This window comes from Mauremys reevesii, linkage group 2 (genome assembly GCF_016161935.1).
Source record: "Mauremys reevesii isolate NIE-2019 linkage group 2, ASM1616193v1, whole genome shotgun sequence".
Classification (NCBI taxonomy): Eukaryota; Metazoa; Chordata; order Testudines; family Geoemydidae; genus Mauremys; species Mauremys reevesii.
In genome coordinates, this window is record NC_052624.1 from 57383475 (window position 1) to 57455563 (window position 72089).

At 41.7% G+C, this 72089-nt stretch overlaps 1 long non-coding RNA gene across 1 annotated transcript; it reads left to right on the forward strand.

Moving 5' to 3' along the window:
• Positions 1-10286: 10286 nt before the first annotated feature.
• LOC120398903 lies at positions 10287-14662 on the forward strand. Its single transcript, XR_005594789.1, has 3 exons — positions 10287-10404; positions 14171-14324; positions 14549-14662. It is a non-coding gene; the product is annotated as an uncharacterized LOC120398903 (long non-coding RNA).
• The last annotated feature ends 57427 nt before the right edge of the window (positions 14663-72089 follow it).

Below are 72089 nucleotides of genomic sequence, written 5' to 3' on the forward strand. Positions count from 1 at the left end.
CACTGCTGAGACACTGTAGACTTGGTGTCCAGTGGTGGAAGGTTACTGAGCATTCCACAACACATAATTTGAATTTGCTTTGTTACCTTGGGGAATTCAGCTGTGCTGGTAAATTACCGTTTAAGGATGCCTGGCATTTAATTTAAAAAGAAGTGAGTCATTCAAAATAAATCCCCCCGTCTTGATCATTAGAAATAGAGTATGACTGTTTCCTGGTTGATTTCTAACCACTTAAACTATTTGAATCTGTGTTTTTAAGTCACTTGGTTAAATTTGAAATCTGTTCACACATATATCATTTGACATACACAGCACTTTAATAACACACATTGTCCAGTTCAATAACCTAGTTTAATGTAAAGAGTGATTTTTTTTTAGCAAGGTTTAACTTTTCTAACTCATGCAGCATGGCCTAAAATAATAACTGTTGTAGTTTAAAAGAACATTATTAATTGGCAAAGGCAGTTCAAATAAACATATACCATCAGAACAGGTTGAGAATTATTATTCATTTATTTATTTTTGTAAAAGAGGAAAATGCACCCCTAATAAAAATTGAATTAGATGCTTTGTAAAAGTTGGAGTTTCTGTAATATGTACAGAACAACTCTTTTTAAAGGAGGGGGGTTAAAAAAATCAATACAAATACATGAAAGTCTGTATGGAGAATTGTTACTGAACAGTCAAAGGATTCTACTGGAATGAGAGTGGCTTTTCTATTATCTGATTGTGTGAGCAGTAGGAGAGGATGTGGTGGGCTGGGGGTTGGATCCATACTTATGGAAATCCAGTGACTTTTGCCCCCATGTAATGAGAGTGCTGAGGATCTATGAATGCAGTGCTAGTCCTTAGGCTGGAGCGGCAGCTGTAGAAGGGTTATGCTAAAGCCCTATTATTTGCCCCTGGGTTATGGAGAGAGATCCCATCTCACACACACCCCACCAATCCCAGCTACGACACCCACAGGCTAGACAGGTTTCCTGGATTTCCTCCTCTGTGTGTGTTCCTTGCTCTTTCCTTTCTTTAGATCACTGAAATATAAAGAGGCGATATGGTTCTTACAAAAAACAGCTTACAGCCTGATCCCACAAACACTCAACTCATTCCTATTGTCCTTATGACAGTAAACCAGTCCAATTAACTTCACTGTAACTAAGTAAGGGTATGTGCAGTCAAGATCTTATATTATTAAAACTGAAATAATTTTAATATCTAATTTATTGCTTATAGTTTATGCTGTTTGTGTATTTTTGGGGCAATGAAAATAGACTGCTTTTTTCTAATCAGTTTATGCTCAATTTCACTTTCTGGTTCTCATGAGTTATCACTAAGGTATAATGTTTGGGTTGCAAACACTCTGTGGGAATACTTAAATCCCGTGTAAGCATGATATATGTCACAGCAATACACTCATTAGTAAGACCTTTATTTTGAAATTCTCTTGTTCTTTTCTTGCCATTAGTAATTTGATATTCACAGATCTTTTACAACATACGGTAACTATATTTTTCATTGTCTTTTTTACAAAATGTATCCAAAAAGATTGCACTATGTTGAATAATAGCAGAGACTGAGAATGCTAAGCGGTTAGGAAAGAAGTGTATATGTTTTCAAAGGGATTTAAAAACTCTAGTCTTTTAAGATATAGCTCAATAAATGCCTAGTGCAGTTTTAAAGTGGAAAAAAGAGAGAGAAAAGTTATAAAGGGAAAGCAAGTAGAAGAAAAGCAGATTCCAGAAGAACCCTCTCTAAGTTTATACTATCAACGTGTTATAAAAACTAGAGTGAACCTTCTGGATCGGATGAATCAAAGAGGGCTGTGTGTATTGTGCATGAGTATTAATGTATCATTTTAACCTGTTATTTGATTCTGTGAATGAAATCAGGTAGGCTTGAAGGGATTGAAATTTGTATTTAAGGAACTAAATATCCTTAATTTTTTTAAATTGTTTTTGCTCTCCCTGCACAGACATCTTTGGCAATGCACCTTCTGAAAATCTTGGCACAGATATTTCAATTTCCGCCCCCCCCCCAAGTATCTTAAGCCTAAAAATATTTAAAAGAACTTTCTTGGTGATGAAAATCCTCCCTTGGGGATCAATCCTCAAAAGGTCATGAACAGCAGACAGTCCTGGGAGATAAAGGGACCTCTGTATGGGCACAACTGAATTGCCTTACTTTCCTGCTGTCTTAAAACTCATATTTCTACCAAGTACCTAGACCTCCTTAAGACAAACACTGTTAAGAATAACAGGAAACAAAATATGCTAAACCAAGCTCAACATCTATAACTAAAAATCTGTTTCACCTTTCATTATTTGTCAATCATACTTCACTAGTATCCATAAATTAAGGATATGGGGCTAAATACTATAAAAAAACAAAGGCTGAGGGTAGGAACTGTCCCTCCAACCCAGTGGATTCTTGTGGAGTAATTCCACTGCTGCGACTCCAGGCCTGTAGGAAGGATTTAGGCTGTGCTCCAGCATACATATTCACATGTGCTTAACTTTAAGCCAGAGCTACTGAATGTACCAGATTTTGTGGGATATTCCTCATTTCAGTTTCCGTGAGCTGCCACAGACATGCATGAAAAAGACAGACAGACTGACTCTCAGAGCACTAAACCAAGAGTTAGGTTTCTAGGAGTTCTGGCTTCAACTCTACTGCCTGCTGTTTATATTTCTGTGCACTTCGGAGTCCTTATTATTGAACAAGGCCTAATCTTTTACCCTAGTAGGCAGTCAAGTATAATTTCCCTGTTTTACCAGTAAATTAATTAAGAGGTTCTACAAGGCATTTCAGGCACACCTGGGAATGAAACTCAGGTCTGTATTATGACAGATCCAAGTCTTCTATACTTGAGTGCATTGCTTCTCAGAATGAAGGTGTCAACTCTATAAGAATATAAGAATGGCCCTACTGGGTCAGACCAAAGGTCCATCTAGCCCAGTATCCTGTTTTCTGAAAGTGGCCATTGCCAGGTACCCCAGAGGGAATGAACAGAACAGGGAATCATCAAGTGATCCATCCCCTGTCGCTCATTCCCAGCTTCTGGCAAACAGAGGCTAGGGACACCATCCCTGCCCATCCTGGCTAGTAGCCATTGATGGACCTATCCTCCGTATATGGGCTTGTTTATTATGTCTGTAAAACATTGTTCTGAACACTAGAACATGCTCCTCTCTAGAACCAGGAAGAGGACTCAGGAATCCTGATCTCCGACATTCTACTGCTGTCTAACACATATGCAACCTCCTGTATCACTTTCCCCTGTAGTGGCTGGATCCTGAAGGATACTGTCACTCCTTTAGCTCAAATGATACAGGTCTGTGCCTGGAATCTGAAGATGCTGAGTTCAAACACATACCATTATAAATAAAAAAAAGGTGTATTTGATTCACACAATGAGAAAACATCCCTAAAGGGGTTGTATATTAAAAAAACCCCTATATAATGTATCAGTTATGGCATGATTCACAACAAAACACTGTTGTTCCACATTTCGATCATTTGTCACACATTTTGATTTCTTCTGTCATGCAATGGAAAATTAGAAGGTGGATTGGTGTATGTGTTAAGCACTTGAAAAGTCCCACTGAAGTAAGGGAAAAGAAGAAAACAATGTATAGCTTTGAAAAGACTCTCTCCTTGATCTGCCAAGACCTTGAAAAGAACCCATCCATGGTTTCATGAGACCCACTGAATGCAAGACTATATATTTTTTTGAAAGTTTTTGGTAAAGTCTGTTGTAGGAGACCAGCCCAAGTGAGTATGTTTAAGAAAGATAACCCCTTTCATTAATGAGTCTTCGTATAATAATTTAGGCTCCTAGTAGTCTCAGACTGGGATATAACAAGCATGCTTGCTGAACTGGACATTATTAAGACAACTATGCATTATTCACCATTGCATTAGGAGACTATGGGTCTGGTACACGTAAGAGGATAAGTGCTTACTACATCGTCAAGGCTCATGCTTTATCCCTGAAGGTCCCAGGTTCAAACTTTTCTGATGACCCAAGTGGAGGAGAGGGCGGCACCATGCTTTACACCAGTTTTACACTAGTGTAACTCCATTGATCTCAGAGTTGTACTGGCATAAAATTGCAGTAATGCAATAGTGAGTTAGACATTTAGATTTTTATGCTAATTACTAGCATAAATGTGATTTCCTCACCTCACTGTCCTTCATCTTTGCTTTTGTCCCCCTCACCCAATCTTCTCAGCTACATAATATTGCAGCACATTATGTGAGCCTGGGAGTCTGACAAATGAAAAATAGGTCTATGAGATGCCATGGATTGGGCACAATGGATGTATATGCTCTAAGGCCCTGATCCAACACTTAAGCACATGCTAAATTTAAGCATGCAATTAGTTCAATTTAAGTCAATGGAAAGACTCACATGTTTAAAGCTAAGCATGTGGTTACATACTTTGCTGGATAGGGGCCTAAAAGTATAAAGCTATTAGCTAACTCCCTCACCTATTACCGCTGCTCTGTAAACTCACTGTTCATTTTTGTGGTATATGCCTTCACTTCCCGAGTGCATGAAACAAAAAGATCCACTATTGGAACCAGGTAACCCAAGTTGGCAGAACTAGTCTAACAGCTGCCAGTAAACTAGCTACCAAGAAGGCAATTAACCATGTGTAACCAATGACTATATCTGACTTTGGGGCATTTGATTTTTTTTACTTCTGTAAAAATGGTAAATTTAATTCAATTGCCTGCCAACCCTCCCTTCCACCCTGAATGATCCTCAGTCCAAGTTAATGTGTTGTTTCTCTTATTTTCCTGTCTTTTTTTTTAACTGATTGCTTTTCTTTAGCAAAGAATTTGCCTTCCAAGAGTCACTGTTTGCAAGAAGGAAACGAGCTCCCTCTAGCCACCAGCTTTCGCAACAGCACAGATATTCTGTCACACAGCACTTTTCCTTAAATGTGGGTTTATGTTTATGTAGCAGTAAAACTGTAATCTGAACATCAGTGACAAGTTTGCAGCATAGTTATTAAGCTTCTAAATTATTATCTTGGCTTTTTAGTGGGAAGGAAAAACAAATGTTTCTGAGGGCAGAGAGAATGCCAACCTGACACACACAAAAACTATCAGCCACAATAATAAACTGAAAATATTCAAAATAATTTTGGATGAAACCCTGATTCAGAAATTTGTTTTTGTTTTTGGGGAAAAAGCCAACAGACCAAAATAGGTTTGGAGAAAATATCCTGAGATCAGAACAAAAAAAAATTAGCTTGCAACAAAATTCTAAATATCCTTCTCATTTCAGATCACTAAACAAAGTCAGGAATAGAAAATATTTAGATTTCATGTTTTATTTGTATTCTCAAGTATTAACTTGCAGTGTTAAGTCTCACCAGCCTTTGCCTTATATAGTAACCGATATACTTTTTAATGTTGGTAGTAAGTCAACTTTGAATGCTACAGAGCAGACTAGAAAAAGCAGAGCAACATTCCAAGTAAAATGATTCCAAAGTATATATTAGCTCTGCCAAACCAGTAGGACTGTAAAATAATCTCTATCAAGTGGTTGAAGCAGACATGGTGTAGACACCTCACAAACAAACCAGCAACCATCCTCCAGCACCACTCCACTGAAGACTTTCCCCATAAACCACCATCAGAGGATATGAGAAAACTAGGGTGGAGTAAGTGATACTGAGATGGAAGTGTGGCAGGTAGAGCAGAAAAAAAAATCAGAATAATGTAATATTGAGGCAATAACAAGGAATAAAAAGCCCAGAGTGATATAAAGAGGGAAGAAAGTGGAGGATGATAAATGCCATTATAAGAGCATTAGACAGGATTAGAGGGGAAAATAAAAATGTTTGGTGTAATAAGGACAGCAAAATGCAAGACAAATCAAATGTGACATTAATTGTAGGCTTGCATAGTACTTTGGTAACTATGGAAAGATATTGAGTTGTGGATTGCATATTATTTTCAGTATTTGTCTGGTGTTTTTGAAGAGTAAACTTCTTTTATTGTATCATATGATCAAACCAAATAAATTAATGTGAGAAAGGAGAGTTAAAATCTCAGTACAGTGGAAAATGCATATAAGTATTCGTCATCACAGGCACTTAGTCCATTTTCCACAGGATCTAGGCTTTCCTTAATAAAAAACCAAGAGCAGCTTTAATCTCTGTTTGCTATTGGGGGTAGCCGTGTTAGTCTGTATCCACAAAAACAACAAGGAGTCCGGTGGTACCTTAAAGACTAACAGATTTATTTGGGCATAAGCTTTCGTGGGTAAAAACCCCCACTTCTTCAGATGCATGGAGTGAAAATTACAGATGCAGGCATTGCTATACTAACACATGAAGAGAAGGGAGTTACCTCACAAGTGGCGAGCCAGTTAGCCCTTCTCTAGTCTTCTGGGACCTTTCCTGTCATCCATGAGTTTGCAAATATTATTGCCAGTGGTTCTGAGATTTCTTCAGCTAATTCCTTCGGCACCCTGGGATGAATATCATCAGGCTCCGCTGATCTGAATTCCAAATTAGTCAGAGGATCGCTGACGTGTTCTTTACTTATCCTGATCTGCATCCCTTCCCCTTTATTGTCTATGATAACGTTGCTAGTCATTCGGTCACATGTTATTTTTTGTGTGAAGACTGAAGCAAAGTAGACATTGAGCAGCTCTGCCTTCCTATCATCTTCAATTATCAGCTGACCTTCTCCTAGGGTGACCAGATGTCCTGATTTTATAGGGACAGTCCTGATTTTGGGGGCTTTTTCTTATATAAGTTCCTATTACCCCCCACCCCCATCCTGATTTTTCACATTTGCTGTCTGGTCACAATACCTTCTCCATTAAACAGTGCACCTACACCATCCCTGATCTTTCTTTTTTGTCTGATATATTTGTAAGCCCTTTCTCTAATATTCCTTTCCAGCTGTAACTCATTCTTTGCCTTGGGTTTCCTGTTTGTCCCTACAGGCTTGCACCATTCCCATGTATACTTCCTTGGTGACATGCCCCTCCTTCTATTTCCTATATGTATCCCTTTTGGTTTTTAGATAGCTTTTCTTTGGGCAGCCACATTGGCCTCCTGTGGCTCTTCTTATCTTTCCTCTGCATCGGAATAGCCTGATATTGAGCCTCCAGTATTACATCTTTTAGGAACTGCCAGCCCCCTTCCACTCCTTTTCTTCCTAACTGATCTTTCCATGGGGCCTTGCCTATTATTTCTCTGAGTTGGTTCAGCCATATCTAAGATGGGATGTGGCAGCAGTTTAAGAGCGCACAATAATACTGCATAAAAAGGTAATAGGGTAATAACTGGAGATATACCAATCTCCTAGAGCTAGAAGGGACCTTGAAAGGTCATTGAGTCCAGCCCCCTGCCTTTACTAGCAGGACCAATTTTTACCCCAGATCCCTAAGTGGTCCCCTCAAGGAGTGAACTCACAACCCTGGGTTTAGCAGGCCAAAGCTCAAACCCTGAGCTATCCCTCCCCCTCCAGATTGTGACAGGAAGTGAAGACTAACACATCCATTTGAAACCACAAAGAGATTTTAGGTAAGCAGAATGTACTTACTAGAGTTAGATGCCTACTGCAAATATTTGCTTGATTTTTTAAGTGTATTACCTTTGGTTGGAGCTCCAACTATTTGTATTTACTTTCTGCACAAATTTGTGCAATTGGAATTCACTTTCCCTGGACATTTGTGCCAGTAAAACCTGAAGAACTATGCATGGATATTCTCATACACCATATATTTGCCCCAGAAGTGCTTAACACACTCATCCTTTTAGAAACCAGAAACAATACCATGTGACCTATCTGACCAATCACAGCGGAACAGTGCAGTTTAAGTGGCAAACAGCAAATACTTGCAAAGAATGGTTCATGATCAATTGATAGAGTTTATTTGAAATTATTCTGTTTTTATAAATACTAATACATATGTGGAAATCATGATCTGCTCATGGATATTCTGCCAGCATGAAAAAAGGGATATTTGCCAGCTAAATTAGTCAGATAAATTATCAATTGCAAATTATATGATCAACACTGTTAATTATCCAGATTTGTATCAGGGCCTGAGTCTGGGATTAATAGCCATAGTCTTGTATTAAAAAAAAAAAAGCTACTGTGAACACTGTGGGTCAGACCCTCAGCTGATGCATATCAGCATAACTCCATAACTTCAATAGTGCTATGCCAATTTACACCAACTGATGAACTGTCTTTGCTTATTTAAAGACCACAAGTAGGACTTGGGTTTACATCTAATCTATTATGAAATGCAGCACCGTGCCATGTACTACCATGCTGTGACATTGGTTCAATACTCAATCAATATTAAAGGAATCATCAACATGACTTCTTGCAACACCCTGAGTTTTCCTTGGAGAACTTTTCTCACTCCCAGTGTTAACCAGATGCAAGACTACTTAGCTTGTAAGATCTGACAAGATCAGATCAGACGACTGAAGGAATGATGCCGACCAAGACAGCAGAATCAAATGTGGAAGAGGTAAGTGACTGGAGAAAATATCTGGTTAACCTATCTGGAAAGGGCAACTCCTCTACAAATTATGATTTGATTTAAAAAAAATATACTGTGAAGTTTATTGTAAATGCTTTCATAAAAATGAAAGTGAAACAGGTTTCAGATGTAGTCAGATTAAAGTTTCAAAGGGTTAGGAGACAGGGAAAGCCCCCCATAAAATGGAAAATACAGCAAAGAATTAAAATTAAAAACTATAAAGTCTAAACTCCTTTGACAAACAGCTTCTAAAAATATTATTACGATCACAATAAAGAGGCTGGAACACCTTAAACTCTCAATAAAAGTTTAGTAAACTTTGGTAACATGGAAATGTAGTTAAAATTAGGCCTTGTTCTATGTTAAGCTTTTGATGTTCTTATATCCCTAGTGCTGAGGCCAAGACAGAAGCAAGTCCTTTGAAGACTACCACAGAGCTGGTCTCACTGCTGGAACACTTAAATTTTATTACCTTTACCAATAAAATTGGACAAGACTGCTGGTCTAGTTCCCATAAGACAGTTCCAGTGTTCATTATTTTATGAAGTGGAATACAAGTGATACAGATGAGCAGATGAGGGCCACTGCAGATTCCAATAAATACCTCCTCCTTTCATGTGCAAAGTTCAAAGCTTTGCAGGTCTGGAAACCTTGATAGAGAATGGAGAGTTAGCCAGATTCAATTAATTAAGACACATCTTAACCTGTGGCTTGTCAAACAAGAAAATACTCAGGTGTCCTGCAGAAAATTGATAACTTAACCATGCAAGAGAAAATGAAAGTTTGCAGAGAAGGATTTTACTGTGCACTGAGTCTGGAATGTGACAGAAAAATAATGGAGCATTGCCCCCCTGTGTAGAATACCTGAGAGAGAAAGTGTCCAACTGAGGAGGAAATTCAATCATAATCTCAGATTTCTACCTACAAGAATCTTAGGGGTAAACTGTGATTTATCAATCTTAGAATGGTTTGAAATTAACTATTTTCTAAAGATTTTTTTTTCATTCAGATTTTATTTTTGTATTTCAAGCTATATCAAATCTAGTGACTAACTACACATTAATTTCTAATAGTAGGGTCCAGTCTTTCAGCTGCATCTACTAAAATAAAGGGAACTCCTACTACATGGCTGAAGTTACAATAACATGCTACAAGTCATGATGTAACATTGTCTTGTATAGACCCACTATCTTAGCTACAACAGAGGAACTTCCAGCAGAGATCAGAAAGATAGGAGTCCTGGGATAACTTTCTAGATCTGAAAGCCTCGTAAGCAAATTCTCATCAGATGTTCATTTAATGTATTTTAACCCAGCACAATATTATTATTGTTCATAAAGCAGCCAGTATACACAGCAATACACAGGCCTCTGCCTACGATCTGAAGGCATAGAAGATGTGAAGGATCCAGAAGAAACTGACCTGGGTAACAGCAGCACAGATTGAAGGACAGTCTTCAGATCCCTAATACCAGAGATAATGCTAGGAGAGGTATAGCCGCTCAGTAGGAAGAGAATTGTTACTGTCATGGGTGCCAGAAGGACTGCAACAATCTGACCCTCCCAGAGCCCAGCCCCTCTCCCCCAGTCACACCCTACCAGAGTCTCTACCCCTCCCACCAGCTTCATCCTCCTGGAGCCCGGGAGCATCCCAGAGGCCCTGCTCCCTCCAAGTACCTCCTACTGGAGCCCCAGCCCCACCTTCTCACTCTACTAGATCCCTTGCCCCTCCCACCAGCTTCACCTTCCGGAGTCCCTGCACTCTCCCTCCCCCCCCACTCACTCACTCTCTCCTTACCTTACTCTCCCTGCTGACCAGCCCTCAGATGACGGGTCCCCGGCACTAAGAGGAGCTTCTGCTGCAGTTTCGGTAGCTCACAGGTGAGGACCCAACTGCTACATGTGGCTCAATGCAGAGCAGGACCTGAGTGCCAGCCAAGGCTTTAAAGGTGGGGATGGGAGGGACAATGGCCTTTCAGGCTCTGGAACCTTTGTAGAAATGGGAGGGCCTAGGCCAAAGCAGTGGAGGAATTAATACTTAAATATCCCACAGAGAGCGCATATGTTTCTTTTGTTAAAATGAGGGGGGGCATGCCCTCTTGGGCCCCCTGGTTCCAGTGCCACTAGGCTCTGTACAGGGTACAGCCTTATACACTCTACAGCCTTATAACACACTTCCCTTCATTCCCACTGGTGAGGTCATCTTGATAGAGGTTATGTAATGATAGTGGTTACGGGGGCATAAACAAATCTTGTTTGTGTTGGTGGAGATAGATGGGGACATTGGTTGTGTGGTGCTTTTTTTTTTTTTTTTTTTTTTTTACTGTGTCAGAAATGAAATGAATATTTGCCTTCCCTCCCTTACTTTTCAGTGTTTTATATTTCCAGCTATCCTATCCAAGGTTTTATTTTATTTTACTTGCAAAGTTGCTATTCAATACTTAACATTCTAAGATAATCCTAAAATAATATCACTAGAAAATGCTCCACAACTTCAGTATTGATATAATTATTTAGAATAATCACTGATAACTGATTTGAGTTGCTGGGTTGGATCTATCTTGATAAAGTAACATACAATCATTGACGGTGAGGGAGAAGCACCAGTCTTCATAATATTAAAACTACCTTTGCATCACATCTTCCTAACATTGTGAAACTTTAAAAGTCCACACTGAAGGACAAGAACAAAAACCCACTTCCAAATATTCTCCATTCACTTGCACATTGCTTTTATCTCACACGTATATCCTGTAAGGCTAGACAGTGACTTCCTAGGTCATGGTGTGTGAGAGAGATAACGTCTTCTAAAATGCAAGGACCAGATCCTCAGTTGATATAAAGTAGCATAGTTCCATTACCATCAATGGAGTGGTGCCAATTTTTACCAGCTGAGAATCTGGCCCCAAGAGTGCAATGAATAGTTGTTGTTATATATAAATATTCATAGATCAAGTTACATCTGATGATGATGAAGCCTTCAGAAAAACTGGGGTTTAACTAAACTTTAGGCTGATTTTTATTCTGCTCTCTACGCTAATTAGTGCTAAGGTTGTAAAATATTAACCAGTTAACCGGTTAATCAGTAAGCATTAGTCGTACGGGTTAACTCACCCTAACAGTTAGCCCCCAGCCCTGGGCTGGCTGGAGCAACCCCAGCCCCGAGCCACGCTGGCTGGCCAGAGTGACCCCAGCCCCAACCCACACTGGCCAACCCCCATTGCGAGCCACACTGGCAGACTCCAGCCCCAGCCACACCAGCTGGCCAGAGCAACCCCAGCCTCTCTCCCTTTAATCGATTAACTGGTTAACTGATATAATTTTAATTGTTTAAACGGTTAACTTTTTAAACGATATTTACATCCCTGATTAGTGCACATAAATTTACATACTTATAAAAGTAACTAGGTACTTTTATAAGTAAGTGCCAAGGTTGCTGCCTAAGGTGTTACTACCATCAAAATTAAATGGATTAAGGAGAAGAGATAAGAATTCATATCAAAACATTTATTTTACTGCAGGCAGGCATGAGAAAGTGGATAGATGGCAACAGAGGAGAGAATAGTCACAGAAAGCTTAAAGGAAGTAATGAGTTTTGAGGGAGGATTTGAAGGAGAAGGGGTTTGACTGGTGCAGAGGCAGAGAAGAATTATGACCCATGTTACAGTTCAGAAACAGACTTCACATATTTAAATAGAGTATTGGGCAATAAAAAGAAAATAAACATAAAACAAGCTCCTCCAGCCGACCATGAGATCTATGGAGCTTAGATTGCGCCATCTTTGCCTTTATCTTGGCTTTTTTAGCACAATTAGCTTCCCGGGATGAAATCCTGTCCCTAATGAAGCCAATGAGAGTTTTATCATTGACTTCAATGAGGCCAGGATTTCACTCCAGAATTCCAGCTGAAGTGAGGCCAGGGAACACATCCTCATGCCTAACCCAATAACTAGGGTGACCAGATGTCCCATTTTTAAAGAGACAGTCCCATATTTAAGCCCTCCTGCAGGTGTCCCGACTTTGTCTTTAAAATAGGCAAATTGTCCCATATTTTCTCTCTTCCCCCCCCCCATCAGTACTGATGGGTCCTGCTGCTGGCCGGATCCCTGCTCGCTAGCCACCTGCCCACCAGCAATGAGTGTGTGTGGGGGGGGTCCATGGCCGACAATGGGGATGGATGTGCAAAGCTGGTATGGATGTGAAGATGTAGCACACAGGGCTGGCCGCTCCCCCTGCTGGTCTGCCAGCAGAGCCCCTGTTGCGTACCAGCTCTTGTCCAGCAGGGCCCCACCTCTCCCCACTTCTGTTTCTGGCTGGAACTGGCTGCGAGCTGTGATGGCTGGTGAGTGCAGGCATGTGGTTATGTGTCTCCTCTGCTGCCCACCCATTGGCCCTTTACATGCTCCTCCTCTCACTGTCCTCTCCCTGCTTTGCCCCTTCACACCCCACCAAGCCCCGCTGCTCCTTCATATTTCCCTCCCCCACCCCTGGCAGGGCGCGTCCAGCTCCCGGCTCTTTGCAGAGAACCAGCCCCTGGTCGGAGTGCTTAGTTCACCAACAGCCTGAACCGCAGGCTCCTTCCTTCCCCCACTGCCTCTGGCTGAGCAAGCGCCCCAGGAAAGCCCAAGACCATCCGGCCCGGGGCACTGGCCAGGAGGAGCCAAGCCCTGCATGTGCCAAAGCCCCACACAGCGCTGGCACGGGAAGCCTCTCCGCCCCTCACTAAGCTCTGGAGTGGGGTGGGGGGAAAGTGATTTCCAACTTATTTGTGCCCCAACCTGCAGGCTCCACAGCAGCCTCTGGGGCAGGGGCTTAGCACCCTCTTCACCCACCCCCTGCCCAGCCCTGGGTCCTGCCCCCAGGGAGTACAGGGCTGCTCCATCCCCTAGGCACTCTCCCCTGCTGAGCCACCTCTCTGGACAGGTTGGCTGAAGCCCCTGCAGTCAGGTTCCCTGGGCCCTGGTGCACAATGCAGCCTTAGGACTTAACCTCTTCCTGCCCACGCTGTAGCCAGGGAACAGGAGGCAGCTGGGTTATCTCCATGGCCAGCAGCAGACTGGAGGTATTAACTGCCTTTCGAAACTGTGCAGGCAAGAAGGGCCAAACTGCTTCCAGCCACAGGGGAGGGAGGAGATGAGATGAGCTCTGCAAAGATATGGGCCAGGTCATCCCTTCTCCCTCCTCCTCCCCTGCAGCTCCTGTCCCTTCCCTCCCTTACAGTGCCAAAAGGCTGCTGCTGGCCACATTCTGGCTTGAACTCTGGCAGAAATCAGGAGCGGGGGGGATACATGACCCTGCGTGCTCCCCACATGTGTTGTCTTGGGAAGACACAGCGCCAGGTACCAGGAGAGGTACCAGATCGGCATGGAAGGCAGAGTGCCGGGCAGGGAGAGTCAGGCCAGTCAGTCATCCCCCCTGTGTGAGAGGGCTGTATGGGAGTGTGTGTGTGTGTCACCTCTCCCTGTGTAAACCCTAAAGCCTTAAAAGATAAGAAGATAAATAAAAATACTCCAACTATGCAGTATTTATTTTTAACAGGGGCTCAGTCAACTTGATGTTAATTTGAATGTTTGTACTGCATAGTTCTGATTTATTGCCATTGAACTTGCTTAAATACAAGTAATTTTACCAGGTGTCCCATATTCAGCACAGGAAAATATCGTCACCCTACCAATAACGAGCTTTTGAATGTGAAGAGAAGCTATCCCTTTCCTCCAAACCGCAAGTTGAAGAAAAGCAGAAAACAAACTGTTGATTCTCATGTGGATCTCAGAGGGCCAATTCCTGACATCTTTACTCAGGTAAAAGTCAACTGAGGTAAACCTGAGCATTGGCATCAGGCTCTGGCATTCACTATGCATACATTCCTGTTAAAGTGTTTGCAGTGTATAACGGTTAGTACTGTATGGATATGTCAGAACGTTGACACTAAAACTGTTACAAAAAAACCTGTAAACAGGAAAAGTGTTTTATTCTACAGAATGCCATAGACTTACTCTCAGAAGACATGTTCTTTGGCTTGTAGGGTGGCTTCCCATCTGTTTATACTTCTAAAGAGAAATGGTGATTGAATATTCCTCCTGATGAGTGCCAGAATTGTTAATTAGAACTATCAGAGAACTCTGGTGTTTGCTCCGTCATAGCCTGGTGTTCAGGTTAGTCTATTAAATTCCTTTGCCACTTTAGCTATGTCTACATGTGAGGTGGGAGGTATCATTTCCAGCTCATGTTAGACGTGATCAAATGAATACTCTAAAACTAGCAGGGTAGCACAGGCAGCAGCTTGGGCGAGCTGCCCGAGTACACGGCTGCCTGGATCCAATGGGTACATACTCAGGTGGCCAAAGTGAGCCACTACCCATGCTCCACCAGCTACATTTCTACTGTTAGCATGCTAGCTCAAGCACAGCTAGCACGGGTATGCCTACATGAGCTGGGAATCAGACCTCCCAGCTCAAACGTAGACATAGCCTTTGTTTCACCTACTCCTATTTATTCTGTTCTTTAGTTGTGATATGCCTGGCCAAATGGTGACCTGGCTTATACCCTATGCAACTCTACTGATTTTAACATGATTGCATGTCCCCAGTATAATGCCCCAGTTCAGGAACACTTCTAAGCATGTGTTGAACTTGAAGCACACACATAAGTGCTGTCCTGAATCAGAGGTCTAAGTAAGGACAGAAATTGGCTAAGATCTCCATAGTCCACTGGTTTGTGGATTACTCCTCCATAGGCTTTTGTATTTTGGTAAAACAGCCACTGCACTCTATAGTTTCATCCAGGGGTTCTCAAACTTCACTGCACCATGAGCCCCCTTCTGACAACAAAAAATACTTCATCACCCCAGGAGGGGGGACTGAAGCCTGAGCCTGCCCAAGCCTCACTGCCCCAGGTGAGATGGGGGGGCAAAGCCTGAGCCTCACTGCTCTGGGCAAGAAGCCAAAGCTGAAGCTCCAGGGCTTCAGCCCCAAGCAGGGGGTCTGCAACCTGAGCCCCGCCGCCCTCAGGCTTTGACTTCGGCTCTGGGCAGTGGGTCTCAGGCTTCAGCCCTGGGCCCCAGCAAGCCTAAGCCATCCCTGGCAACCCCCATTCAAAGGGGGTCGTGACCCACTTTGGGGTCTCAACCCACAGTTTGAGAACCGTTGGTTTAATCTCTTCCACAGCTTTTATTTTGCATTATACAATAATCTGTAGTTAGTGTTTCCCTGTTCTTGGTCTCCCAACCCTTTTTTATGTCAGCTTGCTTTTCTTTTTCTATGTAGTATGTTTTTATCTTAATATTTTACTCCTATGGGTATTTATTATATATCTGATTTCTTCCCAGTCAGAGGTCAGTTAGGGCACAGACAAGGTTCCATCATCTCTGTCTAGCCTGAGCTGCTCTTTACTTGTCTGCTATGTTGTTAAGTCACATAAGTTTTCCCTCTCTGAGAGGCGTCTTTAGGAGGGATTCTTTTGGTCTGCTCCTTTTGCATGTTCTGGCTGCCCAATGGCACGCCTCCCATAGCAGACACTAGTTTCATTCTTAACATGTGTCTCAAATAGTTCCATCTTCTTTTCTGGATAACTTTTGAGATAAAGGATTGTTGGATGCACCATATATGAGATGGGTATTTACTGTGGGCTAGATTGTGTTCGCCTTACACACGCTGAGCAGTACTTTACCGTGTGGGTAGTCTCTTTAATTTCAAGGCTAAGCTACTGCTGAACATACAGAAAGGTGTCAGAATCTTAACAGTAACCGGCTTCCATTTGCCAAATTAACTTTTCACACAAATAAAATTGCCTACAGCTGGCATTCAGAAAGTTTTGGAAATCTATTAACTCATTTAGTTTTATTGCTTTTAGCTGAACCACTAATATCACTGATGTTTTATGCATAGTTTGGTACTAGTACTTTTCATGAACAAAAGGCATTTGGATTAAAGTTAATCATCATTTTAGGCTGTGAACTACATTCCCTGGTCAGAGTGTTTTTATATTCATAAGTTGATGCTTGAAAATGTAGAGCACTATATAAGTGCTTATTATTTTAGTGTATTCCGTTCCAAGATACGGAGATATCCATCATCCCACCAAGGTCTCATTTTCTTCTGGAGTGTTAGTAGTCTGTACCATTCTTGGCCTAACCCATGGGGATTCTCAGCAACTCAGTGCACGGGGACTCTGAGAGGCAGGGAGAAGTGGGCTAGAGGGTTATGACACAAGCCATTCTTCCCTTTGGAACAGGAGTGCACTGGTTACAGGAGCTACTGCAATTGTCATAGAGAAGCATGGGTATTTGGGGAGGACATCTTTCCCCGGTCAAGTGGAGAGCCCCAGTGTACATCCCATCCACTCAGGCTGCACCTTGGGGTCCAGGATTGTAGTAATAGCTTCCATAACATGTGCATATTCCTGCCTACTTTGGTAAAATGGTTCCTTTCCTGACACATTTCACATCTCTTCCATTAGAACTACATTACCCTCTCTTGTGCACTGCACATAGACTCCGTACCAAAACTTACATGGGATTTTTTTTGGCATCACATAATGTCTAACTCAGTTTGGGTCACTGCCAAAATCTGTTTGCTTTTTCAATTCAAACAGTGGAATTCACGTAGCGAAGAATCAGTTTTAGGATTTGCTTTGGGCAGGTCTCCCCATTTTGACCATTGTATCAGAATTAGCACCATTGAGGAAAATCCTGCCTCCTCCTTCCCAGTTGTAGAGGCTTTCAGGCAGTGGAACCTTGGATAGTTCTGCTATGCAAGGGGAGTCTGCATATAGAAGGACCACATAAGGGGTGTTCAACTCCTGCTTAGAGCAGAATCTAGCTCTTTAAGATGCTCCCTGCCTGCTGTCATTATAGAGAGAGTAGGGATGAGGCAGGGGTGGGCTGGGGTGGTGGGGCAGATGTGAGGCTACTGCACAGAACACAGAATCTTTCCATATCATGGGAGAGGGGATGTGATAGTCAAGGACTATTCCTACCACTAGGATTAGCAGCCATAGATCTGCATCTCCACTGCTACTCTACAACCTGGATTGGGGAATGCTTCCTTCTTCAGCCCCTTGGTGGAGTTCCCCAGTGCCCAGTTAAGTTATTCAGACTAGAAGGATTTTGATAAATAAAAAAACTTCAGAAAATTTCGTCCAACCATTTCCAGTCTGTCGTAAGAACAGAATAATGGCCATACTGGATCAGACCAAAGGTCCATCTAGCCCAGTATCCTGTCTTCTGACAGTGGCCAATGCCAGGTTTCCCAGAGGGAATGAACAGAACAGATAATCATCAAGTGATCCATCCCCTATAACCCATTCCCAGCTTCTGGCAAACACAGGTTAGGGGCACCATCCCTGCCTATCCTGGCTAATTGCCATGATGGACCTATTCTCAGTGAACTTATCTAGTTCTTTTTTGAATCCAGTTATAATCTTGGCCTTAACAACATCTTCTGGCAAGGAGTTCCACAGGTTGACTGTGTGTTGTGTGAAAAAATACTTCCTTTTGTTTGTTTTAAACCTGCTGCCTATTAATTTCATTTGGTGACCCCCAGTTCTTGTGTTCTGAGAAGGATAAATAACACTTCCTTATTTACTTTCTCCACATCAGTCATGATTTTATAGACCACTATCAAATCCGCGCCCCCCTCCCCAGTCATCTCATTTCCAAACTGAAAAGTCCCAGTTTTATTAATCTCTCAGCACACGGAAGCCATTCTATACCCCTAATCATTTTTGTTGCCCTTTTCTGAACCTTTTCCAATTCCAATATATTTTTTTAGATCTGCACGCAGTATTCAAGATGTGGTCATACTGTGGATTTATATAGAGGCAATATGATATGAGCCTTTGCAAGCAAAAGCTCCAGTGAGCAGTAAGAGTGAGGCACACAAATTAGCATCAATGGGAATAGGCTTTTGGAAAGTTAATTTTGCTGTCCAAAGCAGGGAACAGATACCAGGGATTCAGCCTCACTTCGTCCTTCCAGTCACTCCCATTATATCTGCATTCCCCAGCCTCATTGTGCCATGCCCTTGTGCCACCTGCACAGGGTCAGTCAAAGTCTGGTCCAAAATGTGTAAAATGGAGGCTTAGAATGAAGAGTCCAAACACAGAAGATTTGCAAACACGAACAATACAAGAGTGATGAGGATCCTTGCAGGCATAAAAAATCTTGCATTATCTATAGGCAAAAATCTTCAGTACCACCATTTTTAAATATTGCACTGAATTCCTGTCTGGCATATAACTCCACTGTTTCCAATAGATTTTACACCAGCAATTTATGAGACCCATTCAGTTTAAATGTAGAAAGGGGCTGCTGGATTCAAATTCCATGTTTGACACAATTAATAGTGTTTATAAGTTCAAGAATGTAGCTGTTAGGATGAAGACTATTCAAGACAAGTGATCATATTCCACAGTATCATTACAGGGTGAAGAGGCACTTGACATAAGCCATTCTCCTTTTCATAATAAAGCTCATTTGACCATCTATCATGTGCAGCTCAGAGTGGCTTAAATTTTCCCTTCCATTCCTGTCTCTCATAGCTATGTTTTCTATAGATTTTGTACATTTTTTGATTTCTTCTTCCCTATATTTGTGTTTTGTTTTCAGGGGGGAAATGAATACTTTGAACACTCACAAAACTGAAATCTGGCATATGCATGTGACTGAATGGTGTGCATTTAGAGTAATAGGTATGACATTGCAAGAGAGGGAGATTATATGTTGTAATTAACAGTACTGCATCGAAGAATTGGAAATGAGACTGTTATAAACACACACAAGTATAGGATAACATACTGAGAAAAGTTTGTAAAACTGATGGATCTTGACACAAATCAAGAGAGGAGGTTTGGAAGAACCCCTATATATTCACAAGAGAACAAAGTAAAAGGCATGTGCAAAACTACATTCTGGGGTTAAACTTCCCCAGTTGCATTTGTATATGCTTAGAACTTTTGTGGCACCCACTTGCTAGATTTCATAAGCTTGGTGGTAGTCCCTGTAACTCTGTTTTCCCATTACTGCAACATGAATCCAGTGAGATCATGGCTGAAATATTTTATTCAGTTCTGGTCTCCTTAGAGCTCATGGTGGAAATACAGGTCCCAGTGCAGGAAAGCATCCCTATTCAGGAAGGGTACTTAAGCACATGCACTGAAGTCAATGGAACTTAAGCATGCGTTTAAGAACATGCTTATGTTCTTTTGCAAATCAGGGTCACAGAGAATAAAAAATAAGAGTTGGGGGCAGGGGAGGGTGGCTTTGGAGCAAACAGAACAAAATATGTACCCAGTAGCTTGGATTAGTGAAGACTGAGGGGCCTGGAAATCTCATACAAGATTTTAAGACTGTAAAAGAGGCAGAAGAGATTCCTACAATAGTACAAAAGGGTATAATTATGATTAATTAGATGATGTTAAGGAAAGGAAAATTTAGAGTATGGGAAAACTTCCTCATCCTGTTAAAGTGTGAAACATTCTATTCAGTGTAATGGTCTGGACAGCGCTTAGATACCACAGTGCTAGGTGCTACTTTCAAAACAACCAACATGGATAGATATCCCTGGAAGGCAATGGTACAAGTCCAGATGGCTGAGACATTTAAAAATTAGACTGGACAAAGCACTGGAATATGTACTATATCCTGTCCTAGGAGAGTGATATACTAGTTAACTTGGTATTGCTTTTGCATCTCTAATTTCTATGATTCTGCTATTCCCCTACTTACCAAAGAGTGGTGAATACCAAAGTGCTTCCTGATAGAGGCCCATGTGAGCCTAGGACAGTTCATGGATTTTCTTGGGAAAACAAGCCAGTACAGAGCTGATGAAAATGAAAGCTTGGCACTGCAAACAGTTCCTAGCAGATATAAAAATAGCTTTTGAGTGAACTGAGACAGTTCCAAAGCCTTAGACCTGGAGTAGAAATGAGGCAGTCTGGATCAGATGACTAACAAGTATTGTAAACTAACCTTCCAGGTGGTAGATTTGACTTGTGCTTTTGTTATTTATCAAAGGCTAACACTGAAGAACAAAAATACAAGAGTGAAACAAGCCTTCCTTAACAAGGAGTCCCTTTCAGTGGGCTATTAATTATAGAAGCTAACCCTAAATCTTCTGGCCCTCTGCTGAGTTGCTCACAGTGAGAAGTACAAAGTGAGGGCCTGCTGTGTGGGTAAACTGATGACTCACTTTTAATATCAGGTTGAGCCAGGATCTCCAATGCTGCCAAGTTAACTCTACAGGGATCCCCACTTCAGCCCACTCACATTTCCTAATAACAGCACTGTATTTCAGCAAACTGTGCTTAAGATAGGCACTTTGATTTGTAAACAGAGGCAGTCTATGAAATAATGTTCTGCTGCAGTTAGCTGCATAACATTCTAAGGCAAGGAGATATAAAGGAACCAGTGCTACTTAATACCCAGAGGATATTATCTCAATTTGAGCACTATGGCAATTAATAGATCATTTAAAATAATGTTTTAAAATTCTAGCAAGGCCCTTAACTGTCCCAGGACAGATATTTCTGCATTCATTCATATAGTATGAAGTAGAGAGGTAGTAGATAGATACATTTATATTTGCAAAAGATATTTAATTTATAGATCCTGGGACAAAAATGTTTCATACAATATAGACAATGTTTTAACATTAGGACTTAAGCCATCATGCTAGCTGGATACTTTTTATGGGTTCTTTAGACATTTATTTGAAATCCTCTGGTCTCAACTTGATGAATTTAGGATGTGCGGAAGCAGTCCAGGAGCACAGACTCACTTCTAACAGATTTGCATCTCATTCCAGCCCTGCACAAAACTACAGCTCATGCACTACTGCCACATGGATCAAAAGATACATGTTTATTGTCCTGGCCACATGACTGAAAATATATCACTGTGTAAGCTCTGCATTAGGCTTCCTGCTTGAGAGGTAAAACGCTTCTTGTTCAGACATACAAAGATTTTCATAAGAGTCAGCTGTTTGGTTATAAGATTCCACTGCCAAACTGATTGCAAATCCAGTAGCTTATTTTGAAATATTAAACAAACCTCTACCAAAGGTGCTTAACTCCATGCCCCATCCCCGTTTCCACTTTACAACAGCCTCAGCTCCCTTTGTTGCTGACATTCAAGGCACTTTGAGCTCTTCCAGGAGCAGACTGTACTCTTGTGCCTGATGGTGTGTGGACTGGATAATGTAGAGTGGCTGTAAATGCTGTAGTATGAAGTGAGCATCTTTTCTCTTACCAAGTAAACTTTGCATCCATTAGACAATTACATACAGAGAGAGGAGGAGCTACATGCCAAGGATATTTAAAAAAAAACCTCACCTCAGACCATCTCCCCTCCCGCCACATGGTCCTGTGTGGCCTCCCCAGACCTTGGGTGCAGATGTGTAAAGTAAGCAGGGCACTGTGCACCAGCTACATTTCTCCCCTCGAGCAAATGGACAAGAGAGTGGTCAGAACCTGGGCTCTGCCTTTCTCAGTGCATTGTCAGGGCAGCTGAATTGGGATGAGTCGGGGAGGGAGGGTTGTAATCTGCCACTGGTCAGGACAAGTAGCATATTGCTATCCACCAGGAGTAAAACAGAGGAGCAGAAAATAAATTGTGTTTCTGAGGCAGTGCACCTCTGCATTGTCCCTTAACAAGGCAGATTGTGTGTGTCCAATCTAGCCCACAAATAGGAACACTTTCTGAGATAGTGGATGTGCTGCAGATTACATCCTATCACTTTTGTGTCATCCTGTACAATAAAAAAAATGCTACAGTATTACAGACTGTAATCAAAACTAAACACTTTTGTTACTTCTGGCCAAATCAGATTGCACACATTAATTTGACATGTCCTGAACTTTTCTATCCATAAGATATTTTCTAGTTTGAATCCACTAGTTTTGGGATGGTCCAGTGTTAATAAATGTTTACTTGCCACCAGCCTGTCAGTCTGATAGTGGGCACAGGGTGTGTATATGTGTGTGTGAAGTTTTACAACAGACCTACATTCACATTCCTATGGAGAACCAGAAATTCAAAGGCCAGTCTGCAAAAACAGCTATTTAACAAGCTATTCCAAGTACAGAAATGTATACTTACACCTATTCAAAATAAAGTTATGTCATGAAATATTCAAACTATTAATTCTTGTAGCCAAAACCACATTTTGTACAAGATTCACTGATTAAATTCTGTCTCCATTAGCAAAAAAACCAAAAATCCATTAAATAAAACCCTGTAGTTAACACTCCCACACACATGGCTTTAAAAAATTCAAAGCAAAGGCTATTTTTAACCTTTAAATACTTTCTTGTTGTTTTTCTCATCCAGGAACCACTGGTCTCATTTGGCAAACAAACAGACAGAAATTATTTGATTTACAGGATCTGTAATTACACTTGCTTAGCTTTTCAAAATAATTGTTCCCATTAATAGATTCCTTCCCACACACCAACCAGTACATTGAAGGGAATAGGAAATGTATTAATGGATTTTTTTTTTTACAAATGGACATAGAAGAAATCCCAGATAGGCTTAATAATTATTTTAGCATTTATACTCCTTTATATCTTAAATGCCACACAGATAGCAAGCATAGATTAAAACTTAGATGCTAGTCCTACTAATTTGGGAAGCTGCAAAATGCATTCATATAAAATCTCAAGGTTAGATCCTGATCTGCTGTAAATTGGATTAGTTCCACTGTAATCAGAGCTACGCAGATTTAAACCAGTTGACTCTAAATGCATCTACACAAATACATAAAGATCTAAATTAAAAATTATCAGTGGACAAATGCTGATATACCCTCCCCACCACATGCATATGGTCCCGCTTTCTCACTCTGATTATTTACACATGATCCAGAATCCTGATCCATGTATTGCCTGAAACAGTGTGAGCTGGACATAAGTTACGCAAAAAACCCAGATGTTTTTTAAAATGATTGCTTGGAATTGCACCTAGTATTATCTCATCAGTGCGTAGCCCATCTGCTTACAGAAAGGGGTGAGGGGGATGGAGGGAGGGGAATAGCAGAAATGTAATCTGAGAGATGAATGAAATGAGAACATTGGAGGAAAAAAATGAGGATTCCTAATTCTGTTGTGTGTATATGCTCCCCAGCTGGATCACCAACACCAGCATTCATACAGCTGAGCATATGTGATGCATAGTTATTTCAGCATGTATCTGTTAGCGAGCCAGCAGCAAGGTTGGAAGGAGAAGGAGGGGGGGATAAACATGGGGAACATCCACATCTGTTTCAGAGAAAATAAGATAAAGTGATGATGTAGATCATTGTGTAGTTAGCAAACTCCACAGGGCTGCATGAATGTTGACCCATCCTTTGTTCTGGGTTACGTGTCAGAATGTAAGATATATAATCTTGCAAATTCTGCCCTCTGTTACATCCATGCAACCCCAGTGACTTCAACAGGGTTGTATGGCTGTAATTGTAGAATTTGGCCCAAACCTTATAACTTAGCAGAGTATATGTAAATATGCACACGCACAAATGAATGGCACCAAAATCAGGGAAGATGAATGCTGGATAGTAGTAAATTAACTATAATGGGTCATTACAGGTTTTGCAGCACTAACCACCACTGACTTTTAAGATATTTCAGGGGGGTCCCTGAGGTGTGCCTATTTTATTACACAAATATTTTTCTCCTGGTACAGAGGCAGATTGAGTCTGCAACACTGTTATGGCTTACTCTCATCCAAACTGATGAGAAAATGCCAACACTAAGCTATCCATAAGCTTTGCAGCAGTCAGAACTGGCAGAGGTGCAGTAATGAGTATGTATGCTGTTGGAACTGACCCTGATGGCATTACTGTGACTGTTACTCTTTTCAATGTTTTGTACTCACTGATCTTCTAGGAAGACAGCCTAGGGCAATCTTTCAAACATTATTTCCTAAATTGTTCCTGGGTAACATGTACATGCTCCCACTGCACATGAAAACGCCACCTTTCCGGGGGCACAAATAGGCATTTGTGTAAGAGATAATTAACGCACATTAAGTACTTTGAGATCAGATGAAAGGCATTATAGCAATGCACAGTATTGTTTGCATCTCTGTTCTGAATAATTGTATGGATTGAAGGATACTGATGCTGATTATGAACATACTGTTTGCATTGCATATATGTTTTGTGAGCATATTTTGTGAGAAACTGTGGTCCTGTGTGTCAGAAGAGGTGCGGGGACTGACTGTAGAGGAGGGATCAACAGACAGTGGTAATATGGGTCCAGTACTTCATTTACAAGAATGTTACTTAGTGCTATATATCTGAATGGGGAGAAACCCTTGCGCTCTGCTTCCAAAGGGGCCTTGGAGAGATGTAAGTGAAAAGAGCAGCGCAAAATAAAATACTAAGCTAGACATGCAAACTGCACACAATCTTCCCCTATAACATTCCACTCATTCTGACTGTTCAACATTCTACTGGCTTTGGAGATGGATGACAGCTGATAAATTATGAGCCAGCTCCCAGCCCATGTAAATCAGCTTAGGTGCATTGACTTCAGTAGAGTTACCCTGACTTACATCAGCCAAGGATCCAGCCCTATGTTTTCTGTTAGAGTGATTAGAGTGTTTTCTAGCTCTTGTAGCTAGAGTTGGGTGGGGTTTTCAGCTGAATCCAGACTCAGGTTGACGAAAACATCTTGTACATTTGTGACAAATTTGCCGATTCTTTTCAGTCAAAAAAACCCAAAACAAAATCTGAAAAAAATTATATTTTGTTTCCACATTTTCCAAATGAAATGGCTGTTTTGAATTTTTACTTCAGTTTTTATTTACACTGTTAAAAAATCTGAAACAAAATGTTTTGGTTGAACCAAATAGTGAGCTCGCCCTGAAACAAAGCGTTCAACTTTTGATTCAGTCAGCAAACAAAAATAAAATAAAATAAAAAAATCAGTCATCTGCACAACTGTACCTGTAACGCTAAGATTCACTTTACAATATTTTTCAATAAAATGGGACAGATGTTTCCAGAGAATACCAGGCATGAGATTCCAGCTGTTGGAGTAACCTATTTACAGATTCAGACCTGATTCTCTGCACTGTAGCCTCACAATCAACCTCTCGTAGGGCCCTTTTCCGATCTGGTCACTTCTTGGATGGAAGATCTCCAAGAAAAAACAGAAGGCTGCAAGAAGAGGGACTGGTAATTCATTCGGTAGCCCTATTTCTTCTATGGTCCCTGTTCAGCAAGATATTTAACTTCAAGCACCTGAATAATTCCACTGATTTCAATGGGACTACTTGCTTAAACTTGGGTTCATGCTTAGATATTTTCCTGAATACTGAATGTCAAAACCCTTACACCAGCTGCAGTTAGGTGCATCATTCTTGCTCCTATCTGAATTTGGAGGTTCCAGGTGTGCCTTTTCGGTGAAAGGTTTCAAAGAGAATATAGTTCTTTGAATCAGAATCATGCAAAAGAGTTATGTTATGGGGAAAGTGTCTAGCAAATCCCTATTGCACTGTTAAAGCATTGAATTATGGTATTTATAAAAGACATGCAAAAGGATGTTAATTTGCAGGATTAAAAAGATCCTCTTGTTTTCCTAGAACAGGGAGAAGTGCCAGAGACTCCATGAAGTCTGCTGGGGATGTCACTATTGATTTATGTGGAAGACTCAGATACAGTGGTGATGGGTAGTAGTATAAAACCCTTAGTCAAGTTTTATTTCTTTTTTTTTTTAGTGCACATTTCTGTTTTGACACTAAATAGTCAATCCATCCACTAGCTAGCTGGCACTAGAAAATACCAGCAAGCATGCCATTTACCCATCATCCTCTATTTGTTGTCATGACTGTACCAAATAATGCAAGAATAGTTGGGGTATGTTATTTTTTTAAACGGTCTGGTACTTTCTTGGCTCTTTTATAACTATTGTTATTGCTGGAATTTTTACAATTTTGTGGAATTCAGTGGGACCCTACAATTTCCTTGAGTGTAGGATTTCTTCTTTCCTGTGTTTTCATGCCACAAAAACTTAGTTTCAAAGAGAACATACTCTTCTCTCGGCAAATTCCTAATCTAATTAACATCCATAGCAATTTAGACAATAAATTGACTTCAACTGCTCTTGAAGCTCCATACCACCTTGTTAAGTTACTTTCTAACACTGCTGTAAATCAAAGTAGAAAGGCTAAGGTCATTGCATATGTATGCTGTATGCTCCAATATGAAGGGCTGATTGCTTTACCAACTGTTCATTTATGTTGTTTTTCTAGACATGTTGAGGGGACTCTCTTGTCATGAGGTTCTTTTCTTGGCCCAAGATTTTCATTTATGTCCTTACCAAATCATCAGGTAAAATGGTAACTTCTAGTTGAATATAAAATGTAGGAGGTTTTTTTTAATCAAATTAAGGGATAAGAAAAATGGAATTTAATGGAGAAGGGCATACATAGCACTTTTTATCTGATCAGCAGAATGGCATGTACTGTCATACTGTGCTGCCTTAATTCTATTCTGTCACTGTTCCCATTCTCATAAGATGCCTTATGGGTTCATTTTTGTGGGGAGAAACTATAAACTAACTGGGACAAAGATTTCAAGGGAAATTACATAAGATGCATCTGCTGATGATGTGGTCTGATGAAAATAAACAGATGTATTATTTTAAAATAATGAGTGTAATGGACCAAATTCATCTTTACATGTATCTGTAATGTGGTTATATCAGCCTATTGTTTTAATCATGGCCTTAGTACAATATAGTGTAGTACTTTCCGTTAGATTTAAAGGGAAGTGATGATAGTTTACTCTGTGCTGGGTGTTGTACAAGCTAAAAAATAGAAGATAGTCCTTTCCCCCTGAAGACCTTATGGTATAAATAAGAACAAAATCTTAACAGATTGGAGTAGAACTCAAAGGAAAGGGGAGGACAAGGGTGACAGTGATGAGAACATGCGATGGTATGTGTTAGCTAAGAATTAAGAACCTAAAAGCAATTAGACCTACCTATAAAAATACTGGTAGCTGTTTTTTCTAAGTACTATTACATTTACAGAAAAGTGTGTCATGGTTAATTATGGTTAAGGGCCAAATTTTGAAGTCAAGGAAGCCTGAAATAGTTCTATAAAAATATGTTTCTGAACAAAAGCATGACCAGTTCTCTTCCAGCTAATACAGGCTTTGAACATAGGCTCCTCATCCTGCATTTTGGATGCCTTTCTGTAGGTCAAAACACACAAAATACAAAAGGACTGCACAGGAATATATCCACCCAAACCCTCAGCTCATTACCTCCCCAGAAGCCTGAGAAAAGATGGGCCTTGTAGTATGCACAGAAGGCCAACAAATTGGAGCTTTGATGGACAAAGGGGGTGAGGGGAATTAAAGAGCATATCAAATTCACTTCAAAGGAAAATTTGTCTGGAGTCCTTCTTCAGCAATCTTCTTTGGTTACAGCTGTGTGAAGTTTCTCCTTTCAATAGACTTACTAGACAGACTTAGTTACTCCAGAGACTAAAAAGCTTAAAACCAGTCTCCACATTAGAATTGGTCTTCCTCTATCGCGCCCCAGAGAAGCATGAAGGATTCCACATTAGGAGATTAATCTATTACGTTTATCTATTTTGAAGGTTAGGCCCCCCTTTGCTACACAATGGCTTCTTCACTAACTCACCTGAAGGACCCCTCTGTAATCTAGTGATGAAGAATCATGGGACATGAATCATCTCTAGCTACTTTAAGGTTAATACTTGAAGGCAAAGCAGGAAACAATAGGTCAGGGTAGCAAGTGGTCCATTTAAAAATACACAAGCATTTCTAGTCTCACTACAAATGGTTTAAAGGCCATGATTCATTTGTTTCTGGTGGTAAAATGTGCATTTAAAATATCTCTTTGGAGGCAAGGACTGAAAATTGTCGTCCGTTATGCAAGCACCTGCCAATGCTGTTATAAAGAATTAAACACAATAGAGTCTTACCTGCTGCCAGGCACTACGATACTGATACTAAACATGAAAATCAAGATCCATCTTTTGTATAACCCAGAGCTCAGTGAGAGCAACTAACCAGGTTCTCCAAGGCTGTCCATCTGAAGAGGAGAAAGAGCACAGTTTGGCTTCTACAGGATCACCTGGCACTCTGTGGGAGGCTGTGCTGCAGGTCTTCACTGCCCTCTGGGGCTAGAGAAGAGCCTGGCTGGAATATCCAAGCTCCTCTGGTACCATAATGATGGGCACCATGAACAGATGGGGACAGAGAGGGAGACTAAATAGATTGAGTGTTGTGGGAGAAAAACTGCTCTGCTTGACTCCTAATATTGTGAGCATACCTCTCAAATGTCTTATTTTTGAGGGTCACTCACTTTAGTCCCAAAGTTACCTACATTTCACACAAATCTGGTGCCCTTTAATTGTTGAAAACTTATAAGGGTTATAATCATGAGGTTCTGGAAAGTAGTTACCATAAAGGAATGAATTCTACAGCATCTGAAGTTACCTCCATGAATATTTTATAGGTGATCCTCATTTTGGATCTTTGTCATATATTGTGTCCCACATTTGGGCTTCAGCAGGTTGAGAGGTCTTCTTGTGAAGAGAGGAGACACCTTCTCTCCAACCCCCTCACCACCAAGGCCATCCAGCTGAAGAGGAAAAGAGGTACAAGCTGGCTTCCCAAAGACTTCCTGACAGTATGAAGGAGACTGCAATTTGGGTTTACTGAACCCGGAGCCCAGCAACAAATACTGTGCTTCCTGATCCACCAAACCCCTGTTTATCTGAAGATGTTGGGTACTGCCTGAAACATTCAGATGCCTAGGCTTCTATGTGTCCCCTTGTTCATGTATTATGGAGCAGGATAAGAGTAATCAATTGTGCCCTTCATAATATTCAACAATTTGTCCCAATCCCTCTAACTTTCCTGCTAAATAATCCTAGTCTTTGCAATTTCTTTGCATAAATGTCTGTTCTGAAACATAAAAATACTCTAAATGTTCATTGGTGGTCTTTAGCCTCCATCAGTTTCTGCCATATCTTTTTTTAATTAAATTAATTGATTCTTCTCCAGTAAGATTTATTTTTGTTAATTGTTCCTTTTTCAGGTTTGCATGAACACATAAAACCATTTAATACTCATTATGAAATATATTAATCTAAACCCAGGCCTTGTCCAGTGTATTACATGAAAAGATTTAAAAAACAGATGAGATTTTATTTTAGACTTTCAAAATTATCTTGAAATTAGGATTGAAAAATGTATGATTCTGAAATATCATGAACCTGTCCTTCAAATCACTCCTCAAAAACCGCTGCCACCTTGATATCAGCAGGGATGTGTCATCCTGTGTGTTTGTACAGCACATAGTAATGGGACCTGGGTTAGGACTTGTGGGTGATATTGCAATACAAATACAATAATGGTTGTCTGAAAGGAGACCTAAATAGTTTTCCCTAAGTATAAAATCTAATCTGACATTTTTGAGACATTTTCCCATTGTTTAGTTTGCTGACATATCTAATATTTACTTATATGCTTTGTATTACTGTAGTTACTCCATTTATAATTTTCATTGTGCAATTTGATGGATTAAGTGGACATCAGGTTCTATTTTTCCACTCTAAGATGCCCAAGCAAATTTCAACTTAGTGAGTAATGTGCAGTGTTAAAGTGAACTGGAGTGAGTATTGAGTGATCAGGTTTTTGTAGCTGCACACAGACGAGCACCACCCTGTGGGCTTTGTTAAAAACAAACAAATCATTCCAGTGAATCAAAAGTTGCCAAAAGTCTCCATGATGTTATCTACCTTCAGCTTGAATTCCCAGACTATCACAAATACATAGTTCAACAAACTGGGTTACTTAATTTTTCTTTGAATGCTTAAAGGATTTTGTTGCTCTCTAAACAAAAAATTTAAATGTATTTTAGTGCACTGTAATAAGAGGACAAGGCTAAGCCCCAGTCCAGCAAGCTATTCCATATGATTGAACCCCTGAAACCAGTGGAACTCTGCACGGGTGCAGAAATCCAACTGTGCAGAACAATTTGCAAGATCGAGGCCTTACACGATTATTCTGGCAGTTCTGGCATGGGTGATGCACCTCTCTCCCATCCCCTACCAAGGGCTGTGGTTTAAGCCACAATTTACCTCTTAACCTTAGAATTAGGAATAACCATTTAGAAAAGTAAAATACAGAGCAAACAGTCATCCAAAATATAAAGAGAAACACATCAGACCAGTATCGTGAGTGCCTGGTTTATGAATAATACGAGAGCTGAAATACATATTCCTAATTCAGCTTCTGGAATTGAGGGTTATTTCAGAAGAGATCAATAAAAGTCAGTGTACGTAAAATATGGGATAGATCAAATAAAGTATTTCAGTATTAAAGCTATTAGTTTTGTGAAACATAAATTTCAATTACAAAATTATTAAATTCCACTAAACTACTTTTTTTTGTTTTTACTCAAACATCAGATTGCTAATTTCATAGTCTCCTCCAAATTGTTCCTGCAAAGGTGTTAGAGGTAATTAACTGCCATTTTCTCAGTAATTCAGAATCTGCAATTAATCAAAATGTTGGGCCTGAGTGATTGTAGAAAATAGTAACACTTAGTTTATTATGTAGCACATTCTCATTCAGGTTGTTTTATGATGGGATCAGCTACACTTTTTCCTCAGAATTTATTGTACTTACCCTTTAGCCAATTAGTTTTTCTCACTTTATACTAACTTAAAACCTGGTGAGTTTTATATATATATATATATATATATATATATATATATATATGCATAAGGTTGCTAGTCAGTTACATTGGTCACAAACCTGAAGGACTGCATATGTTTAAGCAATTAAGAAGCCAGTATTGTCAGAAAAATTGCAACTTCACCTTTTCAGAACAATGGCTTTTCTCTATTTAATCCAAAAGTAAATGAGAAAATGTGTACACTATGAGAAAATTCAATCTGCCAACGCACTAACAGACCTGTTCAGAGAAACATCTTCTATATTTTCATGTTTAGGGAAGGGACCATTTGTGGTGAATAAACCAATAGTGATTTTGTCCTGCAATACGGGACATACACATATGTAACTGACTTAGAACAGCAAAGATAAAAGTAAAAACTATGTATATCAAAATATTGTGATAATGGTGAAATGCACAATTATTTTTATATTCAGAGCTAACAGTCAAGTGTTTTCACTGTGCATTTGGAACTATATACTATTACTTTTTCAGTGTGTTGATTTTACAGCAAGTCTCAAGGGCAAAGAAGATTTTAAAATTATAGCCCATTAAATGAATAGTTGGCTGAATGCTATTTATAATGGTAATATCAGTAATATTACCAGTATATCAGTAATATCAGTCCTACAAGATGACTCTGAAAAGACAGCTGTAATTGACTTAATCTGTTTTTGCTGCCTATCTGTTGAAACATGCCGCCGAAAATCCTTCTTCTTGTTTTTTAGCTATAATGCTGAAACATATCCTGTGACAGGAGTGAAATTTAGCCAGTACAAAAGAAAATATATGTATAACAGTATTTGGTATAAATAGAGTGTGCTACAAAGATGAACTGTCAGGGATAGCCTAGGTATATTCCTGCCTCAGTGTGGGGGGAATGAACTAGATGAGCTCTTGAGGACTCTTTTGTCGCTATAGAAAACTTCTGATAAACACCTTCTAACATTTTCACTGCTTCTTTTGGTACTGTGGTTTGAAGATAGGGCTGAGACACTTGGATTCTAATTCCAGCAAGGCCAATTACTTAGGCAAATCACTTAACCTTGTTCTGACTCAAATTCCCCCTCTAACAAGAGACAATAATATATGCCAACCTCACAGAGAAACCATGAGGCTTGAAAAATTAGTGTTTGTAACATGCCTGAAGGGTCTTAGGTGGAAGTTGGTGAATATATATTAATTTAGAGCTAGTCGGGAATTTTTTTTTGACAGAATGGTTTTCCTTTACTGCTGATTTGTGAAAACCAAAACTTTTTGCAGGAAAGGGTTGGTTTCGACAAGTTTCCCAATTCAAAAAGTGCTGAAAAAGGTTTCAAAATTGTCACTGTCCTATTTCAAAATTTTTGAAATGAAAAATTGCAGTTCAACTAAAATGACATTTAGAAATTTAAGATAATTATAGTAAAAATAATTTTTAAATGGTCAAACTTGAAACAAATTGTTTCTTGTTTGGTTTTTATGTTGTTGTTTGGTCTTTTGGTTTTTGACAAATTGAGGGGTGGTTGGGTTTTTTTTGGTCCCCATTCAGGACTGATATTTTTCTGATATCTTGAAAGTGTTCATAGGACAAGAAAGCCATTTCCCACCCAGCTCTAACTTATTTGTAATTTCTAAGGTAGTTAACATGCAATGAGTGGATTGAAAACTAATCAAAGCAGCATAGGATCCTCAGAAAATGATGAATCACAATTTGCCCAAAAAAACAAAACAAAACAAAAAGCACATAAGTTTAAATGGATAAAAAGGGTAACATCTAATGAATTCTCCCCAAAAGCATTGGTAGGATAGTGGTAGCAGTGATTATTCAGCAGCACTGACCTAGGTCAGGGCATAACTCAGAGAGTCTCATAGTTGCAATTTCTCTGTCCAGGAGTGTTTATTTCATGAAGAAACTCATTAAAAGTATTTTACCAAAAATAAATTCACTTGCTAAGAGAAAAAGAATCTTATGGGAAATACCACTGTAGATAATACTCCAGCAAAGGAAAATGCTTCTGTGAAATTGCTCTCTAGATCAAACCTCTGTTCAGAAAAATGACCCTCAAGGAAAACAACTTTGAGAGTACACCTTTCACAAACCACCTACTAGCTCAGTCTCTTGCTGAATTCATAACTGAGGCCTCTAGAATTGCAGGCAGAGTCCTAATAGCACTCAGTAGAACCAAGCCTTCCTATTACTCTATCCTAATTAGGTCCAACAGAAATCCTTATAAAACTGGACCTACCAGCTCTCCTAGATCTTTTGGCTCAGACATGACTACTCTGAGGTAGATCATAACATATATGGTAGTGTTATATGGTAGTACTTTATGGCTGACTCATTGAATACTGTTAGCTGTGTCATTTAGTTGGTGGGTGGAATTCTGTATCCAAAGGACTTTTTGAGGGAGTTTCTTTCTTGTAGGGACTATTATTTTCTCTTAACATTTTTACAACTCCCTCTTATTATTATTTATTGAATTGCAAGGTACTCTTTATTGCCATCACAGCACTGTACAGATAGCAGTGACATAACATAGCAGCTACATTAAAAACAGCATTAGAAAAGGATCCTCTTACAATGTATGTATAGTGTGCCAGAGTGAATTCCCCCATTTGGTTTCTAAATATGCAGACACACAGTATGTTGCTATTGTACCTGCTACAGATGGTATCACTAGCAGTCCATCAGAGAGAATGCAAAGCACAAAGGCCCAGATCCAGAAAGATAGTAAGATTTAGGCACCCAAGACCCAGTTTTGGCTCCACTGATTAAAATATGACCATATAGATCAGGGTAGGCAACCTTTCAGAAGTGGTGTACCGAGTCTTCATTTATTCACTCTAATTTATGGTTTCGCATGCCAGTAATACATTGAAACCATTTTAGAAGGTCTCTTTCTATAAGTCTATAATATATAACTAAACTATTGTTGTATGTAAAGTAAATAAGGTTTTTAAAATGTTTAAGAAGCTTCATTTAAAATTAAATTAAAATGGAGAGCCCCCCAGAGCAGTGGCCAGGACCTGGGCAGTGTGAGTGCCACTGAAAATCAGCTCGTGTGTGCCATAGGTTGCCTACCCCTGATATAGATCACTGTTATAACCACTGTTATACATTTGCAACAAATTTTGTACAAAATGTGGCATGTATGGTGTCTATGGAAAGGTTATGATTTGCTGAATATGATTATGCTATTTATATGCATGTATCATTTTTGTATTTGAAGTTCTGAGCATTGGCTCTATACCTGTATTTCAAATATGTTTGCTCCTGTGGTAACGCCCACAAGGCAGTGAGCCAGCACATCTTGAAGGGACTATTCACATGAAGTGGCTCATCAAAGGGACATTTAACTTACAATGGAAGATGCCCATCTACACTGAATGGACTGTCCTGTAAATGTGCTGTTTGAGGTATAGGTAATGGTTCCTACATGTCCAGATGTAATCATGCATGGACATGTGACTTGCCCATATGACTCCAAACCCTATCACTACCTGTGCTTTTCCACTATCTATGCTGAGGGCTTTGTTTGAAGCAATGGGTTTCCCTCCACATGGGAGAAGCTATAAAAGGCCCTGGAAACACCTCCATTTTGCCTCTATGCTACTCCAGCCTCTTTCTTGCTCAAACCTCTGGACTTATACTAAATGGGGGCATTCCAACCATTGGGAAGCAACCAGAGCCGTATCAAGCCAGCAGTGTATTCCATCACTGCTATAAGCCTGAACCAAGAACTTTGCAATTACTGGATGTATTTGATTCCTTTTACCAATTTTAACTCTCACCTTTCTTTCTTTTTTACTATGGATAAACCTTTAGATTTTGGATACTAAAGGATTGACATTGGTGTGATTTTTGGGTAAGATCTAATTTATATATTGACCTGGTTGTGTGGCTGGTCCTTTGGGATCAGAAGAACCTTTTATTTAAAGAGAGTGGTTTTAAAGAACCACTCATCTCTAAGTCTAGTGTTTTCAGTGGTGATACAAGGACTGGAATGCCTAAAGGAACTGCTTTTATGACTTCTTGTTAGCCAGTGTGGTGAAACAGAGGTTTACCTTTGTTGCTGGTTTGGTATATCCTATGGGGGATTAGCCACGAGTCTTAGGGTGTATCTGCCCTATTTCTCAGCAGTTTGTCCTGAATTTGGCATTCTCAGTTGTGGCCCACTGAGGCACGGTTACAAACTGCAATCCACAAAATTCCTGCCAAACTCAGTAGGCACCTGAATTTACTCGGTGCCTATGTTTTCAGGGTAAAAGTTCCCACAGCAACCTACGTTTCTGCCTCTGAGCATGTGCACTGCTGCCTATCTCTGGCCTAAGCCCCAGAGTCATTCACAAACCAGGGGAAGACAGAAGTTCTTCCATCTAAGTCACGTGCAGGACCCAAGCTGGTAGGCATGCTCAGAGACCACCTATCAGATTGAATCCCTTTCTAAATCTGGTGGGAGGAGGCAGTGGTGCCCACCTTACAACTTTTAGCCAAGTAGTTAGTCTATTTGCCTGGGATGTGGGAGAACCAGGTTCAATTCCAAGGATTTGAATAGGGGTCTCCTACTTAAAGTGCCCTAGCAACTGAGCAATGGACATTCTGATATGGGGCATCCCCAGGCTCTCCTGTTGAAGCTGTGGTACTCTGGATAAACAAAGAAAGAGTGATTGAAGCAGGGGTAATGGATCCTGGATCACTCATGTGGATGCCTAACCACCGGACTACAGAGTGATTCTCTCTCTGGGCCAATGACTGTTCCACTATGGATAAATACTTGAATAGTCATGGAGTGGTTAGGGCACTCATCTGGGAGCTGGGACACCCTGGGTCCAGACCTGGTGCTCCAACCACTCTCATTATTTATCGACAGTGTAGCAGCTTCCTCAGGAGAAACTGACTGAGCCCCATATCAGAATATCCCATAGCTCAATGGTTAGAGTACCCTCATGAGAGGTGGGAGACCCCTCGGTTATGAGAGAACTGGACTTGACATAACTGCAGCCATTTTGTGTACTCAACCATGGTAAGCTGGAAGCAAGGACACCACGTAGTCAGGACGAATTTGGCCTTGCTTAGGCAGACATAAATATCTGCACAGTTGCAGAGTTACTAATAAGAATAGATACAGAAAAGTGACACATTCATCAGAATGGAAGGGAGTATGAATTGCTGACCTTGAATCTGGGTGTCTGTAATATCTTGCTGGGAGTTGCTTTGTTGATAAGTAGAATTTAGGAGTTCTTTGCTGTTGCTAGAGAAATTGTCAGCCCATTAGGGGTTACTTAGAGTTATCCTTTGTTTTGAGTGCTCTATAAAAGAAATTAGAGTGTGCACTTTGGAGAAAGTTCAGGGAGAGAATTTCAACGAGCTAGGAGACTGACATGTGACTCCACCAGAAACCTGCTGCTGACCACTCAACACCATCTCAGACTTTGGGTAACTATATTTGGGGTGATCTATTCTAGACAATTGTGATTTTAAATGTGTGCTTTGTATTCAGTAAAAACAAGGATTTGGGGTTGGAAGCACTCTTGTGTGTACCGATCATATATCAGACAGAGGTGCTGTGTCCCCCACTGATTTATTTCCTGCCACCACCAGGAAAACAGAGACTAATTTCCATAGATTTGGGTTCAGATAGATAACCTCAGGTAACACCTCCTGTTCAAATCCCCCTCTGCCAGAGAGTGGGGGGAATTGAACCTGGTCTCCTATATCCCAGATAAGTGCTCTAACTTCTGGGTTAAAAGTTGTGAGGTGGGTGACAGGGCCTCCTTCAGCAGCTATTTTGTGTGGAGCGAGACAGGTGCCTACGTCATTCCAAGAAGAAACATCTTAGGTGCCTACAGGAGGTTGGTTCCCTTTCATGGATTATTAAGCAGAGGTAGGCACCTTCCTGGAGCCCAGACATAGGTGCCTCTGTCTGAAAGAAGGGCAGGGTTTAGCACACCTCCCTGGGGATTGGTCCTGCTTTGAGCTGGGGGTTGGACTAGATGACCTCCTGAGGTCCCTTCCAACCCTGATATTCTAGGACACTCTCTCCCACTGGCTAGCTTAGGCAGCTCTGCACCTAGCATTCTGGCTTTTGTGGGTCACATTCTTGGGTGCCTATCTCTCCCCATTCATTGTAGAGGGCACCTAGGCACTTTACTCAGGCTTTGTGGCCAACACTGTTGTTCTTGTGATTTTCTAGGTGTCTAAAAGTTAGACTTTTTTGATGCTTAGTGTTGCAATGCCTAAGGCCCTTCATGGATCCCACCCAAAACCTGAGCTGGAACATTAAACCTAAAACATATCATGAAGTACAAAGTACTTTAAAGACTGAGGTCCAAATTCTTCTTTGATTTACATCTCATGTAATCCAAATCAAATTCTCTGATGACTTAATTCATGAAAATGGTACAAAACTTGCTAATTTACACTGAATTATTAGATGCCCAGGAAATCTGAATTGCGACGTGTTACTAGGATAAATGGTACAAAGTTGATATACTACAAATTTCTAGATAGACTGTAGCTATATACTGGACAAGAGTTGACAGCTATCCAAGAAACTATTGCAATTTGATCCGCTCAAGAAAAGATGGGAGTGCAAGGGTGCAACCTTATGAATGATGATGCCAGATTGGGGTTGCCATCTTTCAAGTTCCCAAAAAGGGGACACTTCTGGAGGGGAATACAGTTGGGAGGTGCTGGAGGGGTGTATGTACTTGGATAGGGTATTTGGGGGGTGCTGGAGAAGTGTGTGTGCACTGGGAGGGGTACCTGGGGGTGCTTTAAGGAGTACCTGCAGCCTCACTCTCAAGGTGAGAGGCAGTGTTGCTCTCTCTCACAGTGGTAGGGTGGCTGGCGCAGGCCCAGAATGCAGCACCAGCCATTTATAAGTGCCTCTCCCCCTTCCCAGGGCTGGGAGCTGGGGCCTGGATGGGTGGGATCTGGCAGCTGCGTCTGCAGCAGAAGGACCAATCAGGGTGCAGAGCCAGCTCTTTCTGAGCTGCAATGTCTGCTCCACAAAAATCCCAGACATTTTCTCCTATTTGAAAAATCCTCCTGGACAGACGGAAGAGGATCAAAAAAGAGGAAATGTCCAGGAAATCCCAGATGTTTGATAACCTTACACCAGATTATCAAACCAATCTCACATGTTTAGAAATGATTTGAGAGATGTTTCTCTGTATATTTGGTTTTACATTTTATGGGTTAGGGTAAGAATGGATGAACTACTTCATCCTTATATTTTTAATTTTAATTTTGGAAAAAATATGAATAAATAAAAGAATAGGCTTGGTGGTTTAGGATTCAGAGATGCTAAACAACACTTAGCACAATGAGGAAATAGAGGAATAACTTGAACTTTGTGTATGAAAAGATGCCACTGCATATGGTATCTCTGCACAATAAGCCCATAAAAGTATATTTTGAAAAGGGTGAAGTCAGGTTAAAAATCATATACAGTATTTTTAAAAAATATTTTTACACACACTTTTAAATACTTTATAACACTAACACTGAAAAAAAAATCTCTTTCTGTTCACATGCTGTTTGCATACTTTCTGCATTTCACTGAGCTTGGAAAATGAAAACAGAATTGTAAATTTCATTTTTTTAAAAATAATCTCTCCTGAGTTTTTCACTTTCAGGTTCTGATAAAAAAATACCAACATGTTACTACATAGCTCTCTAGGGAGTTCTGGACTGAATAAAAGCATAACTGACTATAAATAAAACTGACTATATCCAGCTTTAAAAAAAAAAGAAAGAGAGAGAGATAGTGCAGAGAAATTAAAAATCCTGGGGACAAATCTTTGTGCTGTCAAATACAGATGTAATCTATTCTTAAACTTCAGAGGTGTTAATTTTGGTGATGATAAATAAGCAGGCTCATTAATAGTTTCCACTTTGGAAACCTGGATTCATATCTGTCTTAGACCGTAAATACAATGAGATTTTCTTTTTAGTCAGTCAACTCAGTTAAATGCCATTTGTCTGTATCACAAAACAAAACCACCATGCAGTTTCAATAAGATTTTAACTGAACTGACAGCCTCAGTCACAGAAGGCCTAGCAAAGTCTAGGCTAGTAAGCAATAGCAATAACTTTTAGTGTTAGTCTTATTTTGTAGGACTCTGCAAATATAGATACAGTAGCATGATTTAAATATATATTAACATTATTTAATATTAAAAGAACAGGTTAAATAGAATGTTTGTATATTCTCTGCACTTAGGTCTCTGTTCTGTTACACTTTTGTTCTAGTAAGAATGGTATTAGTTCCACAACATTTAAGGTTAAGGCATAAGTAGTTCCATGTAAAAGCTGTTTTTCAGGTATGATTTTCTTATTAAAAATTGTGAACAGAAATTTGGCATGCAGAATCCTATCACAGGGAGAGATAGGAAGGTAAATGTTTTTAACAAAGTTTCATTTAAATCAGTTTATATTATATATATATAAAATAAGAGGATGACAAATTTTATTCATTTGCACTCTAACTGGAGAGAACTTGTTCTCAATTATTTTCTCAACTTTAATGTCATCTTAAATTGTTGAATTTTGTGTTTAATATAAAAATTATCATGTCCTAAATCCTATTTAGCTGTTTTTTGTGTGTCTTTTTTTACATGTGTAGTAACAAATAATATTTTAAATGAATTGAGTGCTGGTGCAAGGTGCATATTGACATATCTGTAAAGTAAAATAGTCTGTCCTGGGAACACTTGATCATGAAACATGTAACTGGAAGCTTCTTCCACAGATTTTCTGTACAACCATAATAATCTATAACTTTGCGTGACATGGGAGCGGCAGAAAGTGATGGATCTCTACTTGGAGGCATGCTAGCTGATCTATACAACAGAAAGGTTGACTAGATCATGAAATGTTAGTATTTTAATAGGTATTTCTAGGAGGCTCATCACCCAGCCATCATATGATCTGAAGCTCTTCAGAATGGGGCAGAAAGCACCCTTGTGATGGGAAGAGGGCTTGTTACTATGCTTAACATTACTATACAACAAAAAGGCCAGGAAAGCCATTTCCTCTAAGCTGAACAGCACTTCATAGATCTAACAGGGAAAGAGAGCTCATAAATGTCAGCTGTCCCCAAATACTCCTCTACAAAGCTAATTACTCAGCTAATTTCTTGTAGGCACCAAAGCAAAATGAAAAATCTGTGTCTGGAGCCAGCAGTATTATATATTACATTATTTCTTATGAGTCAAATTAAAGAACTTTCTATCCTATTCTGTTAAATAGCTTTGAAGCTAGTGAGGAATTAATTCAATATTTCACTTCAAATTACTTAGGCCAGAATATTTAAGTTTGGGTGCTAAATGATAGCCACTGAGGGCCAGATTTTTAAAGGTATTTAGGTGTCTACAGATGCACATGGGCACTTTGTGGGATTTTCAAAAGTGCCTAGGTGCTTAACTTCCATGGTAACTAGAACTGAGATTCACAAAGGTATTTAGGTACCTAACTCCCATTAAAGTCAGTGTATTCCCATTGAAGTCAATCCTAAATACCTTTGCGAATCTAAGTATAGGTATCTAGGTACTTCTGAAATCCCATGAGGCACCTACATGCATCTTTATCACCTAAATACCTTTAAAAATTCTGGCCCCAGGCCAGCAAAGCACTTATGCACATGCTTAACTTTAACTATATGAGTAATCCTGCTGAAAGTCATTTCAGTGAGACTGCTCACATGCTTAATCCAGGCCTTAAGTCCATAATTAGGCCCCTAAATAAGTGGCCTGATCTTCAGAGCTGTTGAGCAACTGAGAGCTGCTGGACTGCTGAACATCTCTGAACGTCCCACCACTTATTGAGGATATAGACATCTAAATACAGGGAACCCAAGTTTGAGCATTTTGGCCTCGCCGTTTTGCTAAACATATAACGTTGTGGATCATTATCACATAGGGACTGATTCAATGCCTATCAAAGTCCAGTGGAAAGACTCCCATTATCTTCAACGGGCTTTGGATCAAGTTCATATTCTCACCATTGCATATCACCCTGCCACCTTTGGTTATTGACAGGGCCGGCTCCAGACCCCAGCGCGACAAGCACGCGCATGGGGCGGCACTTGCCGGCAGGGGTGGCAGATTGGGCCGGTGGATCTGCCGCAGTCACGGCTGCGGGAGGTCCACCGGAGCCCCGGGACGACCGGACCTGCCGCAGGCATGACTGCGGAGGGGGTGCTCCTCCCGCGGCTCCAGTGGACCTCCCGCAGGCGTCACTGCGGACGGTTCGCTGGTCGCGCGGGTCGGCTGGACCGCAGCTCAACCGCAGCCGCCGGACCAGCGAACCGCCTGCAGCTGCGGGAGGTCCAGCCGAGCCGCGCGACTAGCGGACCTTCACCAGTCAAGCCCGCGGGAGGTCTGCTGCTCCCGGGGCTCCGGGGCGCCTCCCGCGCATGACTGCTTGGGGCGGCGGAATATGTAGAGCCGCCCCTGGTTATTGACTTAAATGGGCAATACTGTGGTGTATGCACATTACTCAGTAACTTCTAATCAAAAGAGCAGGAAGGACTATTTCCCCCTTAGGGTAAACATCAACATTCCCACTCATAGGTACTGGGAACACATAAGGAGGAAGAATACGTCCTAAGATTGTTTGAAGACTATTGTTATTATTTTTCATTTAGCCTAACTCTTGCCTACTGTTACACAGAGCCTTTTTCTGGTAACAAGCCCGTAAGCATAATTCAGGCCCTTTTGAGGGGCTCCTATCTGGATATTTTATATCTACTGCTGTCTGTTCAATGTCACTGTGTTAATACAGCAATATGGCTGTACATTCTTGCATGTGAAGCTGTACTTTAACAGATTCATGTCATTAACCCCCACACAGTATTAACCATTCTTCAGGGTCATTTTTTAGCTATCAAAGTAAGCATGTTGGTAAAATTGCCAAGACAGCTTTCAAGCAAGGCCAGTTGCAAGTTTTCAGGTGCTGGGGGAGAAGGGAGGAGTTCAAGAATTCACAAAACAAGTTTTGGCAATGTGTCCATAAGGGTCTGTGATGGGAGAGTTGCCATTTATCAGTATGCATGCAAGCTGCCTCTCTTATGGAAACCAGGGCACATTTAAAGGAAAAAATAAATTGATTTATCAGTCTGGTTACAATTTTTTGAAGTACAATGTTGAAAAGTTTCTCCTATCTGTTTCAGACCATGACAAGATAAATTAGACATGACTAAGACTGAATGTGTCACTTCAGTTAGGTGAGATAAGTCTGATGAGCCAGGTACACTTCACATGAGGATTCCAAATTAATCTCACACAAGATTTATGTTCATTTTTTGTTTTCAATATTTCATCATCACTGAAGCCAAACCAGATTTCTGGATGCTTATTACTGTACCAAATGGCTGAGGCCCTACAAGTATGGAAAACACATCAAGTTGTTTTTTTCTCTGAGGAAGTGATGACATCTAGTCAGAAATATTCTATTAGTAACTACTTGGGGGTTCAACTGTGAATGAGCTTGCTTTACTGTGTGGGAGAGCTTATTGGCTTGCTTTCTGGGCCAAAATAGGGGTGTTGATCCTGGTCTGTGGTGGAGGCAGGAGTGGGGTGAGAGTTAGATGGTGTATTAGCATTTTTTGACCATAAGGTAACTGGGGAATACCCTAGAAGGGTGGAATTTAGCTCACTTTGAAGTCTGCCAAAACCACTCCTTTAATCAACCCCAAGAGGATTGAGCGACAGATGCACATTCTCTCTCCCCCACTGCTGTACACTCACTTCACTATCATGGATTCACTATTGTGAGGTAAATAAGCCCAGTTAAATTGGGTCAACTTCTGCCTTCGACTGTGGACAAACATCTCCGCTTGACTTCGGAAGGAGCTAGGCCCTAAGGCAGAAACTGGAACATTGAGGACTTGGTCCTGTGTAGGTCAATAGCAATCAGTGGATTATTATAGCACTACGATGGCCTTTGTTTTGTTTCATTGTTAATATAAAACTTAATTTAAGGAATTGCTTGAACCATTCTTCTGTCTTCTACAGAGACAGAGCACTTAGCTGAATGACTGGATGTGATGAGGTATCTTAAATATTATACCTCTCTATATATTGTAACTAGGTAAGGCCAAACCTTCTACTGCTTTTGGTATTTGTGCAAGGCTTGATTCCCCACTTCTAGTGCATGGGATGAAAATTACACCCTCCTGGGCCTATGCACCCAAGTGGAGATTCAAGATGGATCCTGCCATCATATAATATTTAAAGTGGTCAATTAAGGTCAGCTTTCTTTCTATGGACAATAGACGACACCCTAACTGTTTTGATCTTCTCTTATTTTCATAGCATCAGGGTCTCCTTCCATTGCCTCCTTCTCCCCATTTAAATTCAGGCAATCTTGCTAGCTTTGTCTATTCAATATGACTAATAATAGATGGGAAATATTTCCCTTCAGCTGATGCTTTAAGGTCAGTCAAAATGCTTATGTATTTGGCCCTAATTCCAAACTCCCTTAGCCTATATCTTGACATGTGTAACTCCTGCCCCCAACAGCTCTTTTAGCTACTTTCTTCAGGACCCTTTCAGCAATTCCTTTGATAATCCTTCCCCTTATCTCTGGGCAGAGGAAGCTAGCTATGAGGCCTGATCTACACTACACTGTTAGGTCTACATAAACTGCCTTACATCGACCTAATAATGTCTGTGTTTACACAGGTCCCTTCAGCTGATGTAACTCCCCTATACATCAATTAAATTACTCCACCTCTGTGAGAGGCGTAGTATTTAATTCAATATACTTAGGTTGACACTGTGGCAGTGTAGACACTTCATTGCTCATGTTGACTTAACTGGCCTCCAGGTGGTGTCCCACAATGCTCTGCTGTGATCGCTCTGGTACTGTTCTGAACTCCGCTGCCCATCAGCCTGGTACTCAGGAAACAGACTCTCCCCTGTTATAGGGCCAGGGACGTTTGAATTTCAATTTCTTGGTTTGTTTGGCATGGAGAGCTCATCAGCCCAGCTGATCATGCCAGGTCCACACTCCAAATTCGCTTCTGCCTGGAGTACAAAGGAGGTGGTGGATCTTCTGTGTCTGTGGGGAAAAGAGGCTGTGCAGGCACAGCTCTGATTCATTTGAAGAAATGTAGACATATACAAGCAGATTGCTTGTGGCATGGGGAGAAGGGCTACACTATTAAGGAACTGCAGTAGGCATATCAGAAGAAAAGGAAGATGAACTGTTGCTCTGGTTCAGCACCCCAAACATGCCACTTTTATAAGTAGTAGCATGCTATTCTCAGCAGCTGCAAGAATCAGCAGCAATCCCACCACAACCCCCAAGAGATGCATAGATACCTCTGAGGAGTCGGAGTCCCCGGCCCCCATAGGCGACACTGAAGAGAAGGTCTTGGACAAGGAAGAGGAGGAGGAGAATGGGAGACAGGTGAACCGGGGATCCATTGTCCCGGAGAGCCAGGAGCTGTTTGTAACACTGGAGCACTCCAGCCAGTTGCAGCACGGTTGGGAATGATACCAGAGAAGGAACCTCTGGTGAGTATGCAATTCCAAGTAATATTTTGGGGTCACATGTTCTTGTGTCCTATTTTTTATTTAAAAAAACCAAAAAAACCAACAGTTGAAGTAAAGTGGCTATCTGCTTCCCAGTGGCCACACCAGCTAGGTAGAGGGTGCCCACAAAAAAAAAAAAGATTGTTTATGTACACAGGGATGTCCCAGAAATCCTCCACAGAGATCCCCAGGAAACTTTCAGGGAGGCACTGTGCAATCCATTGTAGAATGTTTCCAGAGAGGGCCACCTTATTTCTTCCACTATGGTAGGACACTTTCCCACACCACTCCAGTATTAATTCAACAGGTATCATTGCAGTACACAGCATAGCAGCATAAGGACCCCATCTGTTCCCCGATGCTTGCCGCAGCTGTTCCCTTGCTGCCTTTGTTACCCTCAGGAGTGTGATATTAGCTAAGGTGACCTATGGGAGACTGCGGTAGTTTTCATTTCAATTGCTCAAACTGCAAACGGTAGTGCCTGCAGCCCCACCCCCCCTTGTGATTTTTCACCCCTTCCCCCATGCTTTAAAAACTTGGCCGTAGTTTGGGTGGCAAGGTCAACATTGGTCTCTGAAACTGCAAGCCTCAGGCGCTGGAGAGCAGAAGCAACAATGAGGAGTTGCAGGGGAAGGTAAATGTTGTGGTGGCCAGACGCCACCTAAGCATTCCCCTCAGCACTGCTTCTGACAAGGCTTGCAGTTTTCAGAGGGGGAAGGCTCATCCCTGACCTCCAAACAATGTCCATGTCACAAAGGGGAGGTGGCATGGCTCCCTGACCACTTCCTGTTCTGCCACAGATTGCCCACCTAATGCTGCAGAGGGTCTGGTGCCCCTGCCCCCGGTCCATACTCACCGTAGCTGGGACAGCAAACCAGTTCAACAAATACTTTGTAGAGATGAAAACATTCTGCCTTATATTTGTGTGAATGAGGGGAATGATTTTTATATAGCATCTTTGTACTAGACACTGGTTCTGCACTGACAAGAGTTCCTTTATGCTTTGTATAGTTTGCAGCTGAAAGTGCGGCCTTCAGCTCTTCCTCCATGCTGCTGGAGAGGCTCTCTCAGATAAGACAAAGGCAAAAGAGAACCTGTGATGACATGTTTAATGAGATATGAACGCCTCTGGGACAGTGGCCACTAAGCAGAGGGTGTAGAGGGCTGCTTTCTCTGAAAAACTGGACATGGACATTATGAGCAGGAGAGCAGCCCAAGAGAATGAGTGTGGCACACAGCAGGAGCTGCTGGAGATTCTTAAGCCCCAACTGGGCAGCAGGTAATCAGCCCAGGTGCACTGGGCCCTGTTCCCTCTTAAAGAGATACCCAGTGTAGGGTGCAAAGCCTAGAGGAGATTCCTTTTATATGTAAGAGAGAGACTCAGCCTTGAGGGAATGAAATACCACATTTATCCTGAGGAGGAGCTGTACAAGGAGTGTCTGCATGGGTGGGTCCCCTGGTTAGTTAGCCAGCAGGGATATACCCTTTTTCACATATGGCACTTAAAGCAACTTCAAAGAAAATGGTGGCATTTCATGGTAAGAATTTCCCTCCAAGTTTTAAATTCTCAGCCATTTTGACTTTACAAATGACATCAGTGCGGCATACAGCTACAGTAATGCCATGCAAAAAATCCTAGACCAGTTTGATAGAGGTAACTCAATCACCCTCCCCCATTACTTTACAGCTAATTTCCTTGCATTGGTGTATGATGTAAATTGAACAGAGGGTGGTTACTTGGTCCAGCTGCCACACCTGTAGGTCAACACAGGCTTTCAGCTACTAGTGATGTCATAAGAGGCTAGCTTGCTACTGTCCATTTGCTGGTAGGAAGAGTTTTACTCATTCTCTGGGCTCAATGGAGCAAATCAATTGATTTTTGCTGGCATTTTCTAGTTCTTCCCATCTACTGAAGATTTTACCTAGTTTCCCCTTTTGCTGGATCCTGAAATGAACTCAGCATCTTGCTTTTGACATCCATCTGTTTCTATGGCTTGTGATGTCACAAAGTCAGCATTATTTCTTCACTGCATGATCAGTTAGGAGAAAATAGTCTGTTAGAGGGGGAAATTCCTGTTTAAACACATCTTTGGTCATTATCAAAAGAGGAAGGAAAAAAAACCATAGGAAAAAGTTGGATGGATTTACATTTAAAATCTAATACATTTGAAGTTTCTCCCAAGTAAGTCCATCTTTAAGATTTAAAGAAGTTCTTGAGGGTTTAGAAAAAGGTAATTCTTTGCTGCCTATGTAAAACTAAAGCAATCTAAAAAACAAATAAAATAGGAAGAAATAAAAATAGACTTGGCTTGGAGAACTATATTTCCACCTCTGGTAGCTGATTGAAGACCTTGTAAGACTATAATATAGTGCTGATAAAGAGAACAATGAAGGAATGTAGGAAGAGTCACCTTGATTTCAGGGATATAAGATCCGTCTCTCAGGATTTGTTCTCTCAGGGTGAAATCCAGGGCCTATTGAAGTTAGTGGGAAAACTCTCATTGACTTCAAGGAGGCCAGGATTTCAACCTTGGTCTTTAAAATAGAGGGGGGAAAGCATAAAAATAATGGAGGCATTGTGCCAAGTGCACATTAAATACAGATGGGGATCTCCATTTAAATTCTGCCTCAGATGCAGAAACCAGGCGTTGGTGATTAGAAACTTAAAGGAAATCTGTGATGCTTTGAAGAATGTTAGGAATAGAATTAACTCCCTGGGGTCTTATTGAGAAGGGTGGAGCAACAGAGCATCTAATAAATGAGAGCAAAGAAGAAACTGCAGAAAGAAAAATACCATAGAGGGCAGGGATGTTGTTGGTTGTGCAAGAGAGGAGAGTGACTAAGTAGAAAGCACAAAGTTGAGATATAGTTTTTAGGGGAGAAAATTACATAAATACAATAAGTAAACATAGCAGTGTGTTATGTTCTAAAGGTAGCTCTAAATTGTGAATAAAGAGGTAAACCAATTTAAGTACGATTAAGACATTCAAAAAAAAATAGGCATGAGAAATCAGCTGGGACAAGAGACACAAGAAATGCAGAAGAACATGCAAGTCCAAAGGAGAGAGATCTTGACCTGCAATAAACTAGGACCAGGAGCTGCTGGATAGAGTTTGCTTAGTGCAGGATTTACCATCATTAACCACTACAGAGATTTATGTACATCTGTCAAGGGCCAGAACTAACATAAGAGGGTGAGGAGCCGTGGAATCTGAAAATTAGAAACAAGTAGATAGTGGGGCTGGCAGCTAAACCAGTGGTGCATGATGTGTGTGGGGGGAATTCCAAGGAAGGGATGTTCCTAGGGAAAGGACTCTCAGTCCAGTCCCCTGAACTGGCAAAACCCTCCCACACCTCTAAGAATTCTCCAACCCTTTCCCACTACCAAATCCTCCTCTCCCCTAGTAACAATAACCTCCAAGCCAGTTCTATACTGGCTGTGTGCATGTGACTAGGAGTGAATGAAAGACTGGGGCACATGTTACTGAGGTGCCCGCTCCTGGGATTTCTCATCCCCTCACTGTCTTTACAGACTTCCTCTCTGCTACCATACCCCAGCCACCATTTCCCCCTACCTCAAAAAATAGACCAGGAGCCCAAGACAGAATCGTGATTTGGTGTGCCCCAGACTCCATCAAGCAACTGAGAAGGGTCATGCCCGGCACACCGGGCTCCAGATTCCTTTTTAAAATAAGGAATGGGCGTTCCAAAGGCAAGGGAGGATTGCTGTTGTGTTAAGGGGGAAAAACAATTGCCATGAGTTTTACAACTTACTTATAATTTGCAAATGATCATCGCTCATTCTGTGACTGCTTACTATACAGTATTTGTGATGTTGGCAGATATGTATTACATGGCATGGGATTGGAGACTATATTTAATATATGGAAGCAGGAAAGGAGGAGAAAGGTTTTGTTCCTCTTTCTCCAGCTGGGAACTGGCTAGCAATGCTTGGCTTAGAGGTAGGCAAGAAGTGATCCAAGCTTTTACCCAAAACCATTTCTGGAGTTCTCTAAACTTTTTAAAAAAATATATGCATCTCCTTGCTTATCGCTTTCAGCTGTAAACAGGAATATTAAAATAGTGAACAGCTGTCCTTGTATTTATTGTACAGCCCAGGTGACACCAACACTACATATGTCAACACAATTCGAGCTCATGAGATTTCCAGGCCAAACTAGTTTAAATTGGTTTGAAAGAAGTTCAGAGAGATATCCTCATTCTTGCTTCCAAACCATTTGAAGTTTGCTCATTATTTCTTCCCCAGTGATGTTTCCAGATGAATAACCTGATTCTTCCATTGGATCAGTCATTTCCGAAGTCTTCACCTTTAGAATGTAACCCGTTTTGTCAGTTTTCTCTCAGCTAATGACACTTTAAAGTCTACATTAGCTGGGTATTAGCCTTCTCTGAATGCATTTATTTAAAGTTTTGGCACACTGGGGACAGCTTCCTCTCATTTTCCTGAGGGCCCAGAAGACAGCAATCATACTGTATGGTCTTAATGCAACACTACGGGTCACACTCACCTCTTGTGAGCGCCTCCTGTCAGCTAAGTGCAATTGTGCACTCTCTCCTTTCTCTGTCCCTGGTGCTTTCTGTTGGCTGTTGCCCTTGCCAAGCAGGTCTTCAGTGGCTCAGCTCTCTGGCTAAGTCACATAGTCCAAATGCATGAAGGAACACCATCCGGAGTGACACAGTCCATCAAATGGTCGGCCTTCTCCAGGGTCTTCAGCCCCATCTCTAGGCCTATTTAAATTCCAGCCCCTTTCTCCAGCTTTTAGTACTGAGTCTTATCCCCTTCTTGGCCAGTGTGGGGGGACCAGGCCCACCCACCAGGCCTCCAGATCCCAAACCAGGGACCCTATAAATAGCAGCCATGTGCTGTTTTCTTTAGTAGTTGCTGTTGCATACCCTGGGTTGTTTCCTGTTCTGTTCCATCATCTACTGGGTTCTTTATCTGTTCCCTGTTGGAGCAGGGTCTCTCCCAAGCCTCCTTGCCTGAAGAGTTTCTCAGACCCTGTCCTGATGTCTCAGGGCCTTTTCTGAGGCCTCTTTGTCTGGAGAACTTGCAACAGTCTGGTCCCCTTTAGTCAAGGTTCTCTTTCCCAGACTACTGTGCCTGGGGAGCTTCACAACCCTATCCCTGCTGGAGCAAGGTTTCTCCCCAGTCACTTTATCTGTGGAGTTTCACAGCCTTCTACTCCCTCTCCACCCTTCTGGTCCCAGCCAGTAACTAACCTGCTCAGGCTCTGCAGTGCCTTTTATCTGAGCCTGCTGAGCTCTGATTGGCTTCTTCCCTGCAGCATCTTTAGGCAGGTGTGGAGGACCCACCTTCACTGCCCCTTTCCTGGGGCAGGGTATAGTAGGATCATGATGCCTCCAGCAGGTGGCTTCAAAGGGCCTGGTGGTACATCTCATCAGAAACACCATAGCAAAGCTCTAGGACACTTGGTCTAAAATAGTAGAAAAACACAGAGCAATCACAAATTCAGTCCTTTTTACATCATGAAGCTGTAATGAGACATTCACTTGCCCCACCTTGCCATCAGCCAGAGACCCTTTCTGAGTACAATCACCAGTGCTTTTTATTTTCAGTGTCAGCTCCCACCACCTTCTATTTACAGTCTGTACCAAACCAGCAACCTGGGGGACAGCTAGCTTCTCCAGCCAGCAGGGATGCACAGCCTTTGGCTCCTCCCTTTCCTTTCTCTTCCCCCCTGCCAGCCTTATATAGCCCCCGGCTAATGCTTCTTAATTGGAGCTGGGCTAACAGGGGCCTGGCTCAGGACCTCCTAGCCAGCACCCTGTTACAGAAGACTAACAGGCTAAGCTATGAAGATTTAAATAAAAAGATATCACAGCTTTTTATTTCCACTTGATACAGGGCACTGGCTAACTTACTTCAACCCTTAAACAGGACCCTTGCTAGTCCCATCCTGTAAAATACTATCAATTGTGCTACATTGCTTCAGATTGTGTAGTAGTTTTAAGTACACTCAGAGAAATGAGACCACTGAACTTACCTTGTCACTTAATCAATATTTTAACACTGGGCTCAAATGACATATTAGTATGTTAAACAAGTGTGCAACCTAGCTGCCTCTTAAATTTGTTTTTGAAGTTTCTCAGATCTAACTTTGGCAAAATGGCACAAAGAGAAAAGAGATTTAGAATAAGGGTTACTGAATCAAACATTAATGCCAGTTTGCTGGAATCTACTTCCAGATGTCTTTTAAAAGATGCATTTTCTTATAAGCAACTACAATCAGAGTATTTTGCTGAATTTCAATAGTGAGAGGGATGTAATGATGACAGGTAGTTGTGAGGCATCTTTTAACAAGAAAAAATGGATTAAAGGCTTTGGGAATGATATCTGTGAAAGATTTGGGATTGCTTTCTTATAGTTTTAGTAAGTGCAGCTGGATGAACACAAATCCCAAAGATAAATCATTTTTGCTAGACTGAGTCCTATCCTAACTTTATTATTTGTTACAATGCAATGTGGATATCTTCCATGAATTAGAAGAATAGTAAAAGTTCACTGTTTTCCATTAACTGTCTTTTTCATTGTGTATGTGTTTCTGTTTAATCTTATCAATAAGGCTGTAAATTATAGTTGGTATGGTTCAGATGCTAAATAATCCCATTTGAACTCCAATTTGCATTTAACTTTGAGGATGCAGTCCAAATCCCGTAGTCCTTAACCCAGTGACTCAGTGGGGACTTTACCTACATAAGGACTGCAGGATTAAGGCCAGGTGTTAAAAATACTAGATTTACAGAACACATGTAATGTACATAATCCATCATGTGAAGGAATTCCATAACCTCTTCAGAGCAGAAACCATGCCCCATTCACATTTGTACAGCATCTAGCACATTGTTGGCAATACCAGAAACAGAGTGCCATATTCTACACCCCTCTTTACACTGAAGAGTGTATTACTTTGTGAGTAGTCCCACTGATCTCAATGGACTAGATTTTGCCCTGAACTGGAAAGCCACCTTTCCCTTTCTGTCCGTGCATGGGCTTCTTGTAAAGTGGATTAGGTCTGACAGCCAGAGGTAGGTGGACACTGTATGTGGGCTACTCCCCTTCCTATAATAATAGGAGATATACCAATCTCCTAGAACTGGAAGGGACCTTGAACCATCATTGGGTTCAGCCCCCTGCCTTCACTAGCAGGACCAAATACTGATTTTTACCCCACATCCCTAAGTGGCCCCTTCAAGGATTGAACTCACAACCCTGGGTTTAGCAGGCTAATGCCCAAGCCACTGAGCTATCCCTCTCCTCAAGCAGCTGGGTGAGGAGGAGTGAAGAATGGGTGCAGACATGGCTCCAGAAGGTACTTGTGATGTAAGGTACTCCTTGATGCAAATAGGGGTGGCAAAATCTGGACTACAATAATAATTCCCATTTACTAAAATTTTTAATTGTAGTTGGCACTTTGGACTATATTCTACTCTTATTCTTGGTGTAAAACTAATTGATGTCAGTGGGAACTGTTTCCCCTTCCATTTCCCCTTCACAGATTGGTTCCAATTCTGCAAACTCTTATGCAATTGACTAAAGTCTAAGCACTTGAGTAGTCTCAATTAAGTCAATTGGACAAGATGCATAAATGAGGATTATGCAGGTGAGATGGGGTTGTAGGACAATACACTAGAGGGTGGGAGTTGCCTCCATTTCCATGCTTTTGGTAAATGGTGTTCCCTAAAATGGTACTAGCTAAACAGATGAATTTCAGGAGAACCATTGTGGATGACTTCTTCAAACATCTTCTCAATATTTGCATTAATGTTTGGAGAAGTCATTAACCTGCTATCAGTCAAACTTGTAAAAGTCAACTGAAGAAGGCAGAAATATAAAATTAAATTTATTTAGCCAAAGAAATCACATGGAACTTTTTAAAAAAAAATTTATCAGGGAAATTTGGAAATGAGAATAAAAGTAAATCCACACCATTGAGGAAAGCCTACTGGAAGAGTGTGAATTATGTAGCAAAAACTTTCCTTCTGTCTTTAGGTTAAAAAGGCAAGAGTTGGGAAGGTTGAGGGCTTGTGTGGCATTGATAATCAGAAGTTGGATCTAATGAGAGACAAAAAGCATATTTAAAATGCTTGGAAATATTCGGAAATCAATTGAACCTGATGATTACTCACAAGGATCCTGAAAGATGCATGGTGGGCAGGGGGGTCAGAGGATGTGAGAATAGAGCCATTAAACATTGCAGTTAATTTAAAAATATATATATCAAGATCAGGAGAAATACAAGAGAACTGCCTGAAAAATATATTAGCTAGAATGTTCAAATCTGGATAACAACTACTTTTAGACTTCTGACCCCGAGGGTAGGCACCTAAATAAAAGAAGTTTCATTTTCAGAAGTGTTGAGCATCTGCCATGGTCACTGAATTCAATAGAATTTGTGGTATATGGATGGAGGAGTCTTAAATCTGAACTAACCTTGATCTGAGGTTTGAAAATGCTGGTCATTGCACCAACACGGCCCCCAAATGTGCACTAAGCTGGGGCTGTTATGATCAGGGGCGGCCCTCCCGGCCCCAGGGCGGGCAGGGCGGCGGGGCGGGCGGGCGCCGGGGGGGCGGTTGAGCTCCGCCGCATGCCTGGCCTGGGTCCACACTGGAGCCGGGGGAGCGGACCTGCTGCAGGCAGCGGACGGCCTGCGTCCCTTCCCGCGGCCCGGTTGAGCTCGCGCGTGCGGCGGGCGCGCCGGCGGCGCTGGTCCGTCCTCCGGTGGACGCCGCATGCTGCGCGGGCATGCGGCGACCGAGCCGCGAGGAAGAGGAGACCCGCGGGGGGGGGGGGGAAGCAGCAGCGCGCTCCGCTGCTTGGGGCAGCCTACTGTCTAGAGCCGCCCCTGGTTATGATCAGTTGGTATAGAGCTGGCTATGCCACTATACAGGGGGGAATCACCCCTCCTAGCTCTATAAGGCCCTGATTCCGCAAAGCCCTTAGGCAGTTGAAGTCAATGAGAAGTAAGCATATGCATAAAGTTAAGCAAGTGTTAAGTGCTGTCTGAATCGGGATGGACATAGTGCATGCTTAAGTGCTTTGCTGAATTGCCACTGAAGCCAGCTTTTTGGCTCCTTTACCCCACCCCTGCAGGGCAAAGGGGATAGTGTGAGATCAGGATCTGACCCAGAGAGTTCAGAAAATATGGAAGAAAATCAATGGGCTTAAACTTCATTGTGGATAAATGTAAATTAATATATATCGCATCCTAAGAAAAAGTGGATAGAGAATAGAAAGCAACAATGCAGATAGTGATAATATACCGATAGATAGTAAACTGGAATAATATATATTAACAATAGATTGTTTTAATATTTTGATAACTGGACAATGAACTATACTAAAAGTATCAGCATAATCTGGAGAGGTACTTAGAATTTGCCACTGAAGTACAAAGGAGTCTAAAGTCTGTTTGAGTTTTGTGGTATAGAAATAACTTTTATAGTCTTCTTTTAGTTGGTACAATAAGCTTTTATGTTGTTGCTGTACCTAGATCGAATCCTGCTGGAATATTGTCTATGGGGAAATGCTGTGTTTTAGTTAATTCATTATTTATCTGAATGAACAATTTTCCAGTAATGATGCTAGAGTGAGCTGCTATAACCAAGGTGGCTTGTATGTAGCAAGAGGGGAGAAAAAATGTGTCCGATTACATAGGAGACTGTAAAAGCAATATTAATTTAGAAAAGCAATTATTCTTTTAGTTGAGACTTTGGAATAATTATAGTCAAAAGGTTCAAGTCTTACAATGTGCATAGATGTCCCTTCTGGATCAAAATGTCCCGGGCTTTGAATAAAGATTGTATCAATCCTCAAGATTGCTCAAATGCGAATGTTTCAGTAGTACAGCAATAATTGTTTAGTGTGGTAAAGATTGAAATATACTGTAATCTTTCTATGCCTACCAGAAACTTCAAATGGTCATTTAAGTACAAGAGAAGCACTGAGCTGTTTAGAAACCCATATGGTGAAAAGGGCCTATAGATAAAGCAATACTCCACCATGTGGCACTATGTGAAAGAAAACAGCATTCTCTGCCAAGGCATGCTTTCCTGAAATTCCCACAACAGCAAAGGAATTGCAAAGTAAACGGTTCAAATCAAAATTACCCTTAAAATTACAGCTGGTCAGACAAATTTGGAAGGAACCATTTTTCATCAGAATATGCAGTACTGTTGAAATTGTAACATTTCATGAATTTAGGTGATTTTTGCCAGAATTTTGTTTAGAAAGAACTCTATTAAAAAAAATTGCTTAATGTCAAAATGAACCATTTTAATATTTTTGGAATAAAATGTTTTGATTTTTCATTTTGAAATGACTTTTCATTCTGAATTTTTCTTATTTTGTATTACATAATAAAATAGAAAATAAAAAAGTTGCAATTCAAACAAAACATTTTGAAAGACCCAAAATGATTTTTTTTATTTTCCTTCACAGAGAATTTTTGAAACTTTTAGTCTTCGTTCCTATTCAAAACTGAGCCAAACTCTGAAATTTCCAAATCCTTTGCAAAACAGAACTTTTATCCTCCACACATCTCTATTTAAAATATATTTTGGAACTACGGAGAATTGTTTTCTTCACCATGCACTAAAAGAAAATAAGCCCAAATTACAAAATTAAATCTGCTCCAGACAACAATAACATATTACTTCAAGCATAAAAGAAAAATGTTTATGCGGCAGAATTATCTGTATTTTCTGCCCAAAAGAAGACACCAAAAATGGAGCTGCCCATGTCTAACACAGCTGACATGGAATATTAGGTGCTTTCGCTGAATCCACACTTACTTAAATGACTTAAGTACTGGAATTTACACCACTGCCATTGGTGAACTGTCACTCCAGTTTCAGAGTAGCAGCCCTGTTAGTCTGTATCTGCAAAAAGAACAGGAGTACTTGTGGCACCTTAAAGACTAACAAATTTATTTTAGCATGAGCTTTCGTGAGCTGCAGCTCACTTCTTCGGATGCATAGAATGGAACACACAGACAGGAGATATTTATACATACAGAGAACATGAAAAGGTGGAAGTATGCCTACTAACAGGAAGAGTCTAATCAATTGAGATGAGCTACCATCAGCAGGAGGAAAAAAAACTTTTTGAAGTGATAATTAAGATGGCCCATAGAAGGTGTGAGGAGAACTTAACATAGGGAAATAGATTCAATTAGTGTAATGACCCAACCATTCCCAGTCTCTGTTTAGGCCACAGTTAATTGTATCTAGTTTGCATATTAATTCGAGTTCAGCAGTTTCTCTTTGGAGTCTGTTTTTGCAGTTTTTTTGTTGCAAAATTGCCACCTTCAAGTCTGTCACTGAGTGGTTAGAGACGTTGAAGTGTTCTCCCACTGGTTTTTGAATATTATGATTCCTGATGTCAGATTTGTGTCCATTTATTCTTTTGCGTAGAGACTGTCCGGTTTGGCCAATGTACATGGCAGAAGGGCATTGCTGGCACATGATGGCATATATCACGTTGGTAGATGTGCAGGTGTACGAGCCCCTGATGGCGTGTCTGATGTGATTAGGACCTATGATGGTGTCACTTGAATGGATATGTGGACAGAGCTGGAATCGGGCTTTGTTGCAAGGATAGGTTCCTGGGTTAGTGTTTATGTTGTATGGTGTGCGGTTGCTGGTGAGTATTTGCTTCAGGTTGGGAGGCTGTCTATAAGTGAGGACTGGCCTGTCTCCCAAGATCTGTGAGAGTGAGGGATCATCTTTAAGGATAGGTTGTAAATCTTTGATGATGCGCTGGAGAGGTTTTAGTTGGGGGCTGTAGGTGATGGCTAGTGGCGTTCTGTTATTTTCTTTTTTAGGCCTGTCCTGTAGTAGGTGGCTTCTGGGTACTCTTCTGGCTCTGTCAATCTGTTTTTTCACTTCAGCAGGTGTGTATTGTAGTTTTAAGAATGCTTGATAGAGATCTTGTAGGTTTTTATCTCTGTCTGAGGGATTGGAGCAAATACAGTTGTATCTTAGAGCTTGGCTGTAGACAATGGATCGTGTGGTGTGTCCGGGGTGGAAGCTGGAGGCATGTAAGTAAGTATAGCGGTCAGTGGGTTTCCGATATAGGGTGGTATTTATGTGACCATCGTTTATTAGCACAGTAGTGTCTAGGAAATGGACCGCTTGTGTGGATTGGTCTAGGCTGAGGTTGATGGTGGGATGGAAATTGTTAAAATCACGGTAAATCTCACTGATATCCAGCCTACATTTATGTAATTTTCTCCTCTCCCTTAGTCAATGTTTGACTACAAATTTATGTCTTTTCATCTTTACTCATAAAACAAGCCCACCAGCTCTGGAATCTTTTTTTTGTTTTTGTTTTGTTATTAGTCTGATTTTACTCCAGTTTGTCAACATCTTTCTGTTATCATCTCTCTGAAACCCAGTTTACATTTTGAGATGTTGAAATGACTTATACTCACAAGCGTAATAATTGCTTGTATATTTATAAGACCTTTTCATGAACTAAAAGGAGAGTTAAACTTTTGGGAATTTGTTTTGCCTACAAAGGGACATGCGGTTGGATTCAATTCATATGAAGATAAAAAGTTTTGAAACCGCATTTCCGAACATTAATCATAATACTTTTGTCACAGACTTCAAGAATAAGTACAAAACAACCAGGAACAAAATGGTGCTTAACTTGAATTAGTGTTTGGGATCATGTTTTAAGATTTTTTTTGCAAAATTTGGATACAAATATGTACCCAGATATCATGGAAATAACTATGATACAGAGGCTTATTCCTAAAACCACTGAACTCAATGAATGTCTTTTGATGGATTTCAGTGAGCTTTGCATATGGCCTCAAATGCCTAGATAAAATATATATAATTACCCACACATCCCCATTAACTCTTTACCACCGCAGAGACCTTACAACCATCCCCTAACATAATTCACTTTACTAAAGAAATGCTGGCAGTCCAAGTTTTAATATCTTCATGTGTTTGTGATGAAGCAGAGAAACTCCAGGCCTGGAGTTAGAAGAAAAGGAGAGAACCTGGCTCAGTTTGGGGCTGACTGGCAAAGATGTATGAGCTAGCTACCTCCCCCTCTCACTAGCCTGCCATCTCCCTGGCTAAAGAAGACTGTGGGAGAGCTTAGGAACACTTGGGCTAAGAGATAACTGGGTGACCGAACCACAGAGACCTTGTGGGGTTCCAGACCTGCCAAAGTTATGGCTGCCCTGCCCAGAGGAAGCTGGAACTTCATGAATTTCAGTGTGTCTTTAGACCATCTAAAGGCACTACTGACATGATCTTTACTGCTTGCCAGCTGCAGAAAAAATGTAGAGAACACAGACCATTATATCTGGTGTTCATTGACCTGACAAAAGCCTTTGACTCCATCAACAAGGAAGCACTGTGGAAAATCCTTCTGAACCATGATTGTCCAACAAAATTTGTCACCATTCTTCATCTCCTTCACAATGACATGCAAGCACCGATCCTTTGTAATGGCTCTACTATGGCTCCTTTTAAGGTTAAGACAGGGGTTAAGCAGGGCTGTGTCATTGCCCCACACTCTTCTCCAACTTCCTCATTGCAGTGCTCTATTTGATCACTGACAAGATCCCGGCAGCAGCTAATCTATTGAACGGATGGGAAGCTGTTCAGTCTGGGCTGCTTCCAATCCAGAGCCAAAACATTGCCAACCTTAGTCGTTGATCTTCAGTATGTGGATGATGCTGTAGCGTGTGCTCACTCAGAAAGAGATCTTCAGGCAATCATCAACATCTTTGCTGATGCATACCAGAAAATGGGACTGACACTCAACCTCTGGAAGACAAAGATCCTCTATCAGCAAGCTCCTGGTGCACAGCTCCCAGCATCAGCAATACAGATCCACGATAACCTTCTAGAAAACTTTGCGCATTTCCCATATCTTGGAAGCCACCTCTCACAGACAGCTGACATTGACAAAGAAATCCAGTACCTGCTCAAACATTCTAGCTGAGCGTCTGGTCATCTGAGAAAGAGGGTGTTTGAAGATTGTGACATCAGAAATAAAACCAAACTTATGGTTAAGGTTAAGATCTTGTCATGGTTATTTTTAGTAAAAGTCAGGGACAGGTCACAGACAATAAGCAAAAAATTCATAGTCTTTTACTAAAAATAACTGTGACAAAATGGGGCTGATGGGAGGATGAGAGCCTGAGCCCTGCTGCGGGAGGGAAGGGCGGATGGGGGTCCACCACCCATCGCCACAGCAGATGACAGCTCTGGGTTCCCCCCACCATCCACAGTGGGTGGGAGCCGCAGGGGCCTCCCACTGCCCATGGTGGTTGGGAACTCTGGGTCCCACCACAGCCCAGGGCAGCTGAGAGCTGCGGGGGCCCCTGCCACCCACTGCAGCTTGGAGCTCAGGGGCCAGTGGCTCAAAACTCTGGGTCCCCACTCCACCCACAGTGACTGAGAGCTGGGCTGATAGACATGTTAACATTAGCGTCCTCTCGCAAGCCAATGTCACGAGCATCAGGGCAGTGATTATTTATCATCAGCTTTACTGGGCAAGTATCAGAGGGGTAGCCGTGTTAGTCTGGTTCTGTAAAAGCAGCAAAGAATCCTGTGGCACCTTATAGACTAACAGACGTTTTGCAGCATGAGCTTTCGTGGGTGAATACCCACTTCTTCGGATGCAAGAAGAAGTGGGTATTCACCCACGAAAGCTCATGCTGCAAAACATCTGTTAGTCTATAAGGTGCCACAGGATTCTTTGCTGCTTTTACTGGGCAAGTCATGTTGTTCGGATGCCTGATTCCAGACTGCCAAAACAAGTTTTCTATTCTCAACTCAGCCAAGGCAAACATTCTATAGGAAGGTAGAAAAAATGCTAGAGATGTCTTCAAGCATAATATGAGGAAATACAACATTGGCATCAACTCGTGGGAATGTATAACCCAGGACCAACAACAACAGGGGAATTTCTTGAGGCAGGGAACTAATCACTTTGAGAACCAGATGCAACTACATGTAATGGAAAAACGGGAGCAACAGAAAAAGCGTGCCATAGCTCGAACCAACATCCTAGGTTCACCCACCCTGCTTGGAAATACATATCTGCAATGTGGCACAATCTGTGGCTCTAGAATAAGCCTCATCAGTGGACTCACAAATAACTTGAAATGGACAATCCATCAAAGACAATCATCCTCGACCTCGAGGGATCATCAATAATGATGACTAGAGACAAGCCACCAGAGGGACTTGGACGATAGGGGCCATGCCCCAAACTGAAGGGATAGTGGTAGGAAATAGCTCAGGGCAGTGGACATAGATTTCCCGTTGGGAGGTCCTCTGTTCAGGGGTTAACTTATCCAGGATCCTGGGCTGAGACATGGTGGAGTGGGAGGGCCTGGGTTCCCCTAGCCCAGTGCTTTAATGACTCAGGCACCTCGACCAGGGAAACAAAGGGGCTGGAAGTCAAGCATTCCAACCATTTGGCTTTCTGCCCCTACAAGCTCCTTGTTACAATATTTCTTAAAAAATTATAGAGAGATAAACTTTAAAACGATGTATGGATAATACAAACTGTTCTCTTTCTGAAGAAACTCCAGCTAAGGTGTGAGTTGGGGCATGGTGGGAGAGCTGTGCACTGAAACATGGTTCTTGCAACAAAAGAAATTGTTGTAAAAAATACAAATGAATTCTCTTGATTAGTTTTACAATTTATTTTTAATTCCAGGACTGTGCTCATTGCAGCTAGGATTAACATTACAAAACATGTTCTACTATAGGTATTCGGACCAGAACCTGTTTTCTTAAAAGCAAATCCATCTTTACTACTTCGTTGTCTTTGATCCCATTGGACCCTTAACTGCTCATCTAGCCACCTGGTGCATTGTGTCATAATCCTAGATTGTGAGCTCTCAGGAAGGAATTGTCCCTGTTCTAGTTATCATACAGAAACTAGCACAATGAAGTGCTGATTAGCACCTTGTCGGCACTACTGCAATGTAAATAATAGACAACATATTTCTGCAGTACCTCATAAAATGGAGCCCCAGGATTGACTGGAGCCTCTGAGTGGAGTAACAAAAAGTCACTTTGGACAAACTGTCTGTCTTTTGCTCTACTGCCCAGACTGCACCATTTTGATGTGGAGAGGACACACACTAGCCTTTGTAAACTGAGCTGAGATTTCTCAAGCACTTCAGCCAAAACACACTGTTTTAAGTAAAGTAGAAAACAGGTTTATTAACTACAGAAAGATAGATTTTAAGTGATTATAAGTAGCAAGTGTAGAGATCAAAGTTGGTTACTTAAGAAATAAAAATCAATTCACAGTCCGAGTTATACAAACTAAACAGGATTTGAATAAAGCTGTCTCTCGCTCTGACAGATGGTACAAGCAGGTTGCAGATCTTCAATACCCGGCCTGGGACCACTCTCCCCCAGTTCAAAGTCTGTCATCCAGATGTGTTTCCAGGTGTTTAGGTGCGGGAGGAGAGAGTGAGGCCAAGTGATTATGTCAGTTCCCTCTTTTACAATTTCTTCCAGCTTGCTGGAAAGATCTTAAGCTATGATGTGGTGGTTTGCCCCCATTGGTCAAGCAGTCTCTATTGTCTATGTGCTCTTTCAAGAAGTCTTCTGGGATGGCTGTTGGGAGAGTACATGCCCTTTAATAGGCCATCAGCACATCTGGCTACTCCATTGTTGGACCGGAAAGACTGATTGTGGGTTTCCCCAATCTCACAACATATTGCAATACTTCATAACCTCACATATAATGATAGCACATACAATCCAACAGGATATTGATGTTCAATAGAACAAGACTTAGAATGATACCTCACAAGGCATACTTTGTACAAAATATGTCAATTATATGACAGTGGTGAATATCAGGGTTCCCAGGTGTCACTCTGAGGTACAGCGTGTAACAGAGGGGCAGGTTTTGGAGGCACAATCAAAAATTGTAACTCAAAAGTGGGGAGGCTCAGGTCAAAAAGTTTGAAAATCACTGCTCTAAGAGGACAAACTGCCATTATATTGAAGACAGCTGAAAATATCAGTATTTTCTTGTGGAAGCAATTGCTTCAATTGCCACAGAAATGTTATGCAGTCATGTAAACAACAGGTAGTCTCTGAAATCATGAATGAAAACAATGTTAAGAGGTGGTCTATGTTCTTAAAACATCTAAGAATCCCTGTTGTACAGGTGTTAAATTGCAAATGCATTTTTCATACTAGATAAAAGGTTTTCAGGTTATCAACTACTGGCAGGAAGACTGGCCTCCTGTCATCTGTTAGCTTTAAGCAAACGAGTAAACTCCAAGCTAAATGTTCAAACTTCCTAGGCTAGTCCGCTTTCTCTTCAATTAGATTTGGAGCAAGCGCCTAGTTTAGTTTTCAGTGTAGATGACAGATCTTAATGGCATAAGCATCAGTCTAAATGCTTGGGTTTAATCCTATCTTACAGTCCTCTATTTGCCACATGTACACAAACAAATCCCTGTTTAACAGCCATATGCATAATCTACAGTGAAGTGTAAAAAGGCAAAAGTAAACCTACAAATGTGAAATCCACCAAAGGACATTAATATCTGGCCTTGCAGGTAGTCTTGTGCTTTACATTTAAAAACCTTTGCCTGAATCAAACTGCTACACAACTCACCATTTGTAGTCCTGGAGAACAAAGCAAGCTAAACATTTATAGTTACCGGACTTCATGTGAACTCTTATGGAAAACGTCTGAATTTGGCTCTTTCCTTAGTAAATTTGAAGCACTGGAAAAATCTTACATTTTTCTTTTCATCAGTTTTGTTTTTTTCCCCTTTAGAGTCATGCATGGAGTGACAATTTGCTTTTCAAAATCCAAGTTTTCTTGCCATAGTCGGCTAATCCAAAATAGTGTCTTCAGCAACATCAACAGTGTAGCTGTTAAGCTGCCAATACTGGCTCCAACTGTGAAAAACTTTTGTTTGTCTTTTCTTGACTTATCCTCTATGTCAGAAAACAGTCAACTATGTTGTAGATCCCATTGCCTGACATATACAATTACGTAAACTCAACTTGTAGTGTGGTATCATGTTCACTGACCAGAAATCTAATCTGTGGAATACTATGTAATCTGCGACATAGGAACATCAGGTTGTTCAGCCTGCACAATTATTGCCAAAAGTCATGCATTTATTTTTAATTTTCTTTTATCTGTCAAAAGGCTAGGGGTGGAGTGGTAGGATCTAGAAAATGGTACATGACATCTGACATAATTATGCGCTATAGATTTTGGGTTAAAGAAAGATTCTGTGACCAATGATGTGATCAATTTTTTGCATTTTTTCAGATGGCTGGTTTCAGCACTCTGAGATAGCCTATTCTGTAGCTTGCTGGAATTGTAGAAGTGCAGTCAAATGTCTCTGGCTGGATTAGGAGCAGAAATGGTGCTGCGAAACTTATTTTTGTACTATGCTACTTTTGATATAGGGTTATGAAAACCTCATTTTTTTCCACAGTAAAAAGCCAATGTAATAGAGCTTTAGCTTCTATTTTACTCTTAGAAGTTTGGTACTGGAAATTACTCTTCCAATGGTGATTGAAAACTATTCTAAATGGTTAAGTGATGAGATCATCAAGGTCTTCTTATGCCTGTTAGGAAACAAGAGTGAGAACTATCTAGAAGGTGGCAGGGAAACTGGTTCAGGCCCTGGTAATAGAGCATTGCAGTGAGCTGTGCTCAACTTATTTGATACAGGGTAATGGGTTGAGAAGTGCAGAGGGGTATGGCTGGTATCTAGAAGTTTCTGGAACATTGGCAGGGCAAGTGCTAAGACTCCTATAAGAAGCTGGCTAGCTCATCTCATTTATGAGCCTTCAGTGGCTGTTACAAGGGGCCTGTTTCTCATTTTAACTGTAATACATGTAAAAGCTCTTGATGATTACTAGTGATTTTTAAAACAATCTTATGTTACCTGGATTTTCTTTGCCCTGTGCTGATTGACTGTTTGCTCCAAAACTGTCCCTCCCTTAGCCTCCTCAGCGTGGCTTAACTCCATACTTGTCCCTCTTCCTGCCTGCCCTGCCCCCCTCCTTCCATTCCCATTTAGCTTATCCCCTCCTAGCCCCCCGCCCCCTACCAAAATAATGTTGTGGCATTAATATGCCACTTGCAGCCACCACACTGTTCACTCTGCTTATGTTATACCCCTTCCCCCACCCTGTCTCTGTCTTGTCTATTTAGACTGTAGACTCTTCAGGGCAAGAACTATCCAATACTGTTTGTATAGTACCAAGCACAAGACAGCCCTGTGCTTCGCACAACTGTATATAAATAAACTATCTGACCTTTCAACTTTAGTCATGTTGAAGTAAGTGGTAGTGTCACAGCCCAATGGCCCCCTCCCTCAGCAAATAAATGAACAGTAGTGAAAGCCATTCTAAGCAAAATGTTAAGTCATGAGTGAAGTAGTACAATAGTAGGATTCACTCATCAAAAGAAGTACTCCATATCAAAACTCGGATTCAAGATCCAGTGTGCAATTCAATGAGACTGTCTAAAGGAAAACAGAACATTAGGTTTGATCCTGCAAGGTCTGACATTTTTGCTATCAAGATTTTGACAACAACAATTTAAGTCCCTGTTCCAAAGCATCCAGGAGCTCTTAACTGACTTCTTTTTAGGTCAAATCTATCTTCATCTGAAATAAAAAGAGTTGCTGCTTGTGTCAAAGACAACTGGAAAGTAGAGACGAAGAAGCTCACAACCTGCTTAAACAAATATAATGTGAACATTACCTTGAATAAAATACAGAATGAGTAACTTTTGAAAGACAAATGCACTTTACACCGGCTACACTTCTATGGACACAAATACAGATCTGCTAGTAGATACCTGTGGCAGGGCACCACAGCATCCTCCTCGCTTCTGCCCCTACTACACCCACAAACCATCCAGAGATCTCTGCATTGGTGCAGTCACTCCTGCTCTTATTTACAGTTTACTATCCCACAATCTTCTAGCTACAAATAGCTTCAGTCTTGCAGCCTCAGGGACAGCTAGCTCCTGCAGCCAGCAGGGAAGAGCTCCCACACTCTCTAATTCTCTGGCTCAGCCCTTTACTTCTCCCCCTAGGCTTCTTTCCTGCCAGCCTTTATGTAGCCCCTGGCTAATAAGGCTGGCAGCTGTTCCCCATTTGTCAATCAGGCCTGGGCTTACTCAGCCAACTCCAATTCCCCTTCCTTGATTGGAGCTGGCATGACACAGGCCTGGCTCAGATTTCCTGAGCCAGCACCCTGTCACAATACCATAAAGGGGGAAAACAACCTAAAAATCGATAGGGATACTAATGCATCAATCAAGCAGGTGACTGCACTAACCTGAGAAATGGCCTGTTAATGACTAAAAATATTCACAGAGGAAAACTGAGTGCCCACAAAATTGTTTCTACATCTGAAGAGAAAGTGGAAGGTTATTATTACGTCCAAGTTGCTGATGATGCCAACTAATAATGCACAAAACCAAGGTCACTTAATTTATCTGAGCAAACGGAGGTGAAAAAGATGAGAGAACAGCTCGGGCACAATCATCCCGAACTCCTACTATAATAGCTGTTCAGAAGAACGCAGTTACACATATTATGGAAGCTCAAAAATTCCACAGTGACAATCCACCGCATAGGGAAATTGGGCTTTCTTCATTAAAATGTGAGTTAACACTTAATACTTCATTTTTCCAGCATATACAAAGCTATATTTGGTGACTGAAAGAGGACTGATGTCATAGTGGCCCTAGTCCAACAATCAGAAACATACTGTCACCATATCTGCATGTTCCAACAAGTTCTTGGAATGTATTGGAGACATTTTTTTTATTTCAGAAGGTGGAGAAAGCCACGAGGGGAGAGGTTGTTCTACATTTGATTTTGACAAAAAGGGAAGACCTGATTGAGAATTTGAAAGGCAACTTGGGTGAAAGTGGTCATGAAATGATAGAGTTCATGATTCTAAGGAATGGTAGGAGGGAAAACAGCACAATAAAGACAATGGGTTTCAAGAAGGCAGACTTTAGCAAACTTGGAGTTGGTAGATAAGATCCATTGGGAAGCAAGTCTAAGGAAAAAAACAGTTCAAGAGAGTTGGCAGTTTTTCAAAGAGACATTATTAAGGGCACAAGAGCAAACTATCCCATTGTGAAGGAAAGAGAGGAAGTATGGCAAGAGACCACCTTGGCTTATGCAGGAGATCTTCAATTATCTGAAATGCAAAAAAGAGTCCTACAAAAAGTGGAAACTAGGTCAAATTATAAAGAATGAATATAAACAAATAACACAAGTATGTAGGGACAAAATTGGAAAGGCCAAGGCACAAAATGAGATTAAACTAGCTAGAGACATAAATAAGGGTAACAAGACAAGAACATCCTACAAATACATTATGTTGTCTGATCCTCTTTGAAGGTTAATAGTGTTTGGATTAATGGCCAATTGATCTGTGATAAGGTTGTTCCCCCAGAATCAAGCTACACAGAATTCACACTATGGAGTTCAATATCTTGAGGGGAGTCTTGTGGTGGATGACAAGGACACTCACACTGAGAGCAAAGTAAAACCTTATAGATATCTTTATTAGAATATTGGATAAAGTTATAAAAGATCCAAGCCTCACAATAAGATAGAGAGAATACAATGTGGGGGTTATCTGTGGTATCAGTCTATACATAAGCTCTTAGAATTGCACACTCACACCCTTTGTTGAGGGCCTGGTGGTAAGAGACAAAGGACCAGCCTTGTCTCTGGCATGCCACGGTGTCCAGTGGTCCAAGTTCCCCAGTGAGTTGAAGGGTCAAGTAGTAGAGGATCAGACAGCAATGGAAGAGGCCCAGGAAAGAACAAGTCCTGAACCACATGGTGACTGCCCTAGTATAGGGCCCGAGCAGTCCTCCATGTCCATATTTAGCCTTTTCACCAACACAATACTGAGGTGTACTTATTCTATAGGTTAACATATTGATACGTATAACTGCCGTTTCAGCTCATGATCATACCCGTCACTCCTTGCTTAAGTGGATTTGCAGTTATTACTTCCATGTTCCCTCCAATAGCACCCACTGGAACATTCTATCATTGAGCAAGCTCTTCTTAGTTCCCGGAATTTAAAGCTAACTGCTGATCTATGCCAAGGGTTATGGCCTACTTAACCACACTTACGCTTCAGCTAATATCTTACAGGATACAGAGCTGTAGGTTTCTTGTGTTACTGCAGAATATAATAAAAGCAGCTACATCTACTGAAGGCAAGCCAGTGAATATAAAGGAGTGAATATAATGGGCAAGTTTAGCCTATGGCTACAATTAGAAACAAGAGGAAGACCAAGTACAGGATAGGCCCATTACTCAATGGGGGTGGGGGGGGATGACAAAAACAGAAAATGTGGAAATTGTGGTGCTAAATGACACTGTTTGTTTTCACCAAAAAGTTTAGTAGCAATTGGACATCTAACTTAATGAATGCCAGTGAAAATGAATTAGGATCAGAGGCTAAAATAGGGAAAAAACAAGTTAAAAATTACTTAGACAAGTTAGATGTCTTCAAGTCACCAGGGCCTGCTGAAATATGTCCTAGAATACTCAAGGAGCTGACTGAGGAGATATCTGAGCCATTAGTGATTATCTCTGAAAAGTCATGGAAGACAGGTGAGATTCCAGAGGACTGGAAAAGGGCAAATATAGTGCCAATCTATAAACCCAAGACCAGTCAGCTTAACTTCAGTACCCAGAAAGATAATGGAGCAAATAATTAAGCAATCAATTTGCAGAGACCTAGAAGATAGTAAGGTGATAAGTACCAGCAGGGATTTGTCAAGAACAAATAGTGTCAAACCAACCTAATAGCTTTCTTTGACAGGTAATAAGCCTTATGGATAGGATGTGATATATCTTGACTGTCTCATAACAAATAGGGGCTAGTCTACACTGGTCTACAATGTGACTTGTGTGGTTACAGTGCTCTCCCAGCGCGCTAAAAAACCCACCTCAACAAGGGGTGCGGCTCCCAGCATTGGGGCACTGTTTACACTGACGCTTTACAGCGCTGCACCTTGCTGAGCTCAGAGGTGTTTTTTCACACCCTGAGTAAGAAAGTTGCAGCGCTGTTAATTGCCAGTGTAGACAAGCCCTAGGGAAATACAACCTAGATGGAGCTACTATAAGGTGGGTACAAAACTGATTGGAAAACCGTTACCAAAGACTAGTTATCAGAGGTTCACTCAAACTGCAAGGGCATATCAAGTAGGGTACTGCAGGGATCAGTTCTGGCTCTGTTCAATATTTTCATCAGTGATTTAGATAACGGTATAGAGCAGGAGTCAGCAACCTTTCAGAAGTAGTGTGCTGAGTCTTCATTTATTCACTCTAATTTAAGGTTTCACGTGCTGGTAATACATTGTAATGTTTTTTAGAAGGTCTCTTTCTATAAGTCTGTATATTATATAACTAAACTAGTGTTGTATTGTAAAATAAACAAGGTTTCCAAAATGTTTAGGAAGCTTCATTTAAAATTAAATTCAAATGTTGATCTTACACCGCTGGCCTGCTCAGCCCGCTGCTGGTCTGGGGCTCTGTTCACCTAGGCTGGCAGCGGGCTAAGCTGGGCCTGCGGCCAGGACTCCGGCTGGCAAGGGTCCGGCAGCCAGAACCCCAGACCAGCAGCAGGCTGTGAGGGGGGGGCCAGGACCCCAGACCGGCAGTGGGCTGAGCGGCTCAGCCCACTGCCGCTCAGGGGTTCCACCTGCCGGCTCCTGCCAGCCGGGATCCCGGCTGCCGGATCCGCTCAGCCTGCTGCCAGTCTGGGGTCCTGGTCCTGCCCACATACAGTGGGTACCTACCTTCTCCCTGGTTCTGGCCCATTCTCTTCCTCTCTCTGCACTGAGCTGAGGGTGGGAGTGCACTGAGCACAGGGCTGGGGGTGAAGGGTCTGGCCAGGAACTAGAATGAGGGAGGGGGCTCAGGTTTGGGGCAGGAGGTTTGGGTGTGGGGCACTTACCTGGGCAGGTCCCATTTGATGCGAAGGGTGCAGGTGGGATTGTGGGGGGAGGGGCAGGAGCTCCCGTTTGGTGCTCGGGGTGGGGATGTGGGGGGTGCATGGGGTGGGGGGACTGGGGATGTCAGGGAGTGCAAGAGTCAGGGCAGAGAGCTGGGCACATGTGAGTGGGGTGCAGGTGTCAGGGAAGAGGGGGGGCTGGGTATATGCAGGGGTGCCAGAGTCAGGGCTGGGGTCATGGAGGGGGGGGGGTGAAGGAGTCAAGCAGAGGGCTGGGTATGTATGAGGTAGGTACAGGGCTCAGGGAGGGGGCTGGGGTGTGTGCGGGGCTCAGAGCAGAGGGCTGGGAGTGTGTGTGTGGTGTGGGGTCAGGGCTCAGGGCAGAGGGCTGAGTGACTGTCCTCCTCAGAACCCCCAACACCCCCCCGCTCCTTGTCCCCTGATTACCCCCTCCTGGGACCCCTGCCCCTAACTGCCCCCCAGGACCCCATCCCCTATCTAAGCCTCCCTGCTCCTTGTCCCCTGACTGCCCCCCTAGGATCCTACCCCCTACCTTTCCCCTGACTGCCCTGATCCTTATCCATCCCCCCACTCCCACCTCCAGACAGACCCTGGGGACTCCCATGCCTATCCAACCGCTCCCCACCCCCTGACAGGACTCCCAGAACTCCTGACCCATACAATCCTCCCCCTGCTCCCTGCCTGCCCCAACCCCTCTCCACACCTCTGCTTCCTGACAGGACCCCCAGAACTCCTGACTCATCCAACCCCCCAGCTCCTTGTCCCCTGACCACCCTCTCCAGAGACCCCCAACCCTAACTGCCCCCCCTGGACCCTCCTTGCTCCCTGTCCCCTGACTGCCCTGACCCCTATCCACCCCACCCCTGACAGACCCTGAGACTCCCATGCCCCATCCACCCCACTGCTCTCTGACTGCCTCCTCCAGAGACCCCGCCCCTAGCCACCCACCCCGGGATCCCACCCCTATCCAACCCACCCTGCTCCCTGTCCCCTGACTGCCCCCACCCCGTACCCCACCCCCCCCGCCCCGGACCCCTTACCATGAGGCTCCAAGCAGAGCCAGATATGCTGCCCCACGGGAGCGCGCAGCCCGGCCCCCCAGAGCGCTGCACGCACGGCGGCAGGTCTCTGAATGAGCAGGAAGCGTGTCTTCCTCCCTTGCAGAGCCAAACACTGGCCCACAGGAGTGCGCAGCCCTGGCCCCCAGAGAGCTGCACGCACGGTGGCAGGGCTCATGGGAAGAGGGGAAGGTAGGGGCGGGGCCGGTGGCTTGCTGTGATCGGCCGGACTTTGCTGTGCCAGGCAGGATTTTAAATGGCATGCTGGAGTCCTGGCAGGCAGCAGCATGCCATTAAAAATTGGCTCACGTGCTGTCTGTGGCACGTGTGCCATAGGTTGCCGACCCCTGGTATAGAGACTACACTTATAAAATTTGCAGATGATACCAAGTTGGGAGGGGTTGCAAGTGCTTTGGAGGACAGGATTAAAATTCAAAATGATCTGGACAAACTGGAGAAATGGTCTAAAGTAAATAGGATGCAATCCAATAAGGACAAATGCAAAGTACTCCATTAAGGAAGAAACAATCAGTTGCACACATACAAAATGGAAAATTACTGCCTAGGAAGGAGTACCACAGCGGGTCACAAGATAAATATGTGTCAACAGTGTAACACTGTTGCAAAAAAAGCAAACATCATTTGGGATGTATTAGCAGGAATGTTGTAAGCAAGACACAGGAAGTAATTCTTCTGCTCTACTGTGTCCAGTTCTGTGGAGAACCTGGAGAAAGTTCAGAGAAGAGGAGCAAAAATGATTAAAGGTCTAGAAAACGTGACCTATGAGTGAAGATAGAAAAAATTGTGTTTGTATAGCGTGGAAAAGAGAAGACAGGGGACATAACAGTTTTCAAGTATGTAAAAGGTTGTTACAACAGGAGGGAGAAAAATTGTTTTCTTTAACCTCTGAGGATAGGATAAGAAGCAATGGGCTTAAATTGCAGCAAGGGCAGTTTAGGTTGGACATTAGGAAACATTTCCTGTCAGGGTGGTTAAGCACTGAAATAAATTGCCTAGAGAAGTTGTGGAATCTTCGTTGTCTAACCTGCTCTTAAGAATCTCCAAACACCTGACAGGAATGGTTTAGAAGATAATACTTAGTCCTGCCCTGATCCTGCAGGGGACTAGACTAGAAGACCTCTTGAGGTCTCTCCCAGTCCTATGATTCTATGCACCCATATGTTGAAATTTGCAGCTAGCAGAAGGAAGGCTTCAAGCCACACATATGCAGCACACATTTTATACAAATAACTCCAGGCACTTACTAACTCATGAATAAAAATTAAGAAAGTTTGGGGAAAATGTGGTGAGCAGGGATCCTAGAAATCAGTTTGCCATGGAAAAGTACAGAATTTGCATTTTTACAAAGAATCTTTAGTTTTTATATTTTGTGATAAAATAAAAACAAATGAACTATTAACTAAATTTTACTGAAAGTACCAGTATCACTTATTCAGTGCATGCAAACTCCCCCTCTTGTGGTTGATTTTTGAATGAGCTTTAAATTTACGTAACTAAAAATACTCCAACTGCTTGCAGAAGTTACTCAACTTGGATAGGGGTTTGTGTTTTAATGCATCTCAAATTTCACTTCAGCCTGCAGATGTATTTAAAGTTATCAAAAGATGCCGAAAACTTTAAAAATCACCCCTAAAGACCATCTCACTGAGTCTGGCAAGGACAAATTTCACACTACCATCAATGTGCTGTTCTGTACTGTATGGAGCAAGGCTGCGTTAGAAGGCAGACAACTGTAGAACACATGGAAAGCTCTAAACAAACTAAATGAAAATGAGGCTGAAACAGCAGAGTCATTGACAACAGTAAAGAAACAATGCACTGTTCCACGTTCCAGCATTTTTACAACTGCCAAAGAACAAAGTGAAACTGTCACTTCAGATTTTGTTCAAATGTGCGTAAATGCAGACATTCCCCCTCTGCATAAAATGGATTTACCTGTTGTCAGAGATTTTTTTGAGCAAGCTCATTAAGCGAGGCAGTGCCATTCCCAAGTCAGATCAATTGTATTCCCATTACTTACCAACTCTTTTTGAAGAGAAAAAAACAGTGCCTTCTCAGTGACCTGAAAGGAGACTCTATTGCTATGATTGCCGACAAAACACTTCCAAAATAGACCAGTTTTCAATATTTTATCTAAGGTGCTCAAGGTAGATTCTCTTAAGCATGCTGACATTACCACAC